At 41.2% G+C, this 72,089-nt stretch overlaps 1 protein-coding gene across 1 annotated transcript; it reads right to left on the bottom strand.

The window, feature by feature from the left end:
• Positions 1–3,715: 3,715 nt before the first annotated feature.
• Positions 3,716–39,841, bottom strand: LOC111217748 (germ cell-specific gene 1-like protein). Its single transcript, XM_022739731.1, has 5 exons — positions 39,283–39,841; positions 26,500–26,547; positions 12,594–12,746; positions 9,522–9,633; positions 3,716–4,487 (listed from the first exon to the last, which is right to left on the bottom strand). Exons 1-5 carry the CDS (start codon positions 39,617–39,619, stop codon positions 4,115–4,117), a joined length of 1,023 nt encoding a protein of 340 aa, XP_022595452.1. The 5' UTR covers positions 39,620–39,841; the 3' UTR covers positions 3,716–4,114.
• Positions 39,842–72,089: the final 32,248 nt, after the last annotated feature.

The raw sequence follows: 72,089 nt of genomic DNA on the forward strand, positions 1-72,089 counted from the left end.
TTACTCTCATTGCTCTCATCATGTCAGCTTTAGTGTTGTGTTTACAGCTTGTTTGCCCTGCCCCCAACTGGTAAACAAGCAAAACGCTAAGGTTAAACTTTTCTTAGGCATCAAGGTTAAATATAACTGTTGATTCAACACTGACTTTTTTGCCTGAAAAATCAGACTGAATTAACATGTTATGTCACTTAATTCATTTTGACATCATGTTCATAGCTTGATTTTTTGTTAGGAGGCAGGTTACTTTGTTCTGCCCCAATCAAACAGTAGTGGATGATAAATACATCCCGCCAAAGTCATTTTATTTTGACACACAAGCAATGGTAGGAGTTGCCAAATGCAATAAATGTTAAAAACTTTATTTTTAACAGAAACCTGCACAGCTGGATCCATTTCATTCAAGACTGTCTGTTGGTGTTTTACTGTTGCTATTTTTCATGTAGCTAAGTATGGGGCTAGAATAGTGACATAAAATTTTGGCATTGAAAATAAAATTTGACATTGAAAACAAAACCTGAACTGTAAAAGAAAACAATGGCAATGAAAAAGAATTATAATCTAACAATCTTATTTTCTTATTCTTATGCTTTTTTATTTTTTTTCAATGTCAATCTTCAGATTTTTTCTTCATATCTGTTTGTTTTCAGTGACAGTTTCTTTCTCTACGCTGTCACTATTTTTCAGTGTCACTGGTTTTGAGGGGAAAAGCAAAGAGTGTGTGATTTATTTACATTCAGAAGCCTGACTGGACTGTATTCCTAGGCAATGGCTTCTAAAAGTTCACCTTGAACTCCCAACCCCCACTCCAACTTTTTCCAATACAAATACCATTGTTTCCTTTTTCAGTTCAGTTGTTTTCAATGCCAAATTTTAATTTCAATGCCAGAGCTTACTTTCGCCATTCTACCCTCATAGCTAAGGAGCTCACTAATTATGTAGGAAGATAACAACCCTTTTCTTAATCTTTCCTACAGAAGTCTGACTGGTTGTTTGATTCACAGCCGTCACTGAGTTCAACACTGAACCTACAGCATTAGAATCAGTGACCAAACTGGAGACGTGGGCAGAGACACAGATTTAACATTGACATCTAGACTGTGATTTGTGTTGGATATCACCAAATCAATAAGAGCACAAAATCAATTTCACTTTAGTCCAGTGATTCACTATCCTCTGTACTTGGGACCAAGAAGAGACACCTCAAACATTGTGTTTTCAAAAATCAAAATTGATGGATCCAACACTCTGCCATCTTTTCAGCTCTGACCCCTCAGAGTCAGCTGCGAACACACTCAATTTAAAAAAAAAAAATATGAAGCCCTCAGTTGGGTTTAGGATTTATCTCATTGGTATATCCCCATGAGAGCCATATATAGAACATTCATGCAGTTAATATCCACAAAGGTCAAAGGTGAATGGCTCCCTGCAGCAGCCGGAGGTTCAGTGGCTCTCCAAGGACACTGTGACTGTGGAGCACATTAACTTTCTGAGAGGCATGACCCTTTGACCTCTGGTTCATGAGGCTGTTTGTCATGTGTGTCCCACACACTTGTGGCATGTCAGCTACAAAAGTATAACCCAACATGACATCTGAATGGTGAAACTTTCTGTGAAATATTTGTTACGAAAAAGAATTAAGTTTGGTACAAGAGTGAAAGCCTAATAATTTATTTTACAGTTGCATGGTCAATATATACAACTGTACGTTAAGAGACTGCTTATTGACATGCTATTTAAGCTGACAGTTGTCTTCAATCAATTTTACTTGATTCTTGCATGAGGCCCAGTGTATCATAAATCCAAAGACAGAAACAATCCCATAACCACAATGTTGGTATGATTAGTGTTTTAAAATGGTCTTGCAAATCAAACACTAAACTTAAATTTGATGGAGGTAACTAAATGCTAATTATACTTATCTGCTAGCTGCTGGCATTGAGTTGGTTAGCATTTTCTGTATGAAGAAAAAAAACATACAGCTGTTTTACAAATAGCCATAAGCAAGTATTCACACCTACAGTGTGATCATAAAATACATTATAAGAGGACAAAAGTCAACCACAGGAAAAAGAAGGTAAATCTGGCTTTCACTCTTGTACCAAACTTGTTCTGAAGCTGGAAGTAAAAGTGAAAACCATCGCAAAGCTGTGGAGGACAGAAGAAGCCGAATGTAATTCAAACCTCTGGTCAGTATATTCCAGTTTCACCTACAGGATCAACACAGCTGAAAAATGAACATACATGTAGTTTTAACTGAATTTATAACAATAGTTTTCACATTCAGTGTCATAAATAGGACATTGCCTGAACATGGCCTGGTAAAAAGTGCTATGTGTAGCATTTTATGAAAAACACAACGACCAATGAACAGTGTAACTTCCTGTCCCGAGGCAGACCACACTCCTTCCTTGTTTCCCCCTCCCCCACCCTGACATCAGTCTCTGAAAAGCTTCTCTCAAAGCTAAATATAGGTAAACAAATATAGAAATGTGCCGTTTTACTGTGTTTTTACCTTTACCGTAAAGAGTTTCACACATTTTTCACGCACAGCTGTGTAAAGCTCTTCTTTGCTAATTACCTTCTATAATTCTAACAGTACATATAGAGGGCCGAGCAAGGCTACCAAGGAATACCAATGTGTCACATGATTTTTGAACTACAGGTTCCTCAAAAGTCCTCTGTCTTAGCCTGCCTCCTTTGCTCAGATGTGGTTTTTGTAGCTCCTTTAGCTCCTGATAAAGTGTCACCTCAAAAACCCAGGAGTGATGATACAGATGCCACATCACTGTTTTCTGAGAGTTTTCCAGTTGAAACTCTGCAGGCTGTAGATCAGGCTACATGCCAGTAAAAATAATGTAAAATACAATGTGGAGTAGAGGTCTTCACAGGTCCAAAAATTTGTGCCCGAATCCAAAAAGACCCAGAAATATACTCCCTGGAACCAAACCAGTCTCTCTGTTACTTGAAAGCAGGGAATCGGACCCATGCAGACCCGAGAAAATGTTGTGAAATGAACCGAGCTGGAAGACAGATCCGATCTGCACTGATTTCTGAACCCATAAAGCCCCCAAGTAGAGTCTTGGGTCCTAGGGTTCAGGTGGACCAGGAAAGACCTCTAGTGCTCAGCCAAATGGTTTCATAAGAAATGGTCCCATTTTATTTGTTTTACAGAAATAATGACTAAACTGAGTCTTTAAATTTTGAAAGAATAAATGACACATTCTTCTTCTCACAAATAAAATGTTGACTTGGCTCAGTTTAACACACTCAGCTGAACTCCTGCTATGACTAGCAGCTTATGGTGGTTAATGTTAGCAAACATTAGATAGATATTGCTTTGTAATTGACATTACTGAATTACAGTCTACTGTTACGCTACTTTTTAGCATTTACCATTATCTTATTACTTCTGGCCACAAAACAGTCACTGCTTAGAAAAAGTTTCAAAAGCTTTAAACCAGTTATTTATAAGTTTTTGCTATTGATATATAGCGAACATTAGCATTAACAGCTACTTACCAGTCTACAAGAAATATTTTGAGTTTAGCTGTCTCCAGCAGTGGAAAGCAATGCTAACGTTCAGCCTTGTTTTGACTCTTGAAGAAGTAGCTGATCAGAGGACATATTATAACCTCTTGTCCAGTAAACGCAACAATGGCCAAAGCTTTTGGCAGAACTGGTAAGTAAACAGCTGTTAACACTATAGTCGGCTATGTAGCAATAGCAAAACTTACAAATAGGTTAATGTCTCATAGTTCATATTATTTATTGATGTTAAAATACTACACATAGCACTGTGAAATATGCTGGAAAACACCTGATTTCCATCCATGAAGTCACAGATCTCAAAGTGAATGATCTCAGTCCGTTTGTCACATTTAATATTCATTTTCATTTCATATATAGAACATATCTGTTTAATTTTATTTATTTGCTTCCTCCATGTCTCCTCTCGTCAAGTCTGTTAATCATCTTCTTCAAACAGAAAATAAGGGCTGCTGTGCTTTTGATTTTGGCGGGAAAACCAGTAGCTGGGTCCAGACCTAAAGGAGCAGTCTGCCTCATCATCTCATCACATCCCATCCCACATGACCCTCCCATTCCCGTGGGTGGCTCAGCACTGCTCCTCCCCCAGAGAGTCAGTGTTCTCCCCCAGGTCTATGGAGGCTGATGCAGCTCGCATCTTGCCCCGTCCGGGACCAGGACCCGGACCCGGACCTGGTCCAGGACCTGGACCTGGGCCCCCGACAACAATCCCGCCTCTGGCTCCACTGTGGCCGGGGTAGACCTCCACAGTGCTGGAGATGGACTGGAGGGAGCGGTCCCGGAAGTAGTGGAAAGCCTCCTGGTCCAGGTAGTTCTGCTCCTCGCGCAGGCCCTGCTCGAACAGCTTCCTTTTGTGTCTAAACTCGATGACCGTCTTGGTGTAGGAGTTGAGGGTGGTGACGGAGGCGGCCATACAACAGGTGAAGGAACCCCAGGCCATGCTGGTTAGAGAGGGACACAGATGATGAGAAGGTGAGTCAGTGAATCTCTCTGCCCATACTATTAGATTTTAGCTATGTTAATGTCAAGGCAGTAACGAAAGAAACAGACTGTAATACCTTGGTACTACAACTATTGGGTAGTTTGCCAAGAAATTTGGGATAGATCATGTTCCCCAGAGAATTAATCCTAATTTTAGCATTGTGATGTTTTCATGTACCTCAAAGCATCGCTGCACAGCCTCACAGAGTTGCCAATAATAAGCTGCCAATAAGTAAAAATCAATATACATATACATATACATACACATGTAAATATATATGCATATACATACATATATATATATATTATCTTATGTCAAAACAGACATAAAAATCTAAAGCCCTGCCAGAGTCTTTTAGAGGCTGCAATGCTAATAACATCCAAAGAATGATTTATCTCTGTAGCTAAAGAAACATAGCTACAAAAGTTTGTATTGAGGTTGGTGCTGTCTGATTTGGATATTTATTGTGTAAAGTGTAATCTTGGACGAGTTATTAAAGGCAAATTTACACCCATTTTTCCTTCTATTTGTGGAGTTTCCCACTGTTGGTGAGACAGTCCACCAATCAGTGCTTGGTTGCCAGGTTTGAGAATAGGGATGTTATGTTTCTGAATAGCTAGCGACATGAATTCACGAGAGTGATGCAGCTGCACAGGTTGTGTAAGTCCACTTCACAGAATTAACAGCTGTTTTATTGTCATATTTCTTCCATGTGACTAAGAGACGACTGATACCATCAAGTCAGCCTGAATGAATTCAGTGAAACGATAAAGCAGTTCAGCTCGTTATCAGTATACCAAAGGGGGAAATTGTATCCTGATGGTGCTGCTAGAGAAGAAGTGACTAAAGGTCATTCATTTATTAGAGTTCAGCTCCTGGGGCCGCTCATGTCCACAACAACTACTGGCCAATATAATAGTTAGTGTGTTGGATGGATGGAGGAAGGAATGATTAGCACATTCTCAGGCCCTGTCACCAGCAGGACAGAAACACTTGAAGGAAGTCAAGAGGTGCGTTATTAGCCAGATGGAAAAAATTCCATTGGGACTGCTCACAGAAACATCTGTGGTGATTCAGTGAATACTCTGAGCTCTTCAGACCTGACCCTCTGCTCCAGTTAGAGTTAGCAGGCACATAAATGATGTGCTGCTAATTGATTGAGAGACTGCTGAGGGCTCTGGGGGGAATGGGTGTGATATTAGTTTGTTAATAGGAAAGCTAACAGTCCATCTGTGCGGAGTCAAACCATGTGCGCAGAGAAATACGTCAAGCAAAGAACCTTAAATATGACGAGCAAAAAAACCATGAAGAGACGCAAGAACAGCATGAAGGGAAATGACTGATGCAGTTCATCATTCTTTATCTTTAAATACAGAACCACAAACTCTGCTGTGACTTACATAAAATTATGAAATATCAAATTACAATCAATCACTTTCCTGTTCACAGTAACGATCCAATAAACAATATCAAACCACAATAATCAATCATAAAGTACCACAATGTAAAACATATATTACATAGATAGATATCAGTCGTTGAAGCTCAAATAACTGTTGTGGCCAAACTTTACTTTTGTGATGAATATGATGCAGTTTGATTGATTATGTATTTATTATAGAACTGATTAGGATGCTAGTGGTTGTCTCAGGCTGTAAACTTTTCAACCCTGCTGGGAACAAATCTGTGGGAATGTAGATTTTTTTTGTTTTTGTAGATTTATTAACTTTATTAGTTTAGCATGAAAAGAGTCCATGATGAATATCAAATAAGTAAGATGTGAGTGCAGATGAAAAGATATATGTTTTTCCTATAATCTAGTCAATAATGGAGGTGGTGAGTTGTGCGGTTTGCATGAGCCACGGTCACAACTATGATAATAGGAATAATAGGAGAATTGTTCCGGTTAAAGCGGTAAATTAATTATGGATTATGGAGGAGCAGCCATGAGGAACAGGACATACACAATCCCAGCTTCAGTGGCCTGTTTTTATTTCAAGCTTGTGGTGAAGGTTTTGCATGTTTCCTGACCCTGTTTTCACCTTTGTCAGGCAGGTTATGAGTTTCAGCAGAGCTTTGAGCAGAACATGTGAGTGCACATCAGTTGTCTATCGTCCTCAGAATAGAGCACATTCAGACTTTTGATTCGTCCTGAAGGAGCTTTTTGGCCTTCTGCTCCACTTCTGCCTCCTGATATTATTCCACTTTAACGACCCTGAACAACTCCCTTATGGTGTAGAAGGAGAGGCCTTCAATCCGATGACTGACAGAGAACATCTACTTTGAACAGGAGCTGGCATTGGTTCACATTTTGTTCTTGTTTTTTGGTCTTTAAATCCTTGTTTGTGACTGTTTCTTTTCTCTGACTATTATTCTTTTATTTAGTTTTTCATAAAGCACTTTCTAATGTTGGCAGCGGTAAGTACAAAGCAACATAAATGTTATTAAAGTGTAGAGTCTAGTCCTGACCTTCAAAGCAGCAGCTGACAAAACAGTCTCACCACAAGGTCCATTTAGTAGCTGCTCAGGTGCTTTTGATTAAATTATTATTTTCATCATGTTTTTAGCCAGCATGGATAAGCAGCCCTTAAAGTGCTCAGAAAATGTTTTTAAATTTAAACATTTACAATATGATGACAAGTGGGAGAATGCCATCTGCTGAGGGAGATTGTGTGATATGAGTGAAAGCTCCAGAGCAACTACTGCTGAGATTTTTTCCAGTTTTAATAATGATGCTTATCACTACAACAAGGTTTTATAAAAAAAAAAAAAAAAATCAAAGGCAGGACACTGGCTTCTGTTTGTCTCTGAGTCACTTTCTCTCTTTGATTCAGAAGTGACCTGAGTGAACTCAGACTACAGCTGCAGCACGATTCTGCCTTCAAGCAGAGACCAGGGAAGGTCAAGATGAGTCTTGTCTGGCTAATTATGTTGGAAACAACAGCCCTGTGTACCTGAACACCGCCTGCTGACACACTCCCACACACATCCAGCAACAGCCATCATAAAGAGAAGATCTGATTCATACAATGCAGGGTCAATACAGGCCTGCATGGACAGCAGTGATACAGTGATATAGTAAAATTATATATACATATACTATATATACAGTATACATGATAGTATATATAGCAAAATGAAACTTCTGGCCAAACATATGCCTTGGTCCTCAACCTGAGTCTAGCCCTCATACTTTCAGAGGATTTTCTGTGTGTGAACCACAATTGGTCCAGATGTGGAAGTAGCATCTGACAAGGTATGGCTGTATATGGGGCAGATTCAGGCCATGTAATCAGGTGTATACTGGGCCAAAAAAAAACCTATCTGTATATCTGTATATATCTGGTATATATTCACACTCTTCTCTCAAAGCTCTCCTCCATGTTGTGGCAAAATGTTAGCCACTCACTCAATACAGTTTACCAATTCTTAATATGGCTCTCACAGGCAGCTTTTATTATTTGCATGTTTTATTTTACTTTGCTGTATCATTTTTTTTCCAATCACTTTCCTTAACACAGTTTCGTCAAAGAACCACAGGAAAGTGTATTCTCAGTGCAAAGTAGAGACTATTTAATGGCATATATAGTTTACACTGGTCAGCCACTACATTAAAACCAGTTCATCTGTTTTAATGTTGTGGCTGATTAGTGTATATTGAAAGTCCTTTCTTCTCAGTTTTGCTAATGTGTTTTAAGCACCCTATCAACCACCTAGAAAACACTAGCAATCACCTACACTGATCAGCCACAACAATAAAACAGGTGACTGGTTTTAATGTTGTTGCTGATTGGTGTGTGCAGAACATTAAGTTACTGTGACATTTTATTCGGAGTCATCACAAACGAAAAGAAAGAAGTGGTCTGAAAAAGAAATCCAGGCTATAGAGAAAACACTCATGGACTGCATCTGCTTTAGGAAGGTTCCAGTGTCTCAAGTGCACTGAGAACTCACCAATAGCACTTAAATGGAGGACTTGGGAGCGATTGAAATTTTATGTAAAAAAAACACATTGATGCTTTAAGGAGAGAAACTGAATGAAACTAAGCTTTGACGTTTGTGCTTGTTTCCTGTAAAGCTGTCCTGTTCACTGTCAGTTATATTTGGCATATCTCATAGTTAAATGTTTTTTACATAACAGCAATAGAGGTATGTTACATTCCTTTGGATTGTAGTGCATATACTATAGGCAATGTGCTACATATGCTTATATATTTTTCTTCCATTTTTTTGAGACTGTTAGACTAGAACAGTATATATTTATATTACACAGTGCAGTCACATTAGCATTTGTAAATGTTTTTGTTGGAAACACTGATAGGTTTTGCAATTAAATAGTAAGTACTGAAATAACAAGTTGATAGTTTTTTTAATATATATGTGACAGATATTTTTGCTGCACTGAACAGCACATTTATATTATAGAGTGCAGTCATATGAGAGGTTGTAGAAGTTCTATTAATCGGTTGGAAGTACTGTAAATTTCCGTTTATTATAGATATCTGAAAGATATTGTGTAATCCCATTACATATGACTTCTAGTTAAATAAACCTTTTATATATATATATTAGAGTGGAGTCCACTGTACACACATCATTAATCAATATACAAATATAAGTGTTATTGGTCAAAACACATACAAATGCAATATGAAAATATTTTTAAAAAATACAGATATAATAGAGGCATTTTCTCTTTTTTGATTCTCCAAAAAATAACCTCCAATGCTTAACTTATACAGGCTTGCGAGGTAAGTAAGATAAGTCCCCTACAGGCAAATGTGTAACAGTGTCACCTGATGGTGGTTTGTGATAAGACAAAAAAGGATTGTCCCCATCAGGACTTACGTCCTATGTGTCACCTCCTAGTCAGGAGTCCCCACAATGTAGCAAAAACAAGTGTGTGTGTGTGTGTGTGTGTGTGTGTGTGTGTGTGTGTGTGTGTGTGTGTGTGTGTGTGTGTGTGTGTGTGTGTGTGTGAGTTTGGACTGACCAGAAGGACCAGCCATAGTCCCAGCTGTGAGGCCTCCAGTCTTCAGGACCCAGACTGACTGTGATCTGGAACACCTGAGTGTACATCATGTGGGCCACCATACCCAGAAGACCTGCAATGAACACACACACACACACACACACACACACCCACCCACACACATTTTCGGCATCAAACAAAATGCCAACAAGAAAAACTATTGCTGTTAAAACTGCAATACATTAGGATGAAAGGAGAGCAGAGTTGCTGACTGGCTGAGTGTGGATGTTTAGGTAAAACACTAATGTGACATACGCTACATCACAGGATTTGGTAAAAAAAATAACATTAATTGAACATTTTATTCAGATTGCAGTCTGAATGTAAAAGTGCTGTGTGACCCTAACTGGCTATACTTGCTTGTATTTTAAATCAGAAAACTTGCAATCTACGTATTCTTACATTGTAAATTGATTAGAAATACATAATAAAATCAGAAGCATGACATTGTAAATATGGAATTTCAGCAAGGAAACATTAGGCAGAGTATCCAGCTAGCAAGAGGTGTACAAGCTGGTGGCTACAGCACAGCTTGGTCAGAGTTTCTGGCTGACTGCCATAGAATTTACTGGTCACATTCCTGCTCCCCAGAGGGTGAATCTTTTTAATTTTAATGACCACATGACCTTTCCTCTGGTGCCAGACTCTGGACAAGAGCTTTGAGGCTCTGTGAGTGGTTCAACCATCAGTATGTTTTCTTGGTCTTCCTTAACACTGCTAACACTCAGTACAAGATAATCTGCTCTGATAATTACCATAAACACAACAACAGTAAATCACTACATGTCTGAGTTGCAGTGCAACACATTATCAGTAATAAATCAGAACACATGTAATTATCATAATTAGTCATTATACAGTATCAATTGATTCAACATGCCAACACATCCAATCAATTAGAGATAGGGATATAATCACTCATAAACATACAGTAAATCAAAAAGCCACAATCTAAATGAGTCAGTGTGACATTAATGCAGAGCTTATACATCACAACCGCACCAACAGCAGCAGACAGCACTGTTTATTTTCTGTGTGTGTGTGTGTGTGTCTGTGTGTGTCTGTGCACGTCACGTGGAAGCCTGATGGGTTAGAACCACGTGTCTCTGTTTATAATCAGTCTCACTGAGGTTGTGTGTGTGTGCGTGTGTGTGTGTGTGTGTGTGTGTGTGTGTGTGTGTGTGCGTGTGTGCAGCATCATGCCACAGTAAATAACACCCGCCTGCTCCAGATTTACAGTTCACCATAAAGAGAGCATCATTTATTCTCGACCTTGACTCCATGACGACACAGATTTCTAGGAAATGTGTGTCTGTGTCTGTGTGTGTCTGTGTGTGTATATATATATAGATGTCTCGTACCAATATATTTACAACGTCCTTCAACTGCTTTAATGTGTGTTTGGCTTTATACATGTAGTCAACAATATACTGTACCTTTAATCTATCACACATGTTTATGTCCAAACCAACATATAGAAAGCTGTAATGGTTAGTTAATTGTATAGTAATAATATGTGTGTATGTAAAATAAAAATGGTGCCAATAAAAAAATGCTTTTAGTTTTTGTGTTGCACACAAGTGGAATAATGTACAAACTAAACACAATCGTACTGATCAGTCAATTTAAAACCACACATAACTGTATTCTGCAGTTGTTAATATTTTTCTTGTTCATTTTTTTGTGTTTGAACTAAAAAGAACAGCCGCAGTTTTTCAGACACAACACGGTGTCAAGGTTACCAGCTTCTCATAGTATGGCATCCCACTTGTGTCATGCACAGCATATGGCGGTTGGAGCATGATGGGAAACAGATAAGTGTTGAGTTCCTTCTTTATTAAAAGGAGGCGATGAATCCCCCCAGCCCACAGTTTGTTTGGCTGCACTGTAAACAGACACACCGGTTGGGGACCTGTTGTTGTAAATGCTAACCAGGACTGTAATCTTAAACATCGTAACTATACAACAGCTGCATTCTCATTAAAATGCTTAATGCACAATTTGAAGTTGTGAACTAAAAAGCAAGTACTGAAAATGTGAATTAAAAAAAAAAAAACTCAAATGTTGCAAAAACATTTATATGCATTGTCCTAACAATTAGCAGATGCTGGAAATCTGTTGCCATGTTTAATTGGAGTGATTTTGCGACAGGAGAAAACCCAGCTTTATTTGCATAACATCACTCCATCCCAGGAAATCAACAGCTCCTCCAACTTAAATAACCATATGGGTCACTTGTCCCTTCCCTCGGATACAACCCAGAGGAGCGTACCAGTGGCAGGTGTACCAGATATTTGTCATCATGGTTGAGCTAATTACTACGACTGCTAGAGGTCACCTAACAAACATAACTATGGGTATAATAAGCTGCTTGCACAGATGACCTGTGGGCTTGAGTTTTAAAGGATATCAGTCTCCATGATAAAAAAAATGTGCATTTGAGAATTATGAAATTGAATAAATGATCAGTGAAAACCCTGTAAAGACATGTAAAATGTGCTTCAAAAAGAATTAGTGGTGCATTAAAAACGTCCTCAGGGGAGGCTGAGGAGGAGGTGAGCAGTGTGCAGCGTGGTGGACGTGGAGCCAGCTTCTTGCATAACAGGTTTAGCATGAGTTGGGAGAAAAATCCCTGGCACTCAGCACAGCAAAGGCTTCCAAGGGATAACCTCTGACCCTGGACGGCCTTTCACAAATCTGCATCAGTCTCTCTCCACTCCTCTCGTAATTCTCAGAGCATTTCTGAACATGGTGTCTGTCACTGTTGTAAAATGGATCCTGCTTCCAAGTTAAGGCTTTAAATGACTGTTTATTTAAATTAGTGATTATTAACCACTGTTTAATCAGATCCCACTGAGATTAGAAATTCTCTTACACATGGAAGATCTACAAGTAGTTTCTGACAGTGCCGGACACACAGTACGGGACTCTTCCATGGTGCATGGAGATGTGGAAATTTTGTGTGCAAGTATGTGTGTGTGCGTGTGTGTGCGTGTGTGTGTGTGCGTGTGTGTTATCAGGCGTCCATCTTACCGGACAACACAGTGAAGACAGCGGCGAAGGCGTTGAGTTTGAGTCCGTCAATGACGTTGCTGGAGTGGAAAAGCTCCAAACACATCAGGCTGAAGCCGACCACCAGCAGCAGGATGTAGAGCACCTCCGACACCACCGACAACCACAACACACCTGCACACACACAACACACACAGCTCAGTTACACAAAGACAAGTAGCTCTTGGCCTTTCCAAAAACCCCAAACCAGAAGGGATTCAAATATAAAGAAATGCATTATAAATATTCTGTTTGTTTGTTTTAAGCAGCAATAATTAGCATGTACAACTAACTACATGGATTTAATAATGAACAAATTACATTATATGGGGAAAAAAAGACTTAACCCCAACCACTGAGGAAATGCTCATTTAACCGGGACTTCGACACAAGACCGGTCCCAGTTACAGTCCCGGTTAATTGCTCTTTAGCTAAAGCAGAGAAGCGGTTTATCCAGACAAACAATGGGGGATTAGTGAATGGTCATGTAGACACATTTACAGCTCATTCACTCTTCTCTCTGGGTGCTGATTGGTGGACTGAACATGTTGCTGCCCTCCCCCACCAACAGGAGCACCAAGCAGTCCAGAGAGGTACAGCCAAGTGAGAGCAGGTTCACTGAGAAATTTTACTGACTGTCTCCTTGTGGGAGAGGAGGTTTCTGCCCCAAAAATCCCCAGATTTGTCGTTGCTGAAAGCGTCTTAGAAGTCACAAAATTGTTTAACAAAACCAACCACGCTAATATTTTACTCGCCGTCAAGCAGTGAGCTTACACTACTCAATACTGAAATAAACAGCACTGACAAACACGGTCCACTCTTAGCTTATTTAACTCACCTATGTAGCTAGCTACAGCTGATAAAATCTGCCAGTGCAAAATTGATTGTGGATCTGGATATCAGTGTTGAACCAGCTTTTGTCTACCTCAGTCGGAAATCAAGGATCCAGGGTTTTAAAAACGACTAAATAATAAATCTGCTACTGCTGTTACTGTAAACTATGAGCTGTGTGAGAAAGCTTGACAGATGTAGCAACACTTACAACTAGGTGCGGTTTAATAAAATGTCTGTTATGATGATTTATTAACAGTTTTATGATCAAATAGTTTTTTTACTTTTCCTAACGATCTGTAAAATGTAAGAAATCTTAACAAATGAGTCACACGCACCAAGATACAGACTTTCTGGTTTTAAAACATCATATTCAGGCCTGTTTATAATCATTTTCCTTTTTCTTTGGATCTGATGATTTTGTGGAAACATGATCTTCTCGGCACACAGTAAATAAACCACAATGTTCAGCATCATGTTGTAGTTTATAATGAGCCTGAGGATGCGGATGAAAATCTTAAGCAGGAGTCTGTGGGAGCAGGTGTCGTCGTTCAGATGACAGAGTGTGGGATCGGTGCCAGAGGAGAAAACTCATCAAACTGAATACAGTGATGGCTTGTGGGAGAGTTCTCCTCTTATTCTGATGATGTTTTTTTACCTTTAGCTCTGCGTCGCTCTCTCAGACATGCACACTTATACAGAAATTCACAAAAAGAAACACAGAGTCGGGCTGAGAGAGCTCCTGCTCCTCTGGAGGTCAGGGTTTTCACTTGTCAAACATCTGAAGCTTTTCCACTCTGGGAGAAAAACCACCGAGACCCAAGAGCTGAAGAACCGCGAGGCGATCGAGATCTGTCAGACCTGAGCAGGTTCAGACAGAGACGGGACTCAGAGGGCTCGTAGTCTGGACTGAAGACGTTCATCTAACCAGACACTCATGTTGAAGACAGAAGTAAAGTTTGGTAACTGTTTGAGAGGAAACACCAAAAGTACTGGCAAGTCCAAGTAAGTACATTTCGCTAAAACACCGCACTTAACTACACATTTGATGTACTTGTACTTTACATGAGTATTTCCATTTGTGAGAGACTAAATAAGAAAGATAGTGTGTCTCAAGGTGCTCCGGTGGCTCAGCTGCTGGAGCGTGTGCCATTAGGGCTTAGTCCCGGGTTCGAGTCCGGCCTGTAGCCTTTTGCTGCATGTCTCTCTCTCTCTCTCTCTCTCTCTCTCTCTCTCTCTCTCCTACTTCAAATATACAGCTTGGGTCAATGCCACATGCAGAGCACTCTTCAACGGCCCTCCATTAATGCAAGAACAGCAAACTCCACAAGATAACGCATACAGCACCGAACATAAATCCTAAACCCCATAAAACAGACACCAGGTCTTTAATGATCCCAGCCATGTTCAGCTCTGCGGGTTCCGATCCACCACAAAGAGTGAACAGATGTGATCACCGGGGCTTCATCAAACCTTCTTCTTAACAGTTAATTGCAGCGTAAACGTCACACTCCTATGGGCTGTTTGACGCAGCTTGGACAAACGAACGAATACGAACAGTGGGTTTTTTTGTTTTGTTTTTTTTATATTTTTGGGAGATGAGTCTCTGCAGGCGGTGACCACAGTTGTTTGTTTTTGTTTTTTTTTTTACCATCATGCTCACATTTGACATCCACAGCAGGTTTAACAGCATCACAACAGAATATGAAGCTGATCAGTTAAACCAAAATTTCTATTTTTTTTATTTATTTATTTTTTTTGTAACATGTTGTTTTTCTCCCGTTAAAATGCCGGTGTCGCCTCTCGCCTCATGTTTCTGTCATGTGCAGAGACGGATGTGAATATTAGCTTCGACGTTGTTGCATTTTCTTCTCCTCCGGGTACAAGCTGAGGGGCGGGGACGTCTGATTGTCCTTCCTGTTCTTCTGTCGTCAGTCATTCATCAGGTGCTCGATAAGCCAGGAGCTCCTGATGAATCTTTTGCAGGATGATGATGCATCTCTCCTCTACAGGCAGGGCCATGACACTCAGAGCTCAAAACAAGGTGAGATATTTGTTTCAAATCGACCTGCAGGAGGAGCAGGAGGAGGATGAGGAGGATGAGGAGGAGGAGGAGGAGGGTGGGTTTGATATCCCCACCTGCTTGTTTGGCACACATTGATTGGCTCTTTACTGTTGCTACTCTTTACGGTCACACAGAGAGAAATAAAATCCCATCAGAGTTGAGAGAGACATTATGCGGGATGATGAACACGTTTCACAGCCCCACTGTTCCTCCTGCTCTGGCAATGTGAACACGTTGAGAGCAGAGAGGGCTCGTCGTGCTGTAACCGAAGCTGCCCTCGGGATCCACTCTCATTACCAGAACTCTGGATTTTTCTCTCCACATTTAGAAATTGTAAAACGCAGAAGCCCCTCTTTAACCGGCGAAGCTCACGACACTGAATTAAACAGATGATCTGCTCCGCTCCGTCGGGGATGGAGCTGATGTGGAAATGCAACCTGCAGGCTGACTTTTCAATTTGAACATAAGTGAGTTTGGGGGGTGGGGGGGGGCGCTACAGGATCCCTGAAGAATCAATATCGACTGCTAATTTCCTGTCGCACTTCTCTCTAGGCAAGGCGAGAACCTTATTTCTATATTCAAGTGTTTCACATAAGACACTGAGCATAATAACGGCCTTTTAAAATAGAGGAGAAATTACTATTAATGCAGCCCAAAATTTTTAATTGAAAGCGATGGTAAATCTGGAGGCGAAGCTCAGATCGTCTGGAAGTTTGTTCCAGATTTCTCAAGCTTCAACAACTTTTTGCTGCTCTTGCAGAAGTAAGCGTCACACAGCCGCCGGTGCGACGCTGTGATCTGACGCTGTGTCCATCTCATCGTGTCGTCCTGGAGGTGCTCCTCCCTCCGGCTCCTAGCTGTCATCATCTTCACACTTCTTTATAATAATACAGCCTCGAATTTACAGCGTGTGAATCAGAAACTAAAATACTTGCTTGTTTCCTACTGGTGCTTTAATGCAGGTACAGTGGAAGAAAAGTGAATCACCAGGAACCACTAAGTATTTTATTCAAAAATAAATGGCAGGTTGTATTATAAAGTGTTTTATCTGCACTCATTCATTTCATATGAAGCTTACATTTTATAGACAGATAATTCTTAAAGGAGCAATTGGAAGGGATGTTTGTTTATAGGATGTGCTCGTGTAATCAGGGGTGATAAACTTGTCAGATTTTTTTTTTTTTTAATTCTCAAATATTAATATCAATATCCGCCCCAAGAGATGAGTATTGGTTGAGCTTGAAATGATTAAAATGATAATGGTAATCTATATGTTTATAGAAACAAATGTAAATTGTAAATTGCAGATACTTGGGTTTTGGGCTGACGCTTAGATAAAAACTAGCAGTTTGAAAACGACCGCTTGGGCTAAAAAATAATTGATAATCTGTAGTTGCAGCCTTTGTCTCACTCTCCACAAAGAGCTGACTGTTTAAATCTCCAGGAAACGTCTCACACGTCTTGGTAAAAGTTTCTTTTTCAGCCCAACGTCCTGATTGTTTGAGTGAATATCCGTTTCCATCAAGCTTTTATCTTCTGCATCTCAGTGAGAATGTCCAGCAGATGGTTGGATAATTTCATCAACATGAGCAATAAAGAGGATTCTTTTTGTGCAGTGCAGTGATGTGCCTAATTTCAAGGTATTAAATAATTACAAAATCATTTCAGATGCATGGAAAAACTCCCACAGTACAATTAGCTCCAGCATGCTGTTGCGAATTATGGTGAACTCCAGCAGGAAGCTCATATCTACAGATTCCCATGAGACTGTGAATGCAGCATGAGGAGAGGACTGCTTCAGCAGCGATGACGCTGAAACATGACAAATCTGATAGTTCTGTGCTTTATGAGACAACACAACAAAGTTAAAGACTGAGATGAGAGCGGAGGAAGATCATTCAAAAGAAGAAAGAAAAAGCAGGAGAGGAGGGAGAGGGAGGAGGAGCAGGAACCTCTGGAGGCTTCGGTGATAAAAGCAGCATAAACCACTTTACGATGTCAAGGTGTAAAATTAATGTGACGGTTTCTCAGCTCAGGCCACCTGAAGGAGAAAACTGCAAACCTGCAGAGTCCGAGCAGCCGAAACCTTCACAACAAGCACACTGAGGAAAACTGTTTTTTTTTTTTTTTTTGCTATTAAAGGCTCAAACACAGCATTTATCAGTGCATCCGCTGACCAGTTATGTTGACACTTCCATTGGATTTGGACAGGTGACGTAGCCAGAGACGGTTGAGAAAAGGAGACTTACAATCATTTCCTTTTACTGTCACGTGGCCCTCTGTTGGTTCTGGTTTCACCGCTTCAGTCGTGCTGCCGTTGATTTCCAACCACAGAAGTTTAGAGGGACATACACGTGCAATTAAAAGTTAAAACTGAAATAAAACTAGTGTTTCTTTACGTGATAATACTATTATTGTTATTGTTATTTAACTGTTTTTGGAGGGAAAATGTAAATTTATATCTAGCGTTGTTGGATTGAAACAAGCAATCATGACCACGGCCACAGGAAGTGTACACCATTTCTAACTATACGCTGCTTGTAATGCGCCATCTTTTGTTATAGAGTATCTTCGATGTAGCTCGTACAGCGACGAACAGAACAGTGGAGCCATGTTTGTAGTTCTGTTTCTGAGAAGCTGAGCACAGTTTATGAACACGCCGAACGCACTATGCTCTAAAGTTCGCATTGTCTGAGTGATCACGTCATGGAGCGTACATTAAATGAACTCATGCAACAATTCCCTTGATGATGGACATGCCAATAAAGCTAATTTAAATTTGGGAAAGGACCGTGGAAGTTACATGAAGTGAATCTTTCACTCCACTGACTGTCAGATGTGATTTTTAATGAAGGAGCGGCATCGCGGTGCAACGCCCCGTCTGATGTTACACTCTGGTTCCTTGTTAGCTGCAGCTTTCATTTCTAGCCAGTCGATGGAAACAAACTCCAGGGGTATAAAATGCCTGTAAGGGCAACTCACAATGCAACAATATTGACCAAAAATAATTTTCTCCCCCGTTTCTGTTTTATTGAATATGTATCAGCAGACTGAGACTTCATTAAACTAAAGACAGCAAATAAAACCTGTTTTGGAGGGACTCAGCCGGCAGGACTGATAACAGGAAGGAAGCAGCTCATCAGACCGAGTCTCATCTCAGATGGATTTAATTACATCTTTAATTACTGTGTGTTTGTGTGTGTGTGTGTGTATGTGTGTGTGTGTGTGGGGTTTCATAGGTGTGTCACTGGTGTGTTATGGAGACAGTTTCTGTTTCTGATACATTTCTGACATCGGCTTTCCAGGTTTCTCAAAACATCTCGTTGACAACAACCCAGATTTGTTAGACTTAGACCCAGAGAGGGAACCTCATTAACAAGATTATTGATTAATGGATCAATATTTAGTATCAATAATTTGAATCAGAAGTTTCTAGTGAATTATTAGGATGTATGTCAATATGTCATATTATTGTATAAATTAATTTTGAGATTGATCAATTAAATAAATTACTATAAAAATGTTAGACAAAGAGTTCATAGCGGGCAGAGTGGGGAAATATTTCCAAAACGTAAGGAGACAAGATTTAGAGGAAATATAATCGAATGGTCAAATCGAATGCTGGGAAATTTCTGTTCTGTGTCAGGTGATCTCCAGAGGATGGAAACTCACTGAGGGAAACCAGAGGGCTCGTGTCCACACATGTCCACACATGCGTTCACTTAAGAAGATTTAGGATGGAGCTCACCTCCCCTCATCTGCAAAAAACACCATTCAGTGATGAAACCTGAAACTGCTGCACACGGACCGTACCAACTGACACTGGTTAAACCATGCAATGCATGCTGGGTGGTATGTGCAGCGTACAGAGTCCTATTCTTTTTTCATTCACTCTGTTGGGCCAATCTCACAGAAGTCAACCCTGTCTGCAAAACATTATGTTCATATATGGCTAATTTGCATCAGAAAATATGTTGAGTCAGAAATAGAACTGAAGTTGTTAATATTCGGCAAACTGCAAATACATTGATACTCAACGCATCAGGAAAATGTTCGCAGGCAACGTGTTTGTTTTCCACCAGAATCTCTCATCTTGCAGCTCAACCTCCACTCGTAATGACTCCAGCATCTTTAAACTGTTTCGTGGTTCAGACTCTCACAGTTCTTGGTTCAGGTTTGGGAAAGATCCTGGTTTAATACAGAACTGGAATCATCGCTTCTCAGTTGTTTCCCCCGCCAACCGGTCAAGTTACAGGAAACATGATCACAATCTCTCATTCCTGATCTACAGCGTTGAATGATGGTCAGAAGTGTTTTTGCAGAACATGATGATGTCACAGTGAAGTTGACCTTTGACATATAAAATGTAATTTGTCACTTTATTTTATCCTTATAGACATTTGAGTTAAATTGTGTCATAATTTGAGCATGAATTCAAAACGGGTTTTGTGAGGTCATAGTGACCTCGACCTTTGACCGTCAAAATCTAATCACTTCATCTTTTGGTCTAAGCAAATGTTTCTTCCAAATTTGAAGAAATTCCCTCAGGTGTAACTGAAATATCGCGTTCACAAGAATGGGACTTACGGACGTACAACCCGAAAACATAATGACTCCGGCCATGACTGGGGTGGCATAAAAAGTTAGAACCTAAATCCAAGACATTATCCAGCCACCATTTGTTGCAGCTACAACACTGTCAGGATTGGATGAACAGCACAGGTAGGCTGGACTGACTCCAGACTCCAAGGCAGGCAGATTTAGTGAAGATACTTTTAATAGCAGATGAGATGACAAGCAGATACAGGAAACAAAACTCTAGTTGCAGGAAGACAGGAAAAACTTCTAAGATACAAAACCAGGAGCCAATGACCCGACGAGGAGCGGATGAAGTGACCCGATAAATATACTGTTGCACAATTGCAATCCGGCCCCTACACACTCCCCCTACCCACTCTCACTCCGTCTGCACGTTCGTGTGAAGGGTCCGCCACATTGAGTGTCGTTTCAAACTAATGACCCTTAAGTGGGAGTGGGTTATAAAGCCCTCCAACACTGCATCAATGCAGACTTACAAACCACACTCCCAGAGGATTGCAGCATCGCTTTGAGTCTGGGATGGATGAAATGCCATATACCTACTAATGTGAGTTCCGTGTGTTTATTTCCGAGACAGGTCATAAACAGACATTTGAGTTTACATCGTATTTTGAGATGAAGATGGCGATGTGTACCTGAAAAAACGGGACGTGTTTTTTTTTATTTGACTTTTGAAAATTAGACTGTTGACAGAACAAAGATATAATTAGATTAAGATGGCAAACAAAAATATGTTCAGCAAAAACGAAATGCGGCCAAAGAAGCATGGGAGTGAATTTTTATTTATTCAATTAATAATTTTCCTTTCACAAGCTCACTGTGCCATGAAAGTGATGAGGGCCGTGTCGCTGCCCACACACCTTCATCTTTGTCAATGCTGTGTATAAGATTATCTTTTAGATAAATATTGATTTAATCACAATATCTTTCTGAAATATTTTGAGTAACAAAGAATTTCCTGTTTCCATCAGAGAAAGGTGAGGTCGTCCCAAAGCTTGCTGTTGTATTTATACCCTCCCCCTTACTGAAGAGACCCTGCGCAGCCACGAGTGTGACTCCACATGGAGTTACCCTCCGTCTCTGAGTGTGTAGGCACCGGAGTGGAATTGGGCCTGTATAGAGCAGGACTGATTAGTGGCGGATAGATGGGGAGAGTTCAGGTGACTGCAGGGCTGATGATAAGTAGGAACAGGTGTGTGGGTGGGCGGGGCAGTCAGGTGAATGAGAACAGGGGAGGAAATGTCTGAGGATGTGTGGTGGAGAGCACAGGACCGGGGACCAAGGGGCTGCCAAGGGAAACAGGAACAGATAGTGACACAACATAACTGGGGAAACAGTTCAGTAGAATATGGACATATAAGACTTTAAACCTGCTTCTCTGAGTTTTTTCATGTAAACAAATGAGAGGTTGTTTTTTTTTTTTTTTTTGTTTCGGTTTTCATTAAGGTTGGACTTGGATCTGACCGAGGAGCAGCTGTGTGTTATAAAACAGCAGTGAGCACGTCGGGCTCAAAGGAAGGCAGATTAACATATTGTATCCTTGTGCGAAAAGCAAGGTCGCCCCGCTCTATATATCCCGTCATCCACCCCTGCTCTTCTTCCAGATGGCATTAACAGATGAAACCATCATAGAACTTTCATTATTAACTACCTGCTCTGACACAGAGAATTAGAGGCGACGCCCACACATAACCAAAATATTCCCTTTCTTCTGGACGCTCAGATATTCCTTTTATGAGCCGCAGGATACAAACATCATGTGCTGCTCTTATCGGCAGTTAGGGGGCAGCTTGATGAGAGGTCTGGGACCTTCCTCATTATCAGGCGTCCTGAATATTCTGTTTGTGGGATTGTACTAAGAAGGTGTGATTCTGATCTTGGTGTATAGATTAAGAGAAAACAGAATTATTGATTACAGTTCAAAGCAGCAATGAAATCATAATATATAATAATATGTGAAATATATATGAAATAATTTGAGGTAAAGAAGATCTGTGTTCCTCTGATAACATGAGTAGGTTTTTGATGGAAACATAGAATCATTTTCTTTTGGGAAATTAGATTAAAATCTACTTGAAATTTGGATGAACATAAAGCATCATCCTCATTTTGTTAGGGTACAGGTTCCAATAATAATCCATAAATCAAAACTGACAACACAGTGGAAAAGACTGAGCTCATTTCATATCAATTACCACATGTCACTTTTCCTCTGCTTCCTCCTCCATCAATATCATCACAATAAAGTTCTCAGGAAGCTTCAAGCTCCAGCCTTTAAGACTGGAAAATGAAGCCAACAGCGTCAAGTACCAAGTTCCTCTAATGACCACTAGAGTCCGGCTCCAACAGTGAGTCAGTCCCCATAGACTCCCATGTTAATATGTCCAACTTTACAGCAGAAATAAACATGTTTACAGCCTGGTACAAAAACACTTTTGGTCTCTAGAGCTAATTTCCTCCTTCATGACAACTGTTTATAATAACTCACCTGTTTACATTTTATGAAACGCACATTGTGTAACTGACCCTGAGGGCTCTCGCAATCAAAACCATAACAAAAGATGAGATTGGGTGATGTCATTAAACAGCGTAGGAATAGCGTGATCAGTATGGAGGGCAGAGACGTCAGGGAAGAGTTGGAGCTGAGATTGATGCTAACCTTTGTTTTGATTGTTTCTCTGATAACTTATGAACCAGACGTTCAGTAGGTTTTTATCAGCAGCTGAATTATCCACAGAGGTGTCCTCCTCTTCATAACAAACAAACCAGGGGATTAAAACCAGTAAACGAATAAAGCAGTTTCACTTTAAAAATCAGTGATTCACCAACGCTCTTCAGTGGACACAGGACAGGACGTCTCCAGCAGCTGGGAGCTGAGCTGTCTAACATTTCCTCAGCTTGTTTCTCTGATAACTTCAGATCCAGACGTCCGATGACAAAAATCCTTCATCTGGTTCAAATATATAGTTGAAGTGTATGTGGCTTAAAACTAACTTTTAATGACATTTTAATGTGGAAAAGTTACAGATTATAACTTTAAAGGTTAAAGTTCTGCATAATTGAGGGCGTGGCCTCTTTGAGTGACAGGTTGGTGAGCGTATGCTTGCCACAAACTGTCATGCACACAAGTCCATTTTTGGATTAGCTGGGAGTTAGGGGCGGAGTCAGACACTGCCACGATGACGACGGTAGAGCAGCTCACTCTGAGTTTCAAAACTGCTCTTCAGAAACCTGTGGGTGACGTCACGGAGGCTACGCCCATCTTTATTTACAGTCTACTGTCAACAATGACTGCATCAGGAGCTGCGTTTGAAAGATTTTTGTAAATTTATAAAAACAATCTGAGATTTCACTCAGTGATGGTTCAGGTGTGTGGAGGTAGAACTGAAGCTCTTTTTCATTCCTTATACAACCACCTCTGTCACCTTTGGTTTGAACAGTTGAGTGCAGCACTGTGAATGTGAATATGACTGAAAGTCTGAGTCTCGTCCCTCTCTCTGATGGCAGGTTTCTTCTCCCTCACAGGTGTCTCCTAGAAATTACATTTGTATATTACTAAATTATTTATGTCGTGGTAACAAACCGGATTAATGTTCAGGAGTAATGTCATTAAAAAAAAGAAAAGAAAAAAGAAGCACAGCATTTTTTTAATTCACTGGATCTGTCTGTGGTTTAGGTAACGACAGCTCTTTGGTTAAAGTTAGTCAAAGATGGTGTTTTAGGTTAAATGTAAATAAACATGTCATGTCAGTGAACTTTTTTTGTATTAAACCAGACCAGGATCTTGAACTAACCTGAACCAGGTGCTGTGAGAGTTTGAAGTGAACCAGAAAACAGTTTAACACACCTGTGGGAACATTTCAGTGACTTGCCAAACAAGGTTATTAACAAGGATAGACTGTATATAAAGTTTCCATGTTATCTTACCAGAAATCCTTTCTGCATTACGTTACAATTTATTTTCTGACGCAAATATAAATTCTGCATTTAAACATAATTTCATGGAGAGGTGGTCCCTGAGTACGACCCATCAGATCAACTACAGCTAGGGATGGAGATGGATAACCAAGGCACAGGTCTTTAGCCGGTTCTGTTTCCTGACTGGTCAGAACTAAACACTTTGAACAACATCAACATTCATTTAACATTCTGCATTTTCAGATTGCTGAATGTTAAATTAACATTTTACACATATATACGGATGATGTTGTGTTTCCATGCTGTGGACAGTATCATGAACAGGGGGAAATCCTCTGGAGAGCTGGCTGAAGTGAAAGAAAACACTGTGTTCGTAATGAGAGTGACACTGTCAACACACCAGCTACACCATATATTTACAGTTGTTGTTGGCCAGTGGCTCCAAAACCCAAAATGGGTCAACCTCAAGTCACATCACCAAATCCACCTGAAATTAAGGGTGTTGATAAAAGCACCAATTGTTAGGATTAGTCCTCTCTCGTCCTTTCCCCCTATTGTTTCCCCCTCCCTCACGTGTTTTGTTTGTCCCAGTTTGTTCTTTGTGTCCGTCTAGCTGGGCGTGGCCTCCTGGTTCCAGCACACCTGTTCTTCATCTGCCAATCAACTCCCCACCCTGCAGCAGCATGTAAGCCCGCCTCATGGCTTCATGTCTCCACCAGACAGTTCAGTCACATTGTGTAGTGCTAACTCTCCAGACGGTCTCTGCTCTTCAACCTTTTTTTTTTTTTTGCTCTGTGTATTTTTTGGACTTCTCAGTAACCTCTTAAGTTCTCAGTTCCTGTTCTTCAGGTCCAGATCCCTGCACCCCTGCCACCCTCAGCTAGGAATGCAGCAATCAACCGGTTTCACTATTTACCGTACTTTGGAGGCTACGCTAACTACGCTAACACCAAGAATGACCAATGTCTGCAAAAACCTGCCGGAAATAAAGTCGCAGCTAAAGGGTCCGACACACCAAACGTGATGCAGCATCTGCGGGATGACCACCCAGCTCTACACACCAAAGTAAAGGTGATGCTACCAACCAAGTTAAATTATGTTATAGGCAAGTTACTTCATGAAACATTGAGTTGTTAGAAATTGAACATAAACGTGTCACTTACAATCGATGGCGTAGCGGTGAGCGTTGGGCTTTCAGTGAAACGTAAACAAACAGGCAGTAAACCGGCTTCAGTCACTCTGACCATTTAACGTTACATTATGTTTCCTCCTCCAGTCTGTGTTGAATTAACAGTCAGGTATGGTAGGTAAATATTAACTTAACATTAGGACCTTCCAGCAACATACAATGGCTTTTAATATATTGCATTTCAGTTAATAACACTACATAAGAGATGTTCTCAATTTCCTTCCTTTCCTTTTAGTTTTTACTAAAACTGCAAACAAAGAAACAAAAACAATTATAGACAGGCCGCATGTAAAATTAGATTACTTGTTAAAAATGAATAAAAGATGGGCATGGATGAAACTTGATGACACTTCAGTTTATAACCCACATTCGTAATAATTTCCCCTAGGGGATCAATAAAGTAAATCTTAGTCTTATTTTTATAACAATCATTTAAAATCACTATTATTTTGCTCTGTATTATTTGGTTGCTGTATTATTTCTGTTTCAAATGACAGCAATAAATAACACATTAAAATCTGTAAAGAATGCTCATGTGATTTAATACATCAGTAGTGTTGTTAAATAAATTAATGCATAATAATCGTGAAACCGTGATTATTCCTCAGACTTTAATCGCACCATTAGAATCTGTAATCGTTGCATCCCTACCCTCCGCCCAGTCTCGTTGTTTCACCTGTTAGGATTTTGTTTGCCTGCCCTGCTCTGTGGATTCCTGTCTGTTTGTCCTGCCTCCACCCTTATCTGCCTGCAGCTCTTCCCTCTCCAGCATCTTCAACCGAGCCCCCATAACTCAACTCAAACAAGTCTCATTTTTTTCACTCCACCTGCTGTTGTTCTGCTTTGTGGGCCCAGAGAAAGACATTCAAAACCTTACACCAATATCAGTACAAACATCGATTAAATCCTAACCAGATGTGGAAATGTTTTCCTGTCTGACCAAACAAACTACAGACTATTTCTAAGTGGAGCTTCAGCATCTGTTTCACACAACAACAACAACAACAACAACAACAACAACAACAACAACAACAACAACAACAACATCAGTACAACACATCTCAAAAACATGTCTCACTGGTGAAAAAGTAAATCCAGAATCACACAGTGACCTTAGAAACCATGTTTTCATCTCTGCAGTTTCTGAAAATCATAATAGACCCCGAGTCCAGAAAAGAGATGTTTCCATCTCTTCTTTTTGTTTTTTCACTGGTTTCACTGGGACTGATGAACAGGTGTGGAGCGGCAGGGAGTGGCAGTGATATCTAATGAACGTCATTACTCACCTCTCTCCGACGCCGGGGCCAGATCAATGAAGCTCCGACACTTCTCACCTGCGAGAGGAAAGAGAGAGGAGGGAGATGAAGGGGGGAGGGGTAGAGAAAGAGAGAGAGGTATGTAAAGAGGAAGAGAAGTGGGGAGAGGTGAAGAATTCAAGGTGAAATGAGCTGGGAATGAAGCAGAGAGGGGGAATGAGAAAAGAGGGAGGAAGAGAAAGGAAGGTTAGAAAAAGGTGGAGAGGATGAGGTGATTAGTGAGAAGGAGAAAAAGATGTAAGGATGAGAATTGATGCAGAGGGAGGAAGGAGAAGGATAAACAGAGCGTTAGTGTCAGTGTGTCAAACTGATTTAAAAAATAAAGCTAATAACGTGTCGCACTGACAAAGACACAGTGACTCTAGAATGTCACGGCTTTTATTTCATTATCAGCACTTTATTTTGTAGCAGACACTGACAGGAAGTAGTCTCTCACTGTCACCTTATGTGACGCTCACGATGCCAGAGGTTTACAGGATTTTTTTTTTATATTAGTTAGCGTGTTTAGCATTATAAACAATGATGAATACATTTTTGTTTTTTTTTCCAAGTTTTAGTGGTGGGGCCATGTCACAAAATCAGGATCACTCATCAATACAGATATCAAAGCTTTTTTTTTATAAAAGCAGCTAATGTGATATCATGTAAGGAGAGAAATGCATCATTATTTATGAGCACATTATTATTATATTGTAATTATCACCAAATAATTTGCCAAACAGGAGGAATTTCTTTTTGTTTTTGACGTTTACACACTGACAGTTTTAATGATAAATGACAAATGTTCATCAACTAACGAGCTGATCGCTTCAGAGGCAGAGATGCAAATACTGCAGCACTAACGTGCATGTGCTCAGGATGTGATCTGACATGATTGATTATTTGGTATTTATTCTATTGACTAAAAACAAGACTTTGTATCATTTTAGTATCAGGTTTAGTGCCTTTGTATCTGCACAGAGACCACAACACCCATATCCACCATATCTGACAGCCCAATCTAAGCACTGGCTGGATGGATGAACTGCAGGTAACTCATCATGAACACCTTTATGTTTCTGTTTGTATAGAGAAAAGATACAGCATGTTCAACAGTGAGCTTTAGATTTGTTGGTGGTTGAATTTTGATCTTTGGATAGAGTTAGGCTGTGGGGTTGCGCAATGTATTTATATATATATATATATATATATATATGTATACATCTATAACAAACTTGACAGTTGTACTTAGTAGGGAGTTCATGGTATTTTACCCCATGTGGTATCAGTGCGTGCTCATGTAGGGAGTAACTGTGCTCTTGGCTTCATCACAGTTATTTCTGGCTGCAGAGAGTTGATCAGAGCTCGGTGGGACCCTGCAGGTCACAGATCACCGGCCGCAATACGAGCTATAACTCAGCCTCTGCAGTGTCACAGGCTGCAGCCAGGCCCATCCATAACCAGCCTGAGCACCGACGCCCTCACACCACCGTACACCCTGAACCCCACCCCCCCCATACCACACCACCCTCCGCCAAGCAACAGATGAAGGTACACTGTTTGTTTCCTGGATACAGGATAATCTAAGTGTCAGAGGTTAAAATAGACCTGAAGTGAAGCCTGAGTCTGTGGTGAAAACTACAGAGGAATACAACAGATACTGTGGCTACTGTTTATCCAACTGTATCTGCTCTATATGATCACATGTGTATAAATCAATTTTACATATAATAAAACACGTGTGTGCTATTTGCCTTTAAACACTCTTAAAGACTCTCCCCGTCCTGTTCTGTGACCAAGTTCCACACTACACACACATCAGGAGGAGGTTTTGAGAGTACAGTCCACTGTACTCTGGAAAACTGACAAATTAAATGATACTGGTGACCAGGACAATCAGAGTAAATGAAAAATACATTTCAAATATTTAGAAGAACATTTTGCTAAATTTTTGTGTTTAATTCACATTGGCATTTCAAAGTTCAGCCTTTTATCAGTCTCCAGGACGGACGTGGACACGCCCTTTTAATTGATACTATATTCGGGGTATTGCGTGCAAGATGCAATGGAAAATGTGATGGTGACCTCTGGAGTAGAGCTGTCACGATATCAGTTTTTCACTACATGATATCACAGTATCTACAGAAAGTTTGAATTAAAAAAACCAATGCTATCAGTCAAAATCATCCTTAACCTCGTGTGTGTTCTGTTTTTTAGCAAATAATTGGACTCATACAAGTAGTAGTAGTAAACTGTAACTAAAACTGTGCAGACTGTTTTACCAGGAAGTCCCATTGAGGTAAAAAAAAAAAAAAAAAAAAAAACCTAGCGAAGACAGCAGCCACACAAACTCACCACATATAAAACCTGAAATACCACAAACGACATGACGGCCCCTCAAGAAAAACAACTACATGTCTCATTCTCATTCTTTATTGTGCCCTTAAAATTTTCAATGGATATAAATTTATCTAATTTTAGATATCATGCTTCTCCCTGGAGTTCTAGTAGAACCTAGACCTGCTTTATAAACAAACAACACATGGACATCTACCTTTTATACTATATGGGACCTTTAAGTTTACCTGAGATCTGTCGTATCATACAATTTCTTTTAATAGAATTTCTTTTAGTCCAAATCAGTAATGTGATGTTCATATTATATATCATGGAAGGTAGAGAAGGGGGAGGTTCCTGGTAACTCCTTTGTAACATGAACACAGCATAAATAAAGTTACACCAACTCAAGTGAACTCTGTAAACTGCAAGGTCCAGCTTCTGCTGCCTGTGTGTTACCTGTTGCCCACCTGTTGTTTGTGTCCTGTCTGCTGATTCCTCTGGTTGTTTCCCTGACTCCACCTGTCCGCCAGGTGTTGACTAAAATCCTACACTTCAAATCGTAGCAATCTCAGTCCTCCTTCCTGTCTGCAGGTTACCAAAACTTTGCTAAACTAAAATGATAATAACTGCAGATAAAAGTTGGTCTATGACATCACTGTTATAAATGCTTCATGCTATTTTGCAAATACTGCAGAGAAACTCATCTGAGATGGTTATAATTCATCTTTTCCAAGGTTAAGGCTCAAGGGAAGTCAGGAGCGCGAGTGGGAAAAGCAGATGAATGTGCTCGTGACTTGGTGAGCTGCAGTGAAAATGGGCCAAAGCTAAAAGGTGAGCAGCACAGCGTCTGATTAGGACATGAATCTAAAATGTAATTAAAGAGTGAGCGGGCTCGTCTGTGACCTGACGACAGGACTAACTAACAGCACAATCAGTATTCCTACGCCTTCCTTACTGCACACAGGACACAGCGCTCCTCAAAAAACGTCAATCAAACAAAAAAAACAAAAAAACAAAAAAATTCCAGTTATCACAGCTCCCAGTCTGTCGGGTTGTAACAGAATAGATTAATTTCGAAGAAGCTTCAGGTGGTTTGAAATGTCTTCTCTTGTGTTTCAGCTTCACTCGCCCAACTCTCACTTTCACATTGCTCATTCATTATTCCCTTTCCCTGCAGCCAGCAGCTCTGCAGTCTGTTTAATCACTGATCCCATGTCATTTGGGGCTAATTGCAGCTGTAATGAGTATGAATGGTTTTGCGAAACAACAGCTAATGTGCCATTACTTCTACAGTTGTGTCTGTCTGCATTATTCAGCTGTATCTGCCGGGTATACGTGGAACGGAGAACTAGCTTCAATAAGAAGAAAAGGTTTCAGTCTGCAGTTATTTTAACTTGATTTATTCACATACAAACAAATATACTTAAAGGTCCATATAGTCTAAAGGCAGATGTCCATGTGTTCTTTGATTATAAAGCAGATCTAGGTTCTATATTAATACTGTGAAAGTATCAAAGCGCTCAGTCCACAGAGAAAACCTTAAAACCAGCCATCAGGACTTCTGTAACTTTGTGATGTCACAACACAACAGTCACTGCTATCAGACACGCCCCAAGCCCCGCCCACCTGGACCCACCATCCAACCTTGCAAGATTTGGTTTCTCTGAGTGCTCACCTGCTATCTGCTATATTTTTATTGGATCACTCAGAAATCAATCAGAACAGAGGGTCAGAGACTCCTCTCTTCTGATTGGCTCACCAACCTTTTTTTTACTAGAGCTCCAGAGAGAAGCCTGAGAGAGGAGATGTAAAACTACACTGAGATGGTTTTTGGTTCTTAAAACCACAAATATATCTTCTTATGGATCAACACTTAAAACACGGGAGAAGAGGAAAATATGGACTGACAAATGAAATGTGTCAACTCACTTTACAACATGTGAAGTAGTCTTCTTATTATCCAGTTAATATACTTTTAATTTAATTTAAATTAAATGCATTAACTTTGCCAAACTTCATGAAGCAAAGCAAATAAAGCAGACGCTCTCTAGTCAATTAAAAACGTATCTCATATAGTGCATATAGTTCCTATCCAAAAAGCTTAGTTTGATGTAAAACTTTGTGCAAACTAAAGCCTCTTGCTGGAGCAACTCCTCATTACTGCTGTTAAAACGGTATGGAGCTGAGCTGCTTACGAGTCTCAGCGCCAGGCGTGCCAGATTGCAGTGATGTAACGAAGCGAGTAAGCCGAACTGAAGTGATCATCACAGCAAGACTGTGTCTCGATCTTAACCTTTAATTGCCTTTTGTAACGTTTTGTGTCTCTTTCTTGATGCAGATGTGACGGCAGCTGGATAAATGATGACAAAAAAAAAAAGAAAAAGAAAATGTCTGCATATATAAAATAAATCCACAAAAGTTCAGAGTCAGGACCTGGACAGAGAATCACAGCTGCTCTGACTCCAGATGTTTCATCATATAATTTAAAAGCATTTTCACAACATGCTGCTTATGGAGCAGGAGGACAGGACCAGGGCTAGAACAGTGACGGCAACATTTTGACATTGAAAATAAAATTTGGCATTGAAAACAAAACCTGAACTGAAGAAGGAAACAATGGCATTAAAAAACGTTGTATTGGAAAAGGCTGTATTGGCACTGAAAAAGGTTCCACTGAAAAATACACCAGCAATAAAAATAAAATCAATCTTACAATCTAATCTTATTCAGTTTTGATATTTTTTTTGTATTATGTTTTTCAATGTCAATCTTCAGATTTTTTCTTCAGTAACAGTTATTTTTTACACTGTCACTATTTTTAGTTTCAGTGGTTTTCAGTTTCAACTTTCTGTCAGCGTTTTGGTGTGTGTGTGTGTGTGTGGGGGGGGGCACTCGGGGGTTTGAGGGGAAGGGAGTAAGGAGCGCTTGATTTGTCCTAGCTTCATAGACAGGGAGACTGAGGTGCAGCACAGTGAGACCGATGAAGAGAAGCAGTAAAGTTGTCCAGGCTTCAGTAACACTGGGACACTGCAGTCTGCACTGAGAGAGGACACACTGACTGGAATAGCTTGTTATCCCAAGATAACGAGGTAGTTATTCAGTTAAAACAGAAAACAACCTAGGTTTCAGGACAGGACATGAATCATTTTCAGATCAGTCCTCATCAGCTAATGAGTTACTAAGGATTGTTGCTAAGGATGGTTGTTACTGCGACTTGGTGTATTACTTTCAGTCAAAATCCTTTCCTCCTGATAATATCTCGTTATCTCATTATAACGGGCTTTGTTGAATTAAGATAATGTGACAAAAAAAAAATTTGCAAGTCTGGCCTTTCTCAGCTTCCGTACTAAACAGAGTTAGGAGAGGATTAGTAACGGGTTATCTTTAATTTCTATAATTTCTGTAATTATCTTCAATTTTTAATCTCTTTCCTCACAACTTTCTCGTGGCAGACAGGAAACTGAGGAAGTGTTTAAACCAAAGCAAAGAGGAGGGGGCTGCTGTATGACATAAAACAACAAAAAAAACCTGACCTTGCTAAGAAAGCAAAGCAGCCTTATAAATAATTTCTTCCTAATGTTGCACATTTTCCAGACAGACAGAAACACTTCCTCTTATCTGGCATCATCAGGAATAATTAACCAGTGTTTTTAATATTTAACTGCAGGAACATGTGAAGCACCAAAGCCACTGATCTGATATGTGGATGATTTTGTTCAACAGGTAACAGCGACATCCAACCTTTGTTTCATCCTCAGTGTTGAGAAAAATGTCAGCCATCTGTTGTTTTCTGTCACATCGCACCGCGGCTCCGTCTCTGTGGGGGGGAGTCGTAGCTGAAGAAGGGTTTTTTTTTTTTTGCTCCAGGTTCTGGCAATACACCAGAACTGAGCCAGACACAACAACCATCACTGGCGACTTACAGGCTGCAAACAAAGGCTGCCACTGCACCGCTTCTGAGTCTCAACTCTGGGTTTGAGCTCTGAAAACTACACTACGGATCAAACCCAAAACCTTTTAGACTTAGACTTAGACCTTAAAAAGACTTAAGTCTGACACCCTCTCACATCTAAAGACAACAGGCCCTATCTTACACCCGGCACAAAGTGCAATGCGAGAGTCTTTGTTATTTTCAGACTATTATTATTTTCCCATCCAACGTCCATGTTGTTTAGCAAATACACTTGCGCCTATGGGCATGTTGGTCTTAACATGAGGCGAGGTCAGGCGCATCGTTGGTGCACTGCTATCTTGAAGGAGAGGAAAGTGATTGACCAACGAAAACCTGTTCTGAAGTCTGTGGCTCAGTATTTCACTGTTATCTTATGGACGCATTGTCAAGAGAGTAATATGTGCCAACACACACGGGCGCACAGAGCACATACACTGTCTGTTAGACAGAAGCAGAGTGAGATGAAAACACTCTTAGATGGTGGGATCAGTCAAGTGGAACATTACAATACAGCCTCAGAAGGTCAGAGCCTCTTTCTGACATGTTGTGTTGTATAACGTCATTTATACAACAGTTAGTTCCGACCTAGTAATCTAATTGGAGTGTAAGTGCTGATATGGAGCACAACAGCACCGGGACTTTTAACTACGTGTATCGCTCCGCTTTACAGGTGTTCTATAAACCGTTAATTAGCGTTACGTTTACAGTCGTTATCTATCTGGGATTGTGACAAACTTTGCAAAGATGAAAATAGGAAAATGATGTATGGTCGTCAGAAGAGGATGAAGGTAAGAAGCCTGGATACAGCACACACCCGAGGTAACGTGTAGACAAAGTAGCAAGCTAGGTTGTTACAGCCAGGGGAAGGCCTGCGGCCTCGTACCTATGACCGAATCAAAGCCATGCTGATATTCAGTACAGCATCATGACCTCGAGTGTGATATTGCTTAAGATGTCCGTTGCATGAGGCTCTGCAGAAAAACTTTTTTTCTTACTACCCGGTAGTAAGACGCACTTCAGACCAGTTTGGATTGTTAAAATAGAGCTCATTGTGTCATAAGTCACAAGTTGATATGATATGATAAGATTTTGTAAAGAATGGTGATCTTTGCATGACTAGATTGCATGACATTAGATGTCTTCCTGTCTTATATCAGTTTTCATTGACATCATCAGCTTTGAAAATTTACAAATTAATTTTGGTACAGGTGTAATTCAACTGACAAAAATTACATTACACTTATGTTCATGTGCATCTAATTTGCCCTCACGTTTTTGCCCTCATGTGTTCATGTGTTTACTGGCAACATTTTGTTCAAAAGCAGCTGGTAAAAGCTTGGTGATGCTGAAGTCTCTTTCTGATCTTTAAACTAGTGTTTTTTGTGTCAACATGATCACAAAAACTATAAAAAAGTGTCTTATCCAAGAAAATCTGTTGTATCTGAACTCAATTAAACACTTGTTACAGCATGAGGCAGCAGGTGAATCCACTAGTTTTTTGCCCACAAAACCAACCAATCATAACTACCTTTGGAATAAGAACAAATAATATCCTGTTATATAATCATGTTATTATAGTGAAGGGTAAAATCATGTCCCAAACTGCTGTAGTAAACAACCTGCTTCACCTTTGGCCTGCTGAAGTTGCGTTCTCACAGTTTTCCTGTTCAGTGAGGGATAATTACCAACATTTCAGGTGCACTCACTTTCAGTTTGACCTTTGTTTACAACCTGTCTGAACATCTCACTGTGTGTGTCTCATCAGCTGCCTGACTTTTTTTTGACAATGTCACCGTGTTCCCAGATCTGAGATTTTAATTTAGTGAGTAACTGTTGAACTGTGAAACGAAGCTCAATTCAACCTTACAGCAAATTTTCTCTTCAATAAATGTTTTAATTTTTGTGTCTGTATTTATTACTTCTCATATAACTCGACCAGTGGTTTCTAACCTTTTTGGTTTTTTACCATGTTATAATAATTTTTTTTTTTTTTTTCTGGTTGATTTGAATCATTTTTGCATTTTTGGATCCGATCATTCACAATACATAAAAGTAAATTGACTTTTGTGTCCTGACCCCAAAGTCTGGGAAGCACTGTCCTACATAAGAGTTAACCTGTGACCAGCCTGATCACAGTCCTAACAATGGTCTCCTTGGAAAGGTTACTCTTTATATTTTACAGCACAAAGTCAGAATGAGTTGAAAAGATACTGATACTTTTTGGTGTAAGAATACAAGGCCTGTGGGAACCAGTTCTGTGTCAGCAGCTGTTAAAGTGATGTGGATCCTAAAATGCTCAGGAATCAGGAGACTTAGAGCTATCAAATGATGTATAATTTGTCGAGGTTGTGTTAAGATTGAGTCTGGTACGGACCAATACACACTTTGAGTAGATCTACCGAGGCCAAAGCATTCCACAGGTGGGATGGTGTATTTTTAAAATGAAATAAATAAAGATAAATACTGATGTTATTTCATATTCTGCATTATGATGTTTATGGATCAGTGAACCTGAGAGCTTATTGAAATTCACAACTGTTCTCGGCAGACAGCAACTTTAGAAATTAAAGGTCCCATATTTTAGACTTTTCGTTTTAGTGGTGAAGTTGTGATATCCATAAGAAGATATATTTGTGGTTTTAACGAACAAAAACCATCTCAGTGTAGTTTTACATCTCCTGTCTCTGCAGCTCCAGCAAGAACAGGGTGTTTTCTGCCAGTCTCTGATGCACGGCCAGGCCACATAGGTAAAGAACAGGGCGTATTGTGCTGAACACAATATTAAATTCAGACTAAAATGCTGCGGCATTTCAAAAAAATAAACTTTAACCACTGGTCTCTAATGTTACTCTCCTTGGGAAGGTTGTGCAGTGATGTATTGGGTTCCTGACAGCTGACGATTGTGGCAGCGTTTCCTTGACATTTTTATGTCGTGTAGCCGAGCGGCAAACTTTGGGGCTGAAAAATGAAGCCAACCTTGAAGAGCTGACAACTGCAGTTCCTCTAATGACCACTAGAGTCTGACTCCAACAGTTAGTCAATCCCCATAGACACCCATGATAAATTGTCCAAATTTACAACAGAAATAAACATGTTTACAGTCTGGTACAAAAAACTGTTTTGGTGTCTAGAGCTAAATTCCTCCTTCATGACAACTGTTTATATAACTCACCTGTTTACATTTACATTAAACTTAAAATTCTGTATAATTGAGGGCGTGGCTGCTTTGCGTAACAAGGTGAGTGAGCCTATCCTTGTTACAAGCCAGCATGCACTGCAGCTCCACACTATATATATATATATATATTCTATGGTTGTAGCTGCAAGCTCAGTGATGGAATGATTACTTGGTGTTGTGTTGTGATTAAAGTTAAAACAAGAAAAAAAAGGTTGGATGGTGGGTCCAGGTCCTTTGTTGTGACATCACAAAGTACAGAAGTTCCAACGACTCATTTTAAGGCTCAGTTTCTGAATACAGGCTGTGTGCATTTCTCTGTGGACTGAGCACTTTGATACTTTCACAGTATTAATATAGAACCTAGACCTGATCTATAATCAAACAACACATGGACATCTACCTTTATACCATATGGGAACTTTAATGAATGTTAACTAATGGCTTGTGTCTCATTGTGTCATCTCCTCTTCTACTCTCATCCTTTCAGGGAACATGAGAGGTGGTTCACAAAGGGATATTTGTTCTGTACAGACAAACAATGACAGTGAGAGCAGGAGAGTGAAGCCGGAGCAGAAGAGGAATGAATGAACGTATGACAGAGAGAGAGAAGGACTCACACTGTAAAACGTTAATTAACATAACTCTCTGCTCGGTGATGTATGTGACGTCAAACTTCTCTTTATCCTGCAGAGCCAGACACACCAAACAGTAATAAATACACACTGAAGAATGCTGTACTGTTTGTATAGCTTGAAGGCTGCAGCCAATCACGTTCAGAGGGACAGGCTGATCTGTCAGGTAATTGAGATACTGGTGTCAAACCAGACCCACTCCAGGTTTAAGCAAAGTAACTTGGACCATTAGCTCCAAATCATGCACCAAAAAGTTTGAGGTTTCCTGTGTTTCATGGTAAATGTGGCTCTCCTGATGGAGTCTGTCCTGTAAAAAACAAGCCCACAGGTCGTCTGTGCAGAAGGTTATTATGAGCCATAGTTCTGTTTTGTTGCTAGGCGACATCTAGTGGTCGTAGTAATAATGACAAGAGCAAAGGGAAAAGTGTTGTTGACGTAGTACAAAGAGAAACAAAGTCCACGTCAGGAGGAGGTTGTGGTGGATGGATGAATACAACACAGGAGCACGGTGTTCGATTCCCATGTGAAAGAAGCAGTTTATATTGTTGCTATTATCCACGAACGTTCAACAAAGTTAACCACGTTGTTATTGTTGTAACCATGACAACAAAGATCGTCTAATGTTGAGGAAGTACTTATTTTAACCCAAATCACCATGTTTTCCTAAACCCAACCAAGCCATGACCGTTATTATAGTAACCATCACAACGAAGTTAGGTACGCTGCTCTCGTTACAGTCCGCATGTTTATTATTGTAACCATGACATCCAAGGTACAGTACGCCTGCCGTGCTATTTCAGGAGACACTCCTATCAGAGGGTTGATGGTTGTTCAGGTTGGAGGAGTTATTGTCCTGTTGACTGTGGGGCTCCCATGGAAAAATAGTGAAGACAACTGGTGTAAAATATTCAACCATAACAGGCAAGACTGAAGAGTCAATCAGGCCCAGTCTGCACTGAAGAGGTCTGGTGTACAGGGTCTTAACAGAAACCATTGATCTGCAGTAGAACTCTGCAGTACAATGACATGTTTGGATACCAAAGACTCTTCACTGGTCTCTTTGCACTGAATGTTTGTCACATTTCACTACTGTCACAAACTCACTGACAAGACTGAAAGTCTCAGATCCTGCTACTGCCCCTTTTTTCATTTGACCTAATGGATCAAATTCAGAGTGTTTGTTCATGATGCTGGGAAACTGTGCTCACTGATTTATAGTTGGAAAAAGTATTTTTGGGCCAGTGCGTGTGACGTGGTCTTGCAGTTTTTATTGTGACCACTACACCAACACACCACTACATCACCATCAACACCATCCTCATCATCATCATCATCATCATCATCATCATCATCATCATCATCATCATCGTCATCATCATCATCATCCTTATCATCATTATCATCATCATCAGCCCTGAGCTGTTCCTGCAGGGCTGCTTCACTCTCTGTGAGGCAGGAATATAGATATGGTGAGCACTACTTTACAGCAGTCAATTACCTCAAAGATAGCCCCCCCAACACACACACACACACACACACACACACACACACACACACACACACACACACACATTTCCTCATACTCTTCATCTCTGTCTGTCTCACTAAGCTGTTTATTTACTCTTGCACACTGCCCAAACACACACACACACGCCGTCAGCAGCAGACACTTACAGCACCCGTGTAACATCATCACAGACAGTTTCTGCACTTTTCAGGTAGAGCACCCAATTTGGATGAATCCACCACTGAAAATAGTCCCTAACAGATGCTAAATTTCCTCCTGTTTGTTCGATGAAAAACACAGGGAGCAGCTGTCTTATGTTTTAAATGACTGAATCTGTGTTTAGGGTTTTGTTCTTAATACTGAAGATTGAACATTAACAACACTTAAGGCAAAGTGAGGAGTAGGGCAACTAACAAATATTTACATTATGAACTAATCTGATCATTATTTTCTTGATTAATCAACTAATTGTTTAGTCTGTGAAATAACAGAAAATGGTGAAAATGGTCCATCACTGTTTCCCAAAGTTGAAGGCAACATTTTCAAAGTGGTGATTCTGTCAAATTGACAGTTCAAAACCAGGACAATATTCAGTTTATTATGATGTGGATCACTGAAGATCAGCAAATCCTCATATCGGAGCAGGTGGAACCAAAAAATCTATAAAACAGTTATTGAAACAGCATCCAATTAATTTTCTGCCAATCAACTAGTCGATTAATCTTTTCAGCTTTAATGAGAAAGCAGCAGTTTCCATCCCTGAGAGTGTGACTGTCATTTATCTCTCTGAAGGAGACTTTTCAGTCACAGGCTCAGTTCAGTTCAGCACCTTAAACGCACCAGGACAACCTGTATAAACCTGCTGGATATGTGTACCTGACACGACTCAACTAAACAAAAATGAACAACAAACAGAATTTTTTTTTTTCGTGCGTAAAAATGTATTCATCAGGGACAATTCAGGGGCTCTGAAGCTCTGATCTAAAACCACAGAGGCACGCTAAACTTCAGCTGAGAAGACCAACAGCTGACAGACACTGTGTTGATCCTAAATGTGCTCAGATAATATCCATCATTAGTTCTGGTTTGTACTTTTCTTTTTTGGAACAACTTAGTGATCTTTGCTGTTTTCATCTGCAAGATCAGACTCGACGGATGTGCCCACCTGCCTCGTGGATGTTCTCCTCGCAGGAATACCAGATGCCGGTGTGGAAGCGGCGGAACAGGAAGCGGTCGTCCCCGGTCTCCCAGCTGTAGTGCACCTTGTTCTGGTCCGTCTCGTTCACGCCGTAGTCGATGCAGTTGTGGCGCCGCTGCTTGCTGCAGTTGGGCTTGGGAACACGCTGGGTGCCCTCGCACCAGTACGTGGTGATGAAGGCGGTGGTGGAGAAGAACAGAGCCACCAGGTTCAGACCCACCGACAGCAGCGCGCGACATTTTCGCGTTGTCTTCATGATCTCGGTGCGAGCGGCCGCGTCCCCGCAGGCGGCGAGAAAGTTCATCCAAGGAGAGAGACGGAGGCGGTCAGAGGAGGATGAGGAGGAGAGGCAAGGCGCAGTAAAGGCGCGCAGAGGAATTACGCGCGTCTCTCTGCCTCTCTTCTCCTCTTTGTGCCAGTTCGTCCTCAGAGCAGAGAGAAGTGACAGGTGGTCCGGACTCTCCCAGGGAAGAGAGGCTGAAACTCTGGGTTATAAATATCCTCCTCCATCGGAAACCTTCCAGCCTCTTCGAGAGGAGACGGTGAACTGTCAGAGAGCAGGACGCTCACTGAGGAAACGTGACTCTGAGAGGGGAGCATCTTTCTCTCTTTCTTTCTTCCCCCCCCCCCCCCCCCAACTCTCTCTCTCTCTCTCTCTCTCTCTCTCTCTCTCTCTGTCTCTCTCTCTCTCTCTATCTCGTGCGTCATTGCCGTGACCGGACTACTTGTGTAATTTTCATAGCAGAGCCGTGTTATAGTTTTATTCATTGAACTTCACACAAAGTGCAGTGAAGAGAAAAAAACCTAAATCAGATCAGGATTTGATGTGACCCCCTTTGCCTTTAAACCAGCACCAGTTTTCCTTACACAGGTCTTCAGGTTCTTCAGCTCCAGGTTGTTCCAGCATCTTGGAGAACCCACCACAGTTCCTCTGTCTTAGTGTCTCTGTCTCTTCATGTGATTGCAGTCTGACTCCATGATGCTCAGGTCTCTCTGAAGATAATTCTTTTTGACTCTGGCTTTGTTTGGACTCATTGTCCAGCTGCAAAATGAATCTTGGACCTGATACACTCTCAACATCTAAAGAATCAGAGCAGCTACTAAATGGGATTGTGGTGAGATTGATTTCTCAACCAATGAATTCTTTCATTACCCATTGTCCAAGTGTCAACCAAATTAAACAAGACTGGGTCAAAACCTATGTCTGGACCACGTTGTATTTTCAATGAGCCCAGTAGCAGCTGGTTTCAGCTCTTTATATATACAGTATTTTAATACAGCTGAATTCACAATAGAGCTGTTCTCATTTACGTGTTTTTCTGTTTCTGTTGTCAGACAACAGAACAAGTATTAAACAGTGACTGAAACATTAAGACCATTAAGACTACATGTTAACTTCCAAGCTATTTCAGCTAAAATCCTGCTTTTATACCCACGATATCGTCTGGCAAAATCACCAAACATCACTAGTTAAAGGTCCCATGTAGTATAATGGTAGATGTCCAAGTCTTTTTTGATTATAAAGCAGGTTTAGGTTCTATATTAATCCTGTGAATGTATCAAAGCACAGCTGAGAGATGGGGTGTTTCTCAAGGTTCTTTTCTGGGCCCCCTTCTCTTTTCAATTTACATGCTGCCACTTGGCCAGGTTATTCAGAATCATGGTGTGTATTTCATTTTTATGCTGATGATACCCAATTATATGTGCCTCTATAGCACACACATCCTAGCAGCCTTGTGATTCTTACTTCTTGCCTCTAAGATATTAAATCCTGGATGTCCCAAAATTCCTAAAAGTGTAACAATAAAACTGAAGTAAAAATTTAAGCACCCTGGGGATAATATTTGACACTGACTTAAGTTTTGATAATCAAGTCAAACATGTGGTTCAGTCTTGTTTCTAGCAGGTCAGGATTATTTCTAAAATCAGATCATTTCTATCAATCGCTTACCTATGAAAAGTTGCACATGCATTCATTTATGCTCAGCTTGATTATTGTAATGCACATTATTCGGGTATCAGCCAGGCATCTACCCACCGTCTTCAACTAGTACAAAATGCTGCCACTCATAGTTATTATTAAATCAAAAACAAAACCAGTTTGATGGAAGTAAAAACAACATGAACACTTCAGCAGTCAGCTGTTAATGTTTATGGTATCATATTTCAGCTGACATTGAGTTTTTGCATATCTTTTAATATCTTTTATTTTGGCGATATGCACACACATATATGCCTGAAGAAAACAGCCTGCACACACGGCTTTGTTTTCTTGGTTTAATATAGGTTGCAGATTGTATTGGACACCAGCAGCTTTATGCTTTACGTCTTGTTTTATGACAGTTTAATATACTATGTCAGACCAACTCTGCAGGGACGACACTAAATTCTAAACTTTGTGCTCAAATACATCAATCACATTATGTCAAACCTCTCACAGACTGAAGGTGAGAGATGCATTTTTTTTCTGCTGCTCTCAGGGAAACCCCTGTCCACCCCGACACCTGTAATGATGGACCACACCTCCGCTGTGTTTGTTTTTGCAGGTGTATCGTTCTTGATGAATATGTAGAAACAGCCCGGCCCCCTAATCGATCAGCCAGCTGAAAGCTCACATCTCCAGGCATGAAAATCACCGGCAACAAGGCCGAGCCGCCCACCGCACCCATCCATCACCTCTCATTTTATGGCTCCCACCTCCAGATCAATACTGTGTGTGTGTGTGTGTGTATGTGTGTGTGTGTGTGTGTGATGTATGCCAGTCGGGTCTGATTCAGAGTGACAAAGCACCTCAGGAAAGTCAATAAACAGCAGAAAACGGTGCGTTGATAAATGTGTGATAATGCTGTTGGATTTATCTGCAGTCAAACTCTGAGCTGTTAAAATGTTAATGCTCATTCAGTGTAATGACTCCAGTCCGCTTCAGCTCATTATGATAGTACAGTAACACTAGTTCGAACACACCTTGAGTCCAGACTGTTGCAATCCTACTCTCGGAGAACATCAAATATCCGGATCTGATTTTTCAGAGGCAGAATTTATAGTGTTATGAAGCAACATGGACTCAACATCTACTCTCTGGTGCTGAATGTTGTGATATGGTTTGTTTAAACTTAAATGTATAGTATGTCATTTGCAGCCACTAGGGGTCTCTCAATCACAGACAGAGTTTGATTTTTGAGTTGTTGTCCTCACCACCATAGCTGGCAGCTTCTCCTGGTTTGGATTCCTTCAGTGTCGTTCAGGAGGTTTTTACTTGGAGCTGAATTATCCACAGAGATCTCCTCCTCTACATACCAAACAGTAAAAACACTGAAGGAACCAGTTTCATGATAAGCAGCTGTGTTTTTTCGACACTGTTCAGTGAACACAAGAAGTGTCGGAGGGGATGTGAGCCAAGCTGCCACTAACGTTTGTTCAGCTTATTTCTCTGATAACTAAAGATCCATCTTAAAACTGATTATAAAGTCAATTTAGATTCTCCTGGCAGATGACCACAACAATGACACATGTACAAAGGGGATATGACACCACTGACAAGCGAACAATTGAAAATGACCGTTGCTAACATTAAAATTTCTCTGGATTTGAAAATTGATGGCAATATTTGGGATAATTTAAATTCACAACTCAAAAAAATTATAACACAGGTCTAGTTGCTTTTAGACATTTCAATGCAATGCAAATTTGGTCTCATTTATGGAGGATCGGGGATGTCACAAAAATAAGGTGTGTCCTAAATTTCATATTTCAATAGGTATTAGAAATAGGAATTGTAATGAATGAACTATTAATCCATCAATAAATACTTTTTATAAATGGATTTACAAAAACAGCATAAAACTGTCATTAAATAAACCATTTAGAAATACATTCCATTCATTCATGAATAAATAAACCATTTGAAAAGGTATTTTAAGAATAGCAATATATTCCTGGATTCCCCCTTTAATTTCCATTTTCTTTTTTGAGCTACTTTTCCTTTTACTATTAGCTAATAGATTAGCTTAGTCATTTAGCCTCTCCATTTAGCCTTTCAGTGACATTCTGGGCCTTCAGTGCTGGTGAAATCCTATGGATATCATATGACTGGTTAGATTTCCAACCAGTCAGAGATATTATGCTCGCAACACTTCCGTGTTTGACATAAGGCCGTGTCCCCACTTCTGGTCCGCAAAATTGATAGCCCGAGAAAACGGGAAAATTGTCACAGTTCACTCACTGTTTGCTGCAATTGCCGAAAGTAAACATTAAAAATTTCACATCTCTGAAATTGTGAAGGTAAGTCGCTCACATTAGCTAATGTTAGTTAGCTGAGCTCCACAACGACACCCTTGTCTACCATGATGGCCATTGTTGGTTTGAGGAGAGGCACAATGCCAGCCTGCTTCAGGGTCTCTTTGTCACTGATGGAGCCTTCGTAAAATATTGTTTTCGGGTTGTCTCTCTGTCTCATTCCTGTGGACACGATATCTCAGTAACACCTTGACGGAAACTCTTCAAATTTAGCACAAATATTCACTTGAACTCAAGGATGATTTATTTAGATTTTGGAAGTCAAAGGTCAAAGATCAAGGTTGTGGTGACCTCACAAACCACATTTTTAGCCTTATGAATGTGACACTTTGAAGTAACTTTCGGCACAGGAGCAAGGTCAGTGTGACCTCACAAAACACTTTTTAGCCATAACTCAAGACTTCACACAGCAATTACGACAAAACTTCACACAAATAGTTAATATTTCATGACTCTGGATAAACAGGGATGTAATCTGAAACTAGTCTGTGTGGCGGAGGTAGACAACCACAAGGCAGTAATTCTAGTCTCTCTTTCATTTATCAGTTTTTACGTAAATACACACTGTATATGCATCTGTGTTTGGACTGTGTCAATGGCTCATGCCATGGATGAGATAGAGCAAAGACTTTCAGGATGTTTGTGTGGTATCTAGTGAAGTAGAATCATTCTACACACAAAATCATAAGTTATAAGTGTGTTTTATTACTGTGGCTGAATAATGAGTCTAACTTCCTGTTGGTTTGTGCCACGCTGGTTGTTGTATTGTTTGGTCCTCAGTCAGCTTTGTTGTCCACTTCAGGGCGTGTGGTCCCAACAGTTTCTGCTCCTTCAGGCCGTCAATTTGTTTTGTCTTAGATTACCTTTTTTAAAAAACAACATTTTCCCCACGCAGAATATATTTTTTTAAAAATCATCCAAAACCTGAACTCACCTCGAGAGACCATGAGCTGACACATTTGTTTCTTGGAGAGAAATCCAGAAAGGATGTTGCAAGGGTCTGAGCCAGTATTTGACCCCAATTTATTTCCCCACTCTTGATAGTGTGTGAATAGATGTAATCAGATTGAAATCAGATCATTTTAACACATTAATTAAACTTTCCACTGAACAGCAAATTAAATATTTCATGTTTTTAACTAAACCAGTGTGAATAGAAAATATTTGAGTTGGTTGCTTCTTTTACATCATGAATTGGTTTCTTTTAAGCTCCTAAAATAGAGCTGTGAATCATTTTATCTGAGTGAATCCTCTTTCTGGCTTGGAAACACACACCTGCACACACACACACACACACACACACACACACACACACACACACACACACATACAGCCGCACATATATTTCGCTGTATTGTTGGATAGATGCCCCTGACAAGATTTCCCATTGGATATATGGGACCATCTGTGGGTTCGCATCAGCTTTGTTTGCTGCCTGAATTAAATCCCGGCACCCGCCAGTAGATCACGACGTCCGAGTTAACACAGCTCACTGCACAGCAGCCTGTAACATGATACACCCAAGGCAACAACAAGAACACACTCCTGCTACAAACACACAAACACACACACACACACACACAAAGACACCGGCAGACACACACACCACTCCAAACTTATCTTCAGGTGTGTATTTAGGATTTCAAATGTTAGCAACATCAAACTTAGCTGAGGGCAGGATTTAGTTAAACATTGTCCAGGTCTTTTTGTATCAATTTTGTGGTGTTTTCTGTCTCCTGCAGGACAGACATGCTCACGAAAAAGGCAGGAGTTGAACCCAGGACTAGCTGCTAAGGATTCAGTATGTCCATATGACATGTTCCCTAACCACTCAGCCATCGGTCACCCCAAACTTTATTGTTTTACTCACACTCTTGCTGCCCCTTGCTGTTATACCTGTTTTCATATGTTTACGGACACAGGATTGGACATAGCCAGGAAGAAAACATTTTCACAAAAACCGGGACAATTCATGTACGTCGCGTCACTTTCCAATCGCGACTCACAGTAGCCTCCAATCTGCCCTGAGGACATAGCGCTGCTCAGAGGACGTATTATAACCTCTTGTATTGTAAAGACAACAATGGCCGAAGCTCCTGTAAAGCATTCACCTCCATGAGCTCCTGACAAGAAACTACGTTTGGCGCCTGAGAAAACTTACAGCTAGCCCCTTTAATGTAAAACAGCAGCAGAATGAAATGTTGCGTTAGCATTAGCACTCACTTAATTTGGCTGCATTAATGAATAACGATCAGTGGTCATTGGAGAAGAGTTGCCTCAAACTGGGTTTTATTTTGATCAAAATCTTAAGCAGTAGATATTGAAATGTGGCGGCATGTTCTGTCAGACTGGTGAAGGTTGTTTTGTGCGCTGAGATCTCAGAGCAACAGTCAGTTCTTATTATGACCTGTGAAGACACGAGACAGGGAGGAGAGACTGGACGTGTGTGTGTTAGAGAGAGAATGCCCTCCAGCTGTTCCCCTGTATGAACTGTGGGCTGTACTGCTGATCCTGTTTGGACACACTCATTAGAGGACAGAAATTATTCCACTCCACACACACACACACACACACACACACACACAACTTCTCACGCACAGACACACACGCGTTCTCTAGTCTATGCTTGTTGACATGATGCCTTTTTTTTTGCCCCTAACCCCAAACCTAAGCCTTTAACCTAAGCCCTTAACTTTAAAGCCTTAACTCTCACACAGATCTTTGAAGCAGTGAGGACGAGCTGCAGCTGGAATTTCAACTCAAATCTGACACCAGTTTTATTTTCCCTTCATCAGCTCCTGATCAGACTTTAAGGAGCTTCCAGTGACAGACAAAATCCTAAATGCAGAGGACCCTTCACACCTGTCTGATCTCCTTAAACCTTTATTCCACCCCCTTCACTCTCTGAACACAGGGCTCCTGTATTCAGGCATTTAAATCCAAACTTAAACTCATCTCCATGCCTTAACTCTCAGTTAGTTAAGTTTTAGTTTATTCTTTCTTTACTTCAGGCCTTGTACCTGTCACCATACTCAGTCTCAATGAATCCATTCAACCTGGTACAGTAGAGTCCATATATAGCATCTCTATAACCCTCTATTCATTTAGTCCCTGAAGCACAAGAGCATCCAGGTCTCAGTGCCCTATTCCAGATGTTTTGGATCTGGATTTTCATCCTCCAGGAGTCCCAGCCTCGTCCTCCTCTCTCTCTCTCTCTCTGTCCCTGTGTTCATGTTGTCCTTTGTCTCTCTCCCTCTGTGTGTTTGTTTCCTTCTCTTGGACGTGTGAATGGTGAGTTGATCTGTGGTGTGTGTTTGTGTAGTGGGTTGTCTTTACAGGTGTTCATGGTGGAAAGGAGGTTGCTTGGCTCAGGTTCTTTCTAGAGCTTGCTTGGCGTTGTCCAGCATCATGTTCTTCATATACTGTATGTTTACAATCTATAATGTTCTTCCAGATCTTTCTTCCGTTTTTATGCCTCTGCTCCGGCGACAGTCAGAGCCAGAGGCATGTTGTTTTCAGGTTGTCTGTTCCATTCTCGTGGACACGACAGTAACTTCAGTAACTTCTTCCAATTTGGCACAAAAGTTCACTTGGACTCAAGGATGATCTGAACAGATTTTGGTGGTCAAAGATCAAAGGTCAAGGTCACCTGACTTCACAAAACATGATTTTGGCCTTGTGAACACAATGTGTCAGTAACACCTTCTTCAAATTTAGTGTAAATATTCACTTGGACTGATGGATGAACTAATTAGATTTTTGGTGGTCAAAGGTCAAAGGTCAAGGTCAGTATGACCTGAGAAAACACTTACACAAGACTTCACACAGTAATTATGAAAAAAATTCACACAAAAGGTTCATACTTTATATGACTCTGGATAAAAATGGATGGTCTGAAACTGGTCTGTGTGGCGGAGGCAGACAACCATGAGGAGGTGATTCGTATGCTCCTCAGACTGTTGGAATTTGTGAGTTGGGACATTGGGCTGTATAAATAAAACTTGACTTGAAATCTGGTTTGCAATGGAAATTGTTCCTCACAAAACTAGCAATGTAATTTTGCTTCGGGTCCAAATAACCTGTGCAAGAACATTTGACATAAGAACATCTCTGATTGGGAAACATTTCTTTCTTTCTTTTTTTCTCAGATATTTTGCAGGATTTGTGCCTCACAGAAAATGCAGGAGTAGGACTAATTTGCATCAAGTCTTGGACTCACAAAAACACAAATTCCTGGGGGGACTGACTGACTGCTGATTGACAGCACACACACTACCAACCAATCAAAACTGCTGCTTTTTCTGTTCTTCATTCCAAAACCCTTATTGTGAATAAAGTTGCGTACTGTTTTTCAGACAGACGGACGGACAGGAGGGCGGGCAGCAGGTGAGTGTTTGGACACAGGTGAATCGGGCTCATGGGAAAGATGCAACCTGTCACACAGACGTCCTCACTGCAGGTTAACACCACCAACAGGAAGTGATCAACATCTGGAGATGTCAGAGGTGACGAAACACACTCACTGCTTCTGACTCTGCACCCAGGTGTCACATTGCTACCTGTCACTTTGAGAAAAAACCCCACTGTGTCACGCACACACACACACACACACACACACACACACACACACACGCACAGTGCCAGGGGAGGAATGTTTCTGTCTGCAGGGACACACACCGCGGGCTGTTACCCACAGGGTGGCTGTTTGAGTGGCGTCAGTGGCTCGGAGCGACCTTGGCTGAAATTGACTCTGTTGTGAACTAAAGTGGATGTTGTGTTTAATCAGAGTCAGCGGTTCACTTCAGTGAGTCTGTGCGACAGAATCCAGGTCTCATGACCCGACACTGTGAGGCTGCGAATGCTGAATACAAGACTTCATTTAAATTTCTCATTTTCTGCTTCTTCGGATTAATTATATATTTATATATTATAGTATATTTTTAGATAAACAGTGTCCTCAGAGAGTATTCAGACCTCGTCACTTTTTACACACTTTATTGTGTTGTAGATTTTATTTAAATGGATGAAACTGCCCATGACAACACTCAATAACCCATAATAACAAAGTGAAAACACGTTTTTAGAAGTTTTGCTGCACTCCAGGCTGTGGTCAGGTGTTTCCTGTTTGCTTTAATAATCTTTGGGATGTGTGTAGTACTCGACTGCAGTCCATCTGTGGCAAATTGAACTGTCTGGACATAGTTTAGAAAGGGACACGACTGTGGTGAAGCATTGAACAGATAAAGGGAACAAAAGTTTGGAACCACCAGGACTCTTCCTAAAGTGGCTGTCCGACCAAACATCTGTCCACAATATAAACATATATACATACATTTATATCAGCTAGACATATATGTCAATATATGAAACTGTTCCAGTTTCTAATAGGTTTCATATATCATTTTTACATATATGTTGATATTTTATATGTCCATATATTTCATATATGTAACTTCGATATATGTACACATTTTACATTTGCGTATGGGTCTGCACTGGCACTGAATGTTGGTATTGGATATAATTCATCAGGAGCTGATTCATTAAATATGATACTGCACGAAGTGTTGCAAAACAAGACCTTTTTAATTAATCTAATCATAGTATTTAACCAGAACCTTGATCACAAAAAAATCTATCTATCTATCTATCTATCAATCTATCTATCTATCTATCTATCAATCTATCTATCTATCTATCTATCTATCTATCTATCTTCTGGGGACCATGAATTCCACAGAAAACATTATACAGTTGTTGGATATGTTTCCATTGGTTGGCTGCTTTCACGACAGTAAATAAATAAAAATAGAATAAACTCTCTGTCCTCACACAGTTATTACTATACACAGTCATTCAGAGCAAACACATTTACAGCCTAGTTATTATGTGGGGATGCTCCCTGTCTCTGAATTATCTGTCGAAACAAGATAAACACTCTCAGCTCTGATTAGTGCTGCTGGGTCCCTCAGTGTGTGTTTACTTGAATTCAAACAGGTTTTTATTACAGCCACCCCAACTGTCAGAAACAAGAAAATGAACCATATTCTTGATAAATTCATGTGGCTCTGTGGTGTCAGTGCCCCACAAACTCAATAAAGCAGCAGAGGAAGTGTCTCTTTATCTCCTCAGAGATTACAGTCCTCACACTCTCAGGTTCACAAGAAACTTTTTAAAGGTTAATAAATAACAATTAACAGTCAGAGCAACAGACTGCCTGTGATTTTTTTCTTTTTTTCTTTTTAGTTTATTAAATGTTTGAAACTGATCCAGGCTCAGGCTTCAACAGTTCCATAACATCTTGCATGCAAATAAAAAGCCTCCTCCTTTATCTAGACTTCCTGTTAAGCTAATAACTCGTGTTAATTAAATCCAGTCTCACACTGTGGGACGACATGTTGCTCAACAGGAAGCGCCGATTATTTAAGACTGTCCTCCTGTGAAAAAAAAAACAAGCCCATAAGTCGTTTGTGCAGCAGGTTATTATGGCCTATACTCACGTTTTGTTGCTAGGCGACATCTAGTGGCCATAGTAATTATGACAGGAGCAAAGGGAAAAGTGTCGGTGACGTAGTATAAAGAGAGACAAAGTCCAGGTCAGGAGGAGGTTGTGGTGGATGGATGAATATGACACAGAAGAGCGGTGTTCCATTCCCATGTGCAAGTTGCAGTTTATGTTGTTTCTATTATCAACGAGTGTTCATTGTTATTATTGTAACCATGACGACAAAGATCGTCTAATGTTGAGGAAGTGCTTATTTTAACCCAAATCATGATCTTTTCCTGAACCTAACCCAGCAATGAACATTATTTTAGTAACCACGGCAACAAAGTAGGTACGCTACTCTCAGTACAGTCTGCATGTTTCTTATTGTTACCATGACAACCAAGGTCCAGTATGGCCGTTGCAGTAAGGGCACTAAATCAGGAAACATTCCTATGGGTTGTATCAGAGGGTTGAAGGAGTTGTTTATTTGATTATTTTGGAATCATTACAGATAAATATGTTACCAGGTTTTTGCTCTCGTTCCACTGCTTTGCTTCTGTCCTTCTTCCTTTCTTATTTCAATCAGTCAAACAACCGAGAGAAAAAAAAACTACAACTCTTCTGATAATCCGTTTTCAGTCAAGCGATAATGCCAAAGCTTTTCTTTCTTATATATGATAATAAACTGAACATAAACATGATTTAGTTGCAAAGTTCCAAACTGATCTACGCTCATCTTCAGTATTGGTGCTTTTATTCAAGATACTTATACTTAGAATAGATCATTTTACTTCTATACATTTTGAATGTAGAGCTTCTCATTGCCTCTACCTGAGAGAAGGATCTAACTCTCTCTCTCTTACTGTTGTTGGTCACATTGTTGGGCACAGTCAGTGACACCTCTCACATAGAGCACCTGCCACTGACACACTTCTCAAAAAAACAAAAAAAACCCAAAAAACCAAATCAGAATAGCAGTTTCCTGTGAAAATAACTTGCAAATCAATTCCACGCTCAGCAGATTCCTCCTGGTTGTGTTTTTCCAATTAAATGTGTGAATGGGCGCTGGGAGGTTGGGGGTGGGGTGGTGGTGGTGGTGGTGGTGGTGGTGGGGGGGGGGGGTTAAGTTGTTTATTTTGGCCAGTAAATGACATTTATGCAAATTCCCTCAGGATGGATTGCTGACAGCGATGTGTGGCATGTCCATGCAGACGTTTTAACAATAACATTGCACCTGTGGACGTCAGTGTAGCGGTGAGATAGCAGCAGCAGCGCTGAGTCTCTAACCACATTACACTACAGGTTGAATGGATCAAATGATGTGCCGGTTAGAGGCGTGAGTCTGGTTGACTTTGGATGACTAAAAGTATTTTTTTTTAATTTTGGAGAAGTTTCTGTTATTATTAAAAGAAAACAAAATTGGATGTTAGAAGAAGACACAACAGCAGGTGCTCAAAGATAAAGGGACACACGATACACCAACATAATTTACAACATGACCTGTTGAATTATAGCAACCCATATTCAAACAGAACATAACATGGAATCTTACAACAAACTGCTTCATAACGTTTCATTGATTATCACCTGTTAAACATCACAGAGTAGCATTAATCTTACAAACAAGGGGTGCAGCTGCAACCTCTTAGGGCATGTCATGGATGACCTCTGTTGGAAAGCAGCACCAACCTCTGAGGCTGGCAGTCAGTGACACCCCTAATGACCACTAGAGTCTGGCTCCAACAGAGAGTCAATCCCCATAGACTCCCATGTTAAAATGTCCAACTTTTCATGTCCAACATGTTTACAGTCTGGTACAAGAAGCAGTTTTGGTGTCTAGAGCTAATTTCCTCCTTCATGACAACTGTTTATATAACTCACCTGTTTACATTTTATCAAGACTTAAAGTTCTGCATAATTTAGGGCGTGGCCTCTTTGAGTGACAAATTGGTGAGCATATGCTTGCCACAAACTGATATTCACTGAAGTCTCAGTTCCACACAGGCTATGTCCATCTTTATTTAGTCTATGGTGAAAGTTCATCACAGAGCTAAAAGAGAGAGTGACTATTGACCTTACATTCATCAGGCTGGGAACACGCTAACTGCGTGGCGTGTGTGTGGCGGTTGTGGAACATTTTGGCTTTCATTTTGGCGCCCATGGTAACTGGTCAGAGCGGACACACTGCCTGTGAGTCGCACGATCGAGAGATTTGGTGTCACACCTATTATTCACGTGTGATGTGTGCAGGTCCCAGCAAAGATAGATTTTAGTTTCAATGTCCTGAAAAAGGCTGAATCTGAATATGACACAGAAATGAAAAATAGAAATTGTGTGTTTTTTAACCGTTTTAGCAGCTGCATGTTTTTTTTCTGTCAAAAATAAACCAGAAATGAATTTATAATGAAAAGAAATCCAACATTTGAGTAGCCTGCCAACTCTGTGTAGAGAGACAGAGCTGGTGGTAGCAGCAACACAGCAGAGACACAGTCAGTGTGAACACACTCGCGTGAGCAGCAGCAGTTTAGCGATGTAGCCACTGCGCATATGCAACGTATTTCCACCACTCCAGCATCATGACCCTCTGTGCCTGCTGGATATGGGAGTGGGAGGTAATTAACCATAACTACTTCATAATATAATGATATGTCCAGTGTTGTGCCAGGTCACACTTAAAAAGAACTAGTTCAAAGTTCAGTTGATAGAGATGAAAATGAACTAGTTCAGGTTCATAGTTCATTTCAAGTTCACAGTTCCAAACATGAACTAGATCACGTTCATCCGTTGTTTTTTTTTGTTTGTTTTTTTAATAAATAGGCCGCTATTCTTTTCAATAGAACCTCCTTCTACCGTCCATCACCAGCCCCAAATCATTGCCACTCCCAAACTAAATGAATTATTGTACATCACTGAAGAATCACACAAATTAGTTACATTTAAAACTAAAAGAAAACAATATTGAGATTTAGAATATATTTTACCACTTAAACAATGTCAATGTCATATTATGCACAAAGTGAAAAAAACGTGTTGTTTCAAATCCGATGCAGATGTGGCTGACGTCCGGACTTGTTTGTTCAGACCCAGCGGGCACAACTAGCATAAAAACATGTGTTTTATTCTTTCTGAGTCTTCACTTGTTTGTTCATAAAACTGCTTCAAATGCTCAAACAAACTGGTTTAAGCAGTAGTAGATACGTGTATACCGCCAGCACCAGCCATGCTGGGCCGTGTCTATGGAGACGTTATGCGGCGTGCCGTAAAACTGTCGTACAACGTGAACGTGAAACTTGTGTCGTAAAACGTGAACGTGAGCGGCGCTCATCATTTGTAAACTCATTCGTTCAGTTCAGCGCTCACAAAAAATATGAACATGTGACGCCGTTCATTGAACATATTTTCATGCACAACACTGGATATGTCAGGTGTGTGTGTGTCAGTCAGCTCATGGTGGAGCTTTTCTGCCCCGCTTTGGCCAAAGAAATCAACGAGTTACTGCAGCTGTAAAGGTTGTGAGGGGCGTTAACTTACAGAAACAGATGGTGAACCTGAATGTTTTCAGAGAGAATGAGATTAAAAAACAGAAACAGAGCGATGGCAGTCAGACGGCTTGTTAATCCTCTCTGTGACCAGCCACTGACTTCCATAAGCTGCAGAGGAGCTGTGTGTGTGCATGGATATCAGTCCATCTGTCTGTCGGTGGGCCTGTCCACACACTATAACTGTATTCAGTGTGTGTGTGTGTGTGTGTGTGTGTGTGTGTGTGTGTTTGCTGCCAACACCGCAGCTCATCCCCACTTTTTTCGTGATTTCCCCTCGGTAAAGAACTGTGGCTGTGTGCTGACCTGCAGCTCATTATACCCTCGGCTGAACCTCCTCTTCATGCCTCCCTCTCCTAATCTAATGGGACTTTCTGTCTGTCTATCTGTCTCTGGCAGCCGTCCGTATCAGGGTTCCACCAAAATGACTTTCTGAAGGCCAATGCCAGGATTTCCATTATCTTACACCATTATCTTCGACAGGTTTTATGCCAAAAGTTTCCCCCTAAATTACAAATATGTTGCTCTGAGAATTGTCATTCTTGTCGAAGTGGAAAGCGCCTCTAAATCTGAATTTAACCCATATATTTATGTACGTACCAGGGTAACTGGGGGACTTGTGCGTGGACAGTTTAAGTCTGGGCAGAGGAAGTCAAATTGAACCAGTGTGACACAAACAAATGTAAACTAATGATGCAAACTAAATGTTGCCTGCTGTGGGTCGATATAAAACGGCCTCGGAGTCAGACGGTGTGGATGTTTCTAATTGGTTCCACACAACTTTTACTAGCCTGCACACACACACGCACACACACACACACACACACACACACAGTGCAAAAAGGAACAGTCAGAAGTACTTATGTGCTTCAGTTTCCATTCAAATCCTGCAACTGCTGATTATTTTTATGATCAGATGTTTTACTTTTCAAACATGTACTTCAGAAGCCCCCATCTGCTGAGGTTTACAGGGATGGGGGTGCAAGCATGGGGGTTTAGATGGCAGACATCACCAAAAAACTTTAAAGAATAATAAGTATTGTGTGTGTCAAAGCCCGATTTATCTTATTCCTCTGAACCACAGAGCTTCATCGTTCAAACACCATTAAAAACACATCACTGAGCCACACTTTGTCACTGGGTGACATGTTCCTTCATCACTATGAACACACACGCTGTGGTTTATTTTGACTCAGTCCCACACACACTTTCCAGTTGCAAAAAATACTCACTACAGCACCAAATGTGGATTAATGTGCCGCTGAAATAGTCCCCAACAAATACACTGTTTCCTCCTGTTTGATTTAAAACTTCACGTGTCTGGGTCCCCGGCCCGAGGCTGGCCCATATACTTCCACATCTGGACAGATTCTGGCTGTTATCCTCTGGTATTGGATGACAGTCAGAAGATTTGTGTGTGCGCCTCAATTGGTCCACATGTGGAAGTAGCATCTGGGAATCATGTTGGGTCATGGAACCAGGCGGGCCAGGAGAAAACAAGCATGTGGCCCATGTGTGGGCCAGATTCTAAGTTACAGTTTAAAAGTGAAAAACTTCTTGTTGGTGCCGGAGGTTGACATCCAACTACTGTAATTGGAGAGTGCTTTGTGTGTGTGTGTGTGTCTGTATTGCTGCTCTGTCTAGGAGGCAGCTATAGGGGCGTGAAATTTTGAAGGTAAGAGGCCTTTCAATCCACACAGAGTTTGTCTGGTTCTGTGGTTCTGTGGTTCTGTGGTTCCGGTTCCGGTTCGGTCATTCAGTCTTTTTCTCCCTTGTGCACACACTGTGTGATTTACGGTAATACTGTGAGGAGCCCCCAGGTTCACCACAACTCTTCTGAATCCTCTGAGCTTTATTGTAGGTCTACTTTGCTTCTGTTTTTATCAGCCTTCATCATGCCTAAAAAGAAGCCTACATAGCAAAACAAATGCCTGCCCATATTTGGGCCACATCCTTGTTTTTCCTCTGTCCCAGTATATGCCCGAATCTGGCCCTACAGTGCAATTGTAAGATGCTCCTTCCACAGCTGGACCAATTCTGGCACACACACAGAAAATCTTCTGGCTGTCAGTATAAGATCCAGACTCTGCCCAGGAAGTATATGGGCCAGACTCGGGGCTGAGGACGCAGGCAGAAGTTTCATTTTGATATCTGGGATGGTTTATTTCCACATGGAGCAACAGCAGCATTCATTTGCTGTTGTTTTTGCATCCACCTGATTGAAAACATTCCCAACTAACTAACAATCTAAATGCTGCACTATGTTCACCAGCTAGCTGCGGACTGTGTCTCTCTGCTGTTTGCTGCTGAGCAGGTAGTGGACAGTTTTCTCAGTGAAAACAGACCTCTGCTCACAGGTTCGTAACTGCACCTCAGTCCTTTTTTTCCCTCAGGGCACAATGTTTGGCTTTTGACAGCTTAACCTGCCTCATAATAAGATGCTTGTGCAGTGATGTAAGTGCTGTGGCATCAGTGTAACTCCAGCAATCACTGCAGCCGTGCAGACCAACCTTCAGAGAGCACAGCGGCACAACAGGCCCGTGCTTGTACTTCAAATCACTGAAGTCATAATTTAATTTCACACCTGCTGCTGCTTTCATGGGATACAGATGAGCTGTTTCTCAAGTGGAATGGGACTTGAACGGCTCCAACACCTGCTGCTCTGTCTCGTCTCAGCTCGTCTCAGCTCGCTCCGACTCGACTCATCTATTCAACTCCACAAGAGGACAACTGGCGCTTCAGCGGGGAGGATCCCTGAAGGACCAATGTCAGCTGTGGCTCAAAACTTACTCCATATGCATTTGTTTTAAATGAGAGCAGTGGATGACAATTCAGTAAAACTATCAGATGCTTAAATTCAGATGTCCATGTGTTGTTTGATTATAGATCAGGTCTAGGTTCTACAAATACTGTGAAAGTATCAAAGCCTCAGTCCACAGAGAAATGCGCACAGCCTGTATTCAGAAACTGAGCCTTAAAACCAGCCGTCAGGACTTCTGGAACTTTGTGATGTCACAACAAAGCAGCCGCCACTCTCAGCCACACCCCAAAGCCCCACCCACCTGGACCCATCATCCAACCTTGCAGGATTTGGTTTCGCTGAGTGTTTACCTGAAATCTGCTGTATATTTATTCAATGACTCAGAAAACAGTCAGCCAATCAGAGGAGAGGCTCAGAGCCTCCTCTCTTCTGATTGGCTCATCAACCTGTTGTTACTAGAGCTCCAGAGAGAAGCCTGAGAGAGGAGACGTAAAACTACACTGAGATGGTTTTTGGTTCTTAAAACCATAAATATATCTTCTTACGGATCAACACTTCAAAATAAAGCACAGGAAGTCTGTAAAATATGGAGCTTTAATGTTGCAAGTATTTACAATAAAAATCTGAAAGTAAAAATGTGCTCCTCATTTCACATCTTCTCTTCTTCTAGCCTTTCCCTCGCGTTTTCTTCTCTATCATGTATAAGTTGAGTAGAAAAGTCAGTGACAGAAGAAGGAAGAGGCCAGAGGAGTTTGTTTGTTTAGACTTATGTAGTATGCATTAAAAGTATTTCTGCGCTCTGCAAATCTTAGTGATCTGAATAGCAGGTCAATAAAGTCGAGCTTTATTTTCATGGTTGAATCTTATTCATCTCACTGACAGTGACTTTTTTTCAGGATCGTTCACATCAAACAGAAAATGGTTTTACAGGACGGATGGATTTGTTTGCTCCCTGCTGCAGGAAAAGAGCATAAAAAAACACTGAATTATGATGAGAAACGACAACGTGCAGGCTGCAGTGAGATGTGGCGGCTGCGCTCAGCTGACAAAGCACAGCAGGACGTGGTGGTGATGCGGTTCGACTCGTGGACGGCTCCAGCAATACAGCTTCACAAAACAGAATGCATAGCACATGGTGATAACATGCAGAGAGCATAATTAAACCTTTCACAACGTCTGCATGTCATCACTGTGCAGACTATGTATTGTTTCTTTTCTGCTTGCTTCCTCGTTACCTTCGTCTCTTCGAAAATGGGTTGACAGTGTGGTCGGTGTGTTTTTGAAGGAACTGGAACAGGGAGTGATGCTTTGTTTCAGGCTGGACAGCGATTAGCCACCAGTACAGAAAATAGGACACGGTTCTGTTCTTCAGCTTCGAGGCAGCAAAAACAAATCAGCTTCACGATGCAAAGTGTGAGGAACACGTTTTCTTTAGGTTTCAAATGTGAGTGAGTGACAGCTGATACTTTGACTTGTCATTGTGTGTCTCCATCAAAACTACAACCTGCCTGTTTTCAGAGAGGGTTTTTTTTTTTTTGTGCTTCAATGACTGACATTTGATGACTGGCGTCTGAAGGTGGTGAGAAAAAATCTGATACTGATGGAAGGTTGCATTTCATGTAGGCCAAGGAAAACAAATAGAGCAAATCCAGAAAAAAAAAATGGCAAGTGAGATGAATGACAGGGTGGATCATCAGTCAGCAGCATGGATGGATGGATGGATGGATGGATGGATGGAGGAATGAAAACTACATGAGTGTGGGAAATAAAATAGATAACTGCAGATAAAAAGAGCTTCACCTACACTTGTAACAGCATTTACACAGCCGAGTCAGATTTAAGCTGCATCCTGCGCAGTTTGTAACGCACTGGATTTGATGTGGTTGTGATTTGTCCCAGAGAAAAACTGCCTCGTGTCCCGCGGTCCACAGTGAAGACGACACACAGCTGCCGTCAAAACTAAGTAAAGGTGCTGAAGTAAACATCTTTTTTTATCACAATACAAGGAACATACATCAGGTCGACCGCACTTCCCTGCACTGAAACTACTGCTCTCTAAGAGAATTTCATTACTTTGACGGTTTCATTTCGTGAGACTGGTGCTGCAGTCGAGTCATCACCTAGTATTGTTTTTTTTTGTTTTCTGCAGATATCTTTTTCAAGGGCACAAGTTCTGAGGGCTGAGATCTGTAGCTTTCTGTGTGTGTGTGTGTGTGTGTGTGTGTGTGTGTGTGTGTGTGTGTGTGTGTGTGTGTGATAAAGAGAGAGAGAGAGTCCGAGGCTCGGACAGCGAGGCTGATGTTGTAAATCTGCAGTCTGCACTCTCTGCACACAGAGTCGCCCGTTACAGTAGAGGCAGACGAGATTGATGGTCGCAGCTGTGGAGAGAGGGAGAGCGGGAAAGTGACAGATGAGGGACAGACAGCAGGAACTAGAAGACGGATAGATTGTCCTCCTGTGATGCCTTTCAGCCTCTTTGAAAAACATTGCTCCATGCTGCAAAGTTCCATGTTACTGAAACTAGTGGTTAAAAGCTGTTGAGAAAAACTGGTTATGGTTCATTCAGAGAGAACCTCTGTCTCTGACAGCCGCTCATACCCATAATCCACCCGCACAGGTGCTCGGGACAGTATGAGTGTATATAAACTGGATTTGACTGACACATCCTTCACTCTCCTTTCAGCCCTTTGCATCTGTTTGGGTAGGACGCACAACTCTGTTATCATTCTTATAAGTGCATTGAAGTTGCCTTGTTTCACCTCAGGCTAATGGTGCAGTCACCAGAGCGGCAGAGGCAAACCAGACAAATGCTCAGGGCCCCCAAGGGGAAAAGGAGCCTCCAATGGCCCCTCATATTAGCACATGACAACAATAAAGCCCCTTTAACTTCCTCATAAAGACACTATACAGAACACTGCTGTTGCCCCAAAACCCCTCTAGGTGGGTGATGATGATCGGTGCTTCAGCTGGTATCTACCCGCTTCCTGCATGTGAGACATTCAGGGAACATCTGTATGTTGTAGTGTCTGTATATGAGGCGTATAGGTGACATCTGTGAATTGTAGGGTCTGCCGATAGTCTGTGTGTGTGTGTGTGTGTGTGTGTGTGTGTGTGTGTGTGTGTGTGTGTGTGGCCCCCAAGAATCAAGGCCACTGGGAATTAATGCAGCCACTGGCAGTCACACATCACCAGTCACACATCAAGCTGCAGTCAGACTAAAACTCCACCTGCTGAAATTGAACACAAAGCTGTAGGAATAGGAAAGAGTAAACAAATTGCAGGAGCTAGCACGGCTAGCAGGCTAACAACATCAGAGGTGTGAATTGTGCAGCGTTTCATCAAACATTTAAGTGTCATTAACCTCTGTAACTGTCCCCACAGGCTTGCAGCATCTCTCATTCTCTGCTGCTTGTAAAATTTTACTGTGAAGTTATACAACAACATTATAGAGTTCAGTCCCACCGACCACGTCTCAAACCAGCTGGACGCGGAGAGCCTCAGCTCACATCAGACTCAACTGTGACTGTGACTGTGACTGAAGTGAGGGCAGGTCAGCTGAATGTGTCTCTGTCTGCTCCACATAGCAATGAATGGGAGGTGAGATCCAGTGTGACTGCACCATGAACATGACCAGAGGTGTAATCAGCCAGGGTGAGTGAAAACACCTGTGGTGAAAGGCAACACAAATGTTAACTCTTTGTCTCTATCAAGTCTTTTTTTCTACTGAAGTTAGCATGCTAACCAGATAGCCCCGGGCTGTCTTGTCCCCTTCCAAGTGACTCACTGCAGCCTCTGAGTGCTGATCAGGGGGCGTATTATAACCTCTTTTATTATAAAGACAACGATGGCTGAAGCTCTTGTCAAGCAGCAATCACCACCGCTTGCTCCCGGAGAGAAACTACATGCAGCAGCAAAGACGACTTAAAAATAGCCCCTTTAAGAAAGGAGAGGAAATAAGGAAATGTTTCAAGAATAAACGTGAAGGTGACACAGCCTGGAAACACGACCAGAGCTGTAAACCGTTTATGGGAACTTTAAGCGCTGTTATTTTATTATCCTTATATGACCCTTTTCTAAAAATTATGACTTTTTCTCACAAAATTCAAACTTTTTTCTCCAAATATTTCAACTTTAGTCTCAAAGTATCCTTTTATTCTACCAGTGGCTCCAACACTCTGTTAGACTGTAAATGTTGAGTATTTGGGCAAAAACATGTTTGGTATCAGAGTTGGAACCTTATATAAGTCTCACCTTGAAGTTGCTGAGAGTCTGTGCAGCATGCATGAGAAACCCCAGTGGAGGAAGTCTCAGCTCATTCCTAATCCTTTGAGCTACAATTGAAACTCACAGAGGCCATTATCGCCCGGGGGTCTCGTCCAATTCACAATCCAGTTGCTCCACCGGGGACCCCGGTGTGAAACGGGGTCATCCTTCTTTTCTGAGGCCCCCCTCTGTCATGTGTCAGGATTAGTCAGGTGTTAAGATGGACCTTGTTATTGAAAAGCTCGCCTGTCTCGCACACCTCATTCTCTCGTGCCGTGCGACTGCCTCTCCAGGAGATGGAAATTTCCAATTTCTGTGATATTTTACTTTGTAATGAAAGTGTCAGAGCGAAGTGAAAAGGAGGAGATGCACCATAAATCCCCTCCCTTTGGAGAACAGGGTGGAGTGTACACCTGTGTGTGTGCCGGTCCGACTGCTCGCTGAGTCAATGTTTTATTCACAGCATTCGTTCTGTCTGTCTCTGCTCACCTCTCTGGGTTTGACGAGGGCGCTTCTTTAACTGGCAGGTAAAGGAAGAGACAGCCCATTATACTTTTCTCCCTTTGGTTTTTTTCTTCCTTCAGCTGAAGCCTCTGTTCATTCAATTATTCCTCAGCCTCTAGAGAAAGATTTCAGAAAAAGAAAAGTCTCAGGGATATGGTATTATGTTTTATTGGTATCAAAAATGAAAATTGAGTGTGGATTTTCTTATTTCGCCTTGAAGGGGGAAATTGAGTGTAACACCTGATACTTGTAGCTGAATTACTACTTTCAGGTTGTGGGTAAAAGTGAAAGCATGGGGACAGGTTCCTGAGGTCTTCACCGGTCCACCCTTGACCTGATCTGACCCGAGGCCCAGGTCAGTAGCTGACTCCAGCCAACTCCCCTCTACTCGAGGTTTTTTGGTTTTTCCATTGGAACCTGGTACCTGGTTCTTTTTTTTTTTTTTTTTGGTATCACCTCCATTGAGATTCCAAGCAAGTTGAGGCGATACCAAAGGGTGACATGAAAACAATGGAGACTGCTGATTGGTCTGAGAGAATTGTCACCGCTGCTTCATCGTTCATCGAGACGGGACGTTCTGAACAAACAGCCAAGCGACTGTGCACCGCTCACTGTAGCCTGTTACATCTCTGTCCGTTATTGTTCTACGCTTTTAATACGGCAACTCCCAAAACCACCGAGTGGAGTTGAATCGATTTAAGTCAGTGCCATGTGGTGGAAAGAGGTTTTCTTTCTTTTTCTTTGACTAACAGAAACAACCTGCTCATTAAAGAGAAGAAAATTCAATCAACAGAACAGTTAAAACCGGAACCTGGATCAGGCAAATAAACCCTCCACAGATTTACGGTTGCAGACTTGACGTCTCCAGCTCACCTCCAGACCGTGGACAGCAAAAAGCAGGTAAATCTCTGCTCCGCTCCATAATGACACCGTCTGAGCCATCCAGGCATATTTCAACCCAGGAGACGGCCGATTGGTCAATTTCAATTACAGCCTTCCCTCCTTATCAGCCCTCAGAGAGCCAGAGCTCAGCTGCTGATTGGACGGGACGTGGCTTCATTAGGTGATGGGAAACGCAATCAGTCCTCACTTTCTACCTGTCCTTATCTCCGTCTTTTTTTCTGTCTTTGTGTGACATGTCGGCGTGATACCAGACCGGACGTAGAGGAATATGAACAGAAATGAAGCGACCAAGTGTGAGAGAGAGAAGTGAGAAAAGAACAACGTGTGTTTGCATGAGGGATCAATAGCTAATCCTGAGCTTAATCTGGTGTCTCTGGTTTACAGCCTATCTGTCCTCCCCTCCCTGCTGCCGGCTGCTTCCTTATGAAGGGAACAACATCATTTGTGTCTGACAAAAAGCTCCAGTGATTTAGCAGCTAATGCCTCCACCAGAGCAGGGTCTACACACAGTGAGGGAGACAGAGGGACGGCTTATCTCTGACTGACAGGTTGGAGGAGAGACAGATAGAAGTCTGAGGACAGGACGATAACCACACAGAGATTTTAAAAGTTTCTTTCATACAGACTGAGCACTTCTGCGTCTGCTTGGTTACAACACATCAATATTTAAACAATGAGGCTGCAGCTATTCATTACTGTCAGAATCAAGTATTCAGTTATTCTGACAGCTAATGTTTATGAAGAGAGTATGAGAGTAATATTGGCTAATATAAGACGACCCCAATGACTTTCTGAGGATGGGAAACACTTTAATACTCGTCCTGTTGGTTTCCCTGAGATACGATTAATCCAGGAAGAATAAAATAGAATAGAATAGAAAGTCTTTATTGTCATTGTACAAAATATACAACTAAATTCAGAGAGCTACTCCTGATCAGTGCAAACTGTAAAAACAGGATATTGCGCTTAAAAGAATATTGCACATATAAAAGTATTGCACTTAGAAACATAATAAATACTTAAAAGAGTATTATTTTTTTCATTATTTACAGCGAATATTAAAACATGGTGATGATCAAAATAGGTTAGCAGATGACAGCTATGGGTGCACGTTTGTAGAGTTCAGGGGAAGAAACAGTTTTTTCGTCTGTTTGTCCGGCTTTTGATGCTCCTGCACTGACATCCAGAGGGCGGGAGGTTGAACAGGTGATGTCCAGGATGGAAGAGGTCTTTGATTATTTTCCTTTCTCTGCTGAGGCACAGAGAGAGCTGGAGATGTCTTCCAGTAAAGGCAGAGTGGGCTGTCTTGATGACCCTCTGCAGGGCTCTCCTGTCTGCTGCTGAGCAGCCAGCACACCACACTGTGATGCAGTATGCCAGCATATTCTCAATGGTGGAGCGGTAAAAGGACGCCAGCAGCTTCTTCTTTAGATGGTTTTTGTGAAGCACTCTCAGAAAGTGCAGACGCTGCTGGCTCTGGCAGTGCAGGAGAGATCCTCTGCAATGTGGGTTCCCAGGACTTTAAATGTGGGAACCATTTCCACATAGTCCCTGTTGATGTTGAGCAGGGCAGGGTCTGCTCTGTGCCACCTGTAGTCCATAACCAAGAGAGTCCTCGTCACTGAAGCCTATTCTCTAAGCTGTCACAGCGAAGGAGGGAAGACCACACATGAGTTACGAGTTGACTGCAAATAACTGAAAAGGAAATGAATCAAACAACAAACAAAAGAAAACCAAACAGGGTGGAAGCCAGGGGAGAGACAGAGACTGCAGAGTTTAATCTCCCTGACGACCGGACTCCACCCATCAGGCTCCTGCTCAGAGAGGGTCGTCACTAAGTAAACCATGAAATACAGTAATACAGAAAAAACCCACATCTGTCAGTCACAGACTCACTCTCGGGGTCAGAATCATTTTCTCTAACAGTTGTGTCTGAGCTCATCATCTGTGACAGCTGTGATTCTCAGCTGTTTGACAGATTTTTCTTACAGCAGCCTCCAGAAACTCCTGCTACTCCTACTAATGAAACACTGACGGACTCTGAAACACTCACAATAAAGAGACTCTCTAAAAAACTCTCACTAGCACAAGAACCTTAAGGCTGCGAACAACCCATAATGCAATTCTTGTCATGGTCCCGATCAAGACCTGTTCCTGTTTCCTCCACGAAGACGTGATTGCAAAGGCTGAACCGAAATGAGGCGGTCTGGCATTTCCATAGCTGTGCCCTCCCTTACCGTAGTGCCACAAAGCACCAATCCTGTCGCCTAGCAACGTTGATGACAAATAACTTTTTTTTTTCTTACAAAGAGATTTTAACTGTTCAACTGAGCTGAAACATAATACTTACATTTAAAATTGTAATCCATGGTCTATCAGTCTATCATTGTTGCCAAATTATTTTCATTACCGGCACACAATGAATCTTGGGATATGTTGGGCCGCGAAGGATCCATCTGTTCCAGGAAAAGAAGGTCGCATTTCTCGGCCACATTTGAAGCACTCTTCAAAAATGGGACAGCCCAGATTTTTCCCGTATTTTAAAAAGGTTAAATCTGTATAAAATTTTTTTTTCATATTTCATTTTGTTTTTCACTTCGTCCAGTTGTATTGCCTGTATTTTTCCCCCAACATGAAGATCTGATGTGCTTAGATTTGGTTTCAAAGGCTATTCCACACTGCCCGAAATAAAACATTGGTAGAAAAGTGCAGAATCCTTTATTTATTATTTATTGTTGGCCTATAAGCTGTCAAACCCAGTCTTAAAAAATAGGAAATCAGCTCATAAATATCCACTAAGTGTATAATATAAACTTTTTCCAGTTGTTAAAAAATCCTAAGTTTAAAAACAAGATTCAACATGAGCTACAGCACCACAAAGATCTAAGGTTAGAGGTCAAGGTGTGTGTTGGCATCAGCATTTGTTTTTGCTGTTACACATGGACACATGATGAGGCTATGGGCCCCTGGGGACAGACCTGTAGACTGAAAGACATAACTACAAGCAACACAAGCCACTTTGTCTCTTTATAGTGATTTTGCATTGCTGTGTATTTGTGGTCATTTTGTGTCTCTTTGTGGTTGTTTTGCACATGTTTGGGTTCTTTTCTGTCTCTCTGATCATTCTCAGAGATCCTCATCAAAATGGTTGTTTTGAAGGTAATAAGAATATCTGCCAATCTATTTTCCCTGGTTTTAAAACCCTGTAAAAAAAAATGTTCAGTCGTGTTATATTTCTGAGGATTATTCAAAGTTTTGAGACGGACAATATCAGTCGAGGATTTTCAATATTCAGATTCCTCAACCAGAGTTACCGTTTCAGCTCTAACGTTTACGTCTCTCTCACTTATATAAATTGTCACTCAGACTTTCTCCTATACATGTGCGGTATCTCTCTGTCTCATATTATCTCTGAGTCGGTGTCTCCGCAGATTCAATCCTGACTCAACGCTCCACTGCTCAGACTCATCCACCCTGCCTCCCGCATCGCTCTCCTTCCTCCATCAGCCTCGGACCCTCTGCAGCCCGCAGGAATAACTCACCGCCGGCCCACAGTAATATCAGGCTGGTTATCGATTAGAGAGAGATCGACTCCTTCAAACACAGACAGAGATGGATGTTGCTTTATGTGGATGTGTTCGGGGGGACAGTCGGGGTTCTGCAGTGTTGTGGAGGAGCTGAGGAAATGAACCAGAGATGTAGATGTTAAATTACCTTTTTTAACACTCTGAAGGTTTCTATTCAACTATTGGATGAATCAAGCTTTAATCAAGAGGAAGACATAACAGCTGCATAAAGTCACACCTGGTTTGGTGCAGTCAGCATGAAATTAACTCTTTATGCCCCCACCTCGCCCCCCCCCCCCCAGATGTTTGTTAGATAATTTCTGGATGGTTACAGAATTTCTAGAAGTTGAAAATTAAAAAAAAAAAATTCAAAATATAGGGTTGGTAGCAAACTTTAACTTTATCTGATGATACCTTAACTCCATCCTTCCATATATCTTTGGTGGCTTCTCTTGGACACTGGCACTATTTGAGCTTCCTCACACTAGCTGGCTAGAAAATATGTAAAGGACAAATGATTCCATATTTCATTACCAATTAACTTACATTAGATAATTAAATTACCAGTGAAAGTCGGAATACTTACTTTTACAGGAGGAGACGCGCCAACGTTGTACAATGAAGGGACCGTGTTTTCTGTTTTCTGGTAGCTAGCTAGTCTGGCAGTGTACATTGCCAAATTAATTAAGGAAGCCTCTGAAAAATGCCGGTCACATGTCTTCGAGTTTGCACAAAGACCCCCTTCTTCAAAATGTGTGAAATCCAGCCATTTTCTTATTAACCATGGGTCAAGATGAAATCGAAAAACACAGCATCGGCCCATATTCGCCAGCTAGCTCCTGGGTCCTGCACAGCGGTAGTGTCGGTGACTGGCAGGATTTATATTTTGGGGGAGAGATGTAAAATTCGAGAAATAAGTATCAGTGGATGATAAATTAGTAAACGCTCTTGAGTGCTGGACGAGTCATCAAATGTCTGAAACCATGTTACAGGAAAAAGAAAAATTTGATGTAAAAATACTCAGATAATCATTTTTTGACATTTATTGGCATATCACAAGAGATAAATGAAGAATTAACACGGGGACACTGGATTAAAACTGGGAAGATGTATTTTTCATTTCATGAGGCATTTAAAGAGTGGTTCATGTTTCAGGGATTCACTACCCATGTAAGATAAATGTGTCCACCATAGCTTGTTAGTTGAAGTGGAAAGATTTGTGATCTAAGCAAAGTTACAATATCCATTAATTTGTTAGTACACAAAAACTGCAACTCCCATGATTCGACCTTTGGTTAAAGCCTGTTTTGTTCCACATCAGTGATATCCACCAGTGCTGTCTTCTTCTGTCTTTCAGACTGTTTCAGCTGTAATCCCTGCTGTCTAAAAACACAGCATCTGATCCTCCAGTGTTTTACCAGACTGAACAAAGCCTAACAAGGTTTAAGATTTCCTAAACTGGTGATTCAGGTAACATTATCTTTCCTCAAGCCAAACTTGTGTTACAATGACTGGAATCAATATTTTTCACAAACAAGGCTTCAAATAACAACATGACAGTGTGAAAATTAAGATGAATCCTAGTGGACAGAGTGGAGCATTTAGCAGCTAAAGAGCCAGATGTTTACCTCAGAAAGAGGCGAAACAAACACAGAGCTAAAGGGGGGGGGGGGGGGGGGGGGTGATGATGTAACATTTTGCCTCATTGTCTTGTATCCTGTTTTGTGTAGTCACCTCCCACCCCTTGATCATCATCACTTGGACATAGAATTTACCAACTGGTTACTAACAGGTTCAACATACAAGCTTAAAACGTGATGATATATCAGTGTTGTGGACATAAATTGCTCCTGCTGCTCCTAAGAAAAAAAACTGGTAATTTTATGGCTTAGGGTTGGAATAGCCCTAAGAATAGCCCTACTGCCTTACAAGTTCACTTTCAAGGCTACCATGGATGTTTTAAGAACTGGACAGCATGTTCCAAGATGTCACCCCATTTGTAGGGACCCAAGTCCTAACCGCCAGGCTAGCTGCTGTCAGGGTTTTTTTTTAATCTGGTTTCTTTCCTTCAGCAACAAAAGGGAATTTAAGCTGTTTATTCCAGTGACAGTTGCTCAGGTCTAGTAGCGTCCCCTGAAATAGCATCCATATGCCTACCAGACCAGTTAAGCTAACAGGTTGAGGGAAAGATTGTGGTTTTGTTTTGATTCAAATATACTCCTCTTGTCCCTTTGCTGTCACGCATGTATGTATGTTGGCACTTCAGTCGATCTTTGACGAAGTTCAAAGGAAACTTTAAAGTTGTTAAATTATGATTTAACATCTCTGGATTCTCCTCAATACAACAACGAAGAGGCAATATGACTTTCTTCTCATAAGGTCTGACAGTCCTCACAAAGATAGATTTGCACACACACTCCACAGGTTGTGCGCTAAGTCTCAGAGAAAACGTTTCTTGCGATCGTGTTCAATCAGGATCACATGTGGCCTGATTGAATGTCATTGCTGTCAAATCCCGAGGCTTCATTAACCTCGGTTCGCGTGAGCACAAAAATGAATCAATCGAGGTTGTCATCCTTCGCCGTCCGTCACCTTCCCTCTTTACGTCACCACGGACAGCGAGGGGCGGGAAATTAGCCACAAGGAAGACACTGCAGCAGAGACGAGTGATTGTTTTCAGGGTAGAAACAAACAAACACAGCTCACACACGCATACTTCATGTCAGGCGTCCTTCAACAGACTCAGTGTGTGTGTGTGTGCGTGTGTGTATCCTTGCACCTCGTTCACCTTGTTTAAATTAGACCTTCCAATGCCACGGGGGGGGCAAAATTAATCAAATTAGAGCTGAGATGTCAGTGACCTCCACTTTGTATTTAGATGCACACACAAATATATACACAGTTTACCTACAGTACAAACACACATACATGCACACACCTCCCCCATTTCTCACTCTTTAAATTAAATCAGTCTCCACTCTGATCATTAGCCTAGCCAGGTGAACCTGGAGTGAAAGGGATGGCTCTGTAGAATTTGCACCTTTATTTAGTCTGAGCAGAAAGTCTATTACCTCTGCTGGCGCCAAAGAGTGTAACACAAGGCAACCACCATAAAAAAAAAAAACTGACCTACCTACTGAGCTAGGATACTCATGTCTAGGTTCTATATTAATACTGTGAAAGTATCAAAGTGCTCAGTCCACAGAGAAATGCACACAGCCTGTATTCAGGAACTGAGCCTTAAAATGATCTGTGAGGACTTCTATAACTTTGTGATGTCACAAAAAAACAGTCATCTCTCTCAGCCATGTCCTGAGCCCCGCCCACCTGGGCCCACCATCCAACCTTTGCAGGATTTAGTTTCTCTGTTTACCTGAAATCTGCTATATTTTCATTGGATCAGTCAGAAAACAGTCAGCCAATCAGAAAAGAGGCTCGGAGCCTCCTCTCTTCTGATTGGCTCACCAACCTGCTGTTACTGGAGCTTCAGAGAGAAGCCTGAGAGAGGAGATGTAAAACTACATTGAGATGGTTTTTGGTTCTTAAAACCACAAATATATCTTCTTATGATCACCACTTCAAATAAAACACAGAGAAGAGGAAAATATGGGCATATAAAGTTTAACAAGTTTGTATCTACAGTAAAGGTCATGGAGCCATTAAGATCATGAAGGTTCATCCTATGGGGAGCAGGAATGTTTTAATTTTACAGCTATCTATGACCTTTAAATTTAACATTTTGGTGGAAAATGGTGAGGAAATCATGGTGTTAGAGGAAATGTCTGTGGTCATGAATATCAACAGGTTTGATCCTGTGCAGAGCATGAATATCCACATCAGATATTCTATGCTCAGAAGTGTTGGACAGACATGCTGACATTTACCTTTGCAGTAAAAAACCTGGAACACACAGACAGGCACACAAACTTGTAATAAGTCTTCCTGACATGATTAAAAGTCACCTGAACACACACACAGACACACACTGATCACATGTCTGCAGGGTATAAAGCAGTAGGAGGTGGTGTGTACCCTGAGGTACTTGTGTTGTTCGGGGCAGGACAGCAGGATGCTGGGGACCCAGTGAGGGGTCACAGCAGGGAAAGGTCGAGACCCTCCCTCCAACTGTATCTGACTGACGTGAATCACAGCGCCTGTGACGTCCATGAGGGATTCACCACAGCACGACAAAACAGACACCATCACAGACACCACCTGATCAGATGCTGCCGGGCATCTGGCCGAGCTGCTGCAGCACCTGAAGGGAATAAACTGCGAAAACAACATGGTGTTCAAAAGGTCAAATATGCAAGATGAATAATATGATTTTTCCTAATATCTCAGTTGATTAGTTTACCACAAACTTGTTGGTAGCTGGGAACAGATGAGGATCAGGAGAAGTGACGCCATCAGCAGTTTATTGAGGAAAACCGGCAGAAGTGCAGCAGTCTTATGAGTGACCAGCATTAGCAAACAAAAAACACTGTGTTGTTTCCCTTCACAGTAATATAAAGTTGACTATCACTCATCAGGCAGTAACCAAACTAGTGGTGATGGTCTATTACTAGCAAGAGTTTTATACTTGCTAGATAAAACAGCTTGCTTGGTCAGGTGTAACTCATTTTGAGAGATACATACTACATTCATAGTGCTCACTGCAGGTGTGAGACAAAATGCAATGTTTAGGAAAGTGATTTAGAATTCCTGGATCTGCCTCTTTAACTGGATTGGCACCAAAATTTTATGGGTTCTTCCCTGATTCATGTCCCCTCCCTCCAGCAAGGTTCATGCAAATCGGTTCAGTACTTTTTGCGTAATCCTGCTGACAGCAAACAAACAAATCATCCAACAAACAGACACGAGAGAAAACATAAGATCTGTGGCCTAGGTAACAACCAAACCCAACAAACTGATCTAAACCCAACCCAGATAACAGAATTCTTTCTTATGTTACTTTTCTACAAAGTTCTTTTATTTAGTTACCAGTGAGCGGGCCAGGCCACAACAGGCACTGAATGCCTTGATCGGCAACAACACACAGCCACAGGTGAGAAACAGTGAGCTGCTAGCTGCCGTGCAGACTGGTACAATGGATCTGTGGCGTGTCATCCCCGGGTTGGTTCTTCTGCAAGGTGTCGGAGTCTCTGTGTGACATGCTTCGATCAGTGATTGTGTGTTTATCAAACTTATTTTGGGCCTGCAGCTCACTCTTTCATTCCCAAGTGCAGTGTAGCTGTGGCATTCCTGGTTCAACAGCACCGTGCTGGACGGTGACGTGTCTGTCTACAGTGGTTGTGCTGTGAAAGAAAAAAGCATGTTTTCAGACGCAGCAGTAAAGTATCATCTGTTCACCCGCACAAAATATGCCCAAGCCTGGAAGCTAGTACCGATCCTTTCCTGATTCGATGTCCTGATTCATCTGAATGTGTGAAAGCTGTACTAACACAATAATTCACAATGATGTGAAATGAAGCACAAACTAAAACTACCAAAAATTACAACCAATTATATGAAAACTGCCTCACTACCATCTACTACCACACAGTAAGTTATGGGGAAACTAACTCTCTTATGTGATACAATCTTGTACAATGCGAAAGAAAAGCTTTTTTTCAGGGTATTGTTCAAAATCCAGACTTGTTCCTTGAATTCATGTTTTTCAAAGTCATATTTACTCTTAAAATCTAAATTTACAACCTAAAAAAATAGGTTCAGCACGAAACTCAATCTTCTGAACCTTCTCTTCAAGTCCAAAACATTGGTGCTATTATTTGACACTAATAGAGAAAATAGGAACATCTATACAATGTGATGGAGTCCAATCCTCCACTGTTGATAAAACATTTCAGTATAACTCAGTTTAGTCTGACACCACCATCAACAGCCTCAAACTAAAAGGGAATATGACAACCTTCATATACAGTATATGTAGGGGACTGTGTTGTAGTGTAGAAGTGTTCCTGAACAGTACACACTGTGTCAGACTTTCTCCTCATCCCTGCTGCTGTACCTCGACTTCTCTTGTCTTCTGTCTTCTTGTATCTGTCAAAACAGGGAGAGAAATAGCTGCTGATCCAGATAATTCAGACATAACCAATTATTCATGAGCAGCTCGGTGGCAAGAACATTCTACATAGATTTAATGTAGTTTCCTGTGGCATTATCACTTTGACACTTGATTGACGGGAGAGCCATGGTGGTAAACTCAAATGTTTCTGACTTTACAAGACGACTGGCACAGAACGCGCCAGTAGTTTTGGTCTTTGCGAAGGTGCAGCAGTTTAGTCTGTAGTTCATCTAACCTGCACATCCTCAGACTGCGTTGTCTACAGGAGGATAACCAAGACCAGCAACTCCTCTGGTTCCAGTCGAGAGGTTTGTCAGCTCAGTGTGGTGTTTCAGCTGATCGTCACTGAGCCATGAAGCTGAGAAATCCTTCCACGTCAATGAAATTA

Source organism: Seriola dumerili, unplaced genomic scaffold (assembly GCF_002260705.1).
Source record: "Seriola dumerili isolate Sdu_G_001 unplaced genomic scaffold, Sdu_1.0 BDQW01000044.1, whole genome shotgun sequence".
Taxonomy (NCBI): domain Eukaryota; kingdom Metazoa; phylum Chordata; class Actinopteri; order Carangiformes; family Carangidae; genus Seriola; species Seriola dumerili.

Excerpts from the sequence above, each read along its gene's own strand:
- LOC111217748 (XM_022739731.1), bottom strand. The coding sequence starts at position 39,619 with ATGAACTTTCTCGCCGCCTGCGGGGACGCGGCCGCTCGCACCGAGATC. Across the intron at positions 12,747-26,499 it reads GGCCCCGGCGTCGGAGAGAG|GTGTGTTGTGGTTGTCGGTG; the intron begins GTGAGTAATGAC and ends GTGTGTGTGCAG. Across the intron at positions 9,634-12,593 it reads TGTCTTCACTGTGTTGTCCG|GTCTTCTGGGTATGGTGGCC; the intron begins GTAAGATGGACG and ends TGTTCATTGCAG.